At 44.1% G+C, this 72,089-nt stretch overlaps 1 protein-coding gene and 1 pseudogene across 19 annotated transcripts; one reads left to right on the top strand and one right to left on the bottom strand.

Moving 5' to 3' along the window:
• The window catches only part of LOC118372857 (piezo-type mechanosensitive ion channel component 2-like), a 323,332-nt pseudogene extending 322,805 nt beyond the window's left edge, over positions 1 to 527 (bottom strand).
• A 20,606-nt stretch (positions 528 to 21,133) lies between these two features.
• Positions 21,134 to 53,781, top strand: LOC118379047 (metallophosphoesterase 1-like). Of its 19 annotated transcripts, none has more exons than XR_008064709.1 (11): positions 21,134 to 21,628; positions 21,911 to 22,019; positions 22,673 to 22,776; positions 24,964 to 25,044; positions 41,986 to 42,097; positions 42,377 to 42,454; positions 46,213 to 46,335; positions 49,660 to 49,800; positions 52,161 to 52,542; positions 52,840 to 52,938; positions 52,972 to 53,781. XR_008064709.1 is itself a non-coding variant. In XM_052462903.1 (9 exons), the coding sequence occupies exons 1-9, from the start codon at positions 21,369 to 21,371 to the stop codon at positions 52,344 to 52,346; spliced, it is 1,194 nt and encodes a 397-aa protein (XP_052318863.1). In that variant the 5' UTR covers positions 21,134 to 21,368; the 3' UTR covers positions 52,347 to 53,781. The 19 variants fall into 19 exon arrangements, 4 of the variants coding, with proteins under 4 accessions (XP_052318863.1, XP_052318864.1, XP_052318866.1 ...); XR_008064703.1 differs by adding an exon at positions 52,675 to 52,707 and having other exon boundaries at positions 52,873 to 53,781; XR_008064705.1 differs by lacking the exon at positions 52,840 to 52,938 and adding an exon at positions 52,741 to 52,773 and having other exon boundaries at positions 52,161 to 52,575; positions 53,005 to 53,781.
• Positions 53,782 to 72,089: the final 18,308 nt, after the last annotated feature.

The raw sequence follows: 72,089 nt of genomic DNA, 5'->3' as shown, positions 1-72,089 counted from the left end.
TGTATGGGACTGGGCAGCTGTACGGGACTGGGCAGCTGTACGGGACTGGGCAGCTGTACGGGACTGGGCAGCTGAATGGGACTGGGCAGCTGTATGGGACTGGGCAGCTGAATGGGACTGGGCAGCTGAATGGGACTGGGCAGCTGTATGGGACTGGGCAGCTGTATGGGACTGGGCAGCTGTATGGGACTGGGCAGCTGTATGGGACTGGGCAGCTGTATGGGACTGGGCAGCTGAATGGGACTGGGCAGCTGTATGGGACTGGGCAGCTGTATGGGACTGGGCAGCTGTATGGGACTGGGCAGCTGTACGGGACTGGGCAGCTGTATGGGACTGGGCAGCTGTATGGGACTGGGCAGCTGTATGGGACTGGGCAGCTGAATGGGACTGGGCAGCTGTATGGGACTGGGCAGCTGAATGGGACTGGGCAGCTGTATGGGACTGGGCAGCTGTATGGGACTGGGCAGCTGTATCGGACTGGGCAGCTGTATGGGACTGGGCAGCTGTACGGGCCAATATATGGCCATTGGGTGAACACATAAAGACATACATTATTGAAGCTTCTTGGTCATCATAGGAAGTACTCACACAGGGTAATGCACAGGGCAATAACAGTAAAGCTTTTAAAACAGTAATAATGATCCGAGATGCCTGAGGATAAGAGCACTTCACCTCTCCGACCAACACCCCATAATACTACTTCACCTTAACAGTGTCTAACCTTGACAACATTACTGAACTTGTTTTACAACCAATTTTAACAACCTGTGTCCAAATGGTAGGAGGGATGGAGACCCACAAGTGGTGGAGAACGGAGTGGCCGAATCCAACATGGTACATACTGGTATTTGAAATGCTCATGACAGTCGGTCGCCTATATTCACAGACTGTTATTTTGTAGAAAAAAATAGTCACAGTTATCGTCAGTCAAACTTTCCTCCATAAAGCTGCTATCAGTAAAGTGACCAACATTAGGAGATGGACCAACATCAGCAGATGGACCAACATTAGGAGATGGACCAACATTAGGAGATGGACCAACATCAGGAGATGGACTAACATTAGGAGATGGACTAACAGTTTCTAATGGACCAACATTACTGAGACTGGACCAACATCAGGAGATGGACCAACATCAGCAGATGGACCAACATTAGGAGATGGACCAACATCAGGAGATGGACCAACATCAAGATGGACCAACATTGGAGATGGACCAACATCAGGAGATGGACCAACATCAGGAGATGGACCAACATCAGAAAAAGATGGACCAACATTAGGAGATGGACTTTCCTCCATAAAGATGGCAACATCAGTAGATGGACCAACATTAGGAGATGGACCAACATCAGCAGATGGACCAACATTAGGAGATGGACCAACATTAGGAGATGGACCAACATCAGGAGATGGACCAACATTAGGAGATGGACCAACATTAGGAGATGGACCAACATTAGGAGATGGACCAACATTAGGAGATGGACCAGCATTAGGAGATGGACCAACATTAGGAGATGGACCAACATCAGGAGATGGACCAACATTAGGAGATGGACCAACATTAGGAGATGGACCAACATTAGGAGATGGACCAACATTAGGAGATGGACCAACATTAGGAGATGGACCAACATTAGGAGATGGACCAACATCAGGAGATGGACCAACATCAGGAGATGGACCAACATTAGGAGATGGACCAACATCAGGAGATGGACCAACATCAGGAGATGGACCAACATCAGGAGATGGACCAACATCAGGAGATGGACCAACATTAGGAGATGGACCAACATCAGGAGATGGACCAACATCAGGAGATGGACCAACATCAGGAGATGGACCAACATCAGGAGATGGACCAACATTAGGAGATGGACCAACATCAGGAGATGGACCAACATCAGGAGATGGACCAACATCAGGAGATGGACCAACATCAGGAGATGGACCAACATTAGGAGATGGACCAACATCAGGAGATGGACCAACATTAGGAGATGGACCAACATCAGGAGATGGACCAACATTAGGAGATGGACCAACATCAGGAGATGGACCAACATCAGGAGATGGACCAACATCAGGAGATGGACCAACACCAGGAGATGGACCAACATTAGGAGATGGACCAGCATTAGGAGATGGACCAACATTAGGAGATGGACCAACATCAGGAGATGGACCAACATTAGGAGATGGACCAACATTAGGAGATGGACCAACATCAGGAGATGGACCAACATTAGGAGATGGACCAACATCAGGAGATGGACCAACATCAGGAGATGGACCAACATTAGGAGATGGACCAACATCAGGAGATGGACCAACATTAGGAGATGGACCAACATCAGGAGACGGACCAACATCAGGAGATGGACCAACATCAGGAGATGGAGGACAGTACAGCCCACAGTAATAACACTATTGACCACTGAGTGAATCGTACACTGTAATGTTCCTGTTGTGCTCGTTAGCGACCTGACGCAAATGTACCCAATGCATGTTTGTTTTTTTATGTCATTAACAGTGACAGCTAGTACTACACTAGCAGTAGTGTACTTTATACGGAATAGGGTTCTATTTTTGGAATCACACCAAGTCGTTGATGAGTTAAGGCTCCCATTTCTCTAGGGCCATGAGAGTTGTAGGCGATAACAGCATTGTAATATCAGCTGTATACCATCTTTTAGTATACAGAGTATCTCTATCAGTAGAGATACTCTCAATGATCGGCTATGAAAAGCCAACTGACATTTACGCCTGAGGTGCTGACCTGTTGTACCCTGACTATTATGATTTGACCCTGCTGGTCATTTATGAACATTTGAACATCTTGGCCATGTTCTGTTATAATCTCCACCCGGCACAGCCAGAAGAGGACTGACCACCACACATAGCCTGGTTCCTCTCTAGGTTTCTTCCAAGGTTCTGGCCTTTCTCTGGAGTTTTTCCTAGCCACCGTGCTTCTACACCTGCATTGCTTGCTGTTTGTGGTTTTTAGGCTGGGTTTCTGAACAGCACTTTGAGATATCAGCTGATGTAAGAAGGGCTTTATAAATAGATTTTATTTGAATTTGATTTTATTTGATTATTATCTAGATATTTTATTACCCATGAAAACCTCGCACTAATCACTTCTATTGCGTTTGCTTAAACTGCAGTGACTCAGATGACAGACGATTGGTTAAAATAAATGGATACTAAGATGATAGATGGAGCTGTACTGATAGAATTGCAGCCTTTGATGTTATTGATCACACATGGTTAGTTATTTATCTAATAGAACCCAGGGAGTGTTCTTCAGTAGAAGCTTCTCTAACTTCAGATATGTACAGTACGGTGTCACTCAGGGCAGTTTGTTTTTGGGCCATTACTCTTCTCTGTTTTTACAAATGATTTGCCACTTGTCTTACAAGGAGCTAAAATGACTAACGTCCGCTGCCGATTAAACACTCTACACATCAGCACCGACAGCCGGAGAGCTCACTGAGACTCTTATAGCAAGGAGTTACAGCCAGTGTCAGAATGGGGAATTAACAATAAACTGGTCTTAAATATATCTAAAAAAAACAAAATAATTGTATTTGGTTTCAAGCGTTCTCTTAGACCTAAACCTCAACGGAAGTTGTGCACAATGGGTGTGACCATTGAACAAATTGAAGAAACTGAACTCCTAGGAGTCACATTGGATAGGCAGTTATCAAGGTCAAGTCCCATTGACAAAGTTGTTATGAAGATGGGGGAGAGGTATGTCCATTATTCAAATATATTATGTGTTTTTGACATAAAGATCAACAGTACTAGTTGTTTAGACTCTAGTCTTCTCCCATATTGATTACGGTGGTCGATACACGTTGTCTCTCTAATATAAACTGACTGTGGTCGATACACGTTGTCTCTCTAATATAAACTGACTGTGGTTGATACACGTTGTCTCTCTAATATAAACTGACTGTGGTCGATACACGTTGTCTCTCTAATATAAACTGACTGTAGTCGATACACGTTGTCTCTCTAATATAAACTGACGGTGGTCGTTTACACGTTGTCTCTCTAATATAAACTGACTGTGATCGATACACGTTGTCTCTCTAATATAAACTGACTGTGGTGATACATGTTGTCTCTCTAATATAAACTGACTGTGGTCGATACACGTTGTCTCTCTAATATAAACTGACTGTGGTCGATACACGTTGTCTCTCTAATATAAACTGACTGTGGTCGATACACGTTGTCTCTCTAATATAAACTGACTGTGGTCGATACACGTTGTCTCTCTAATATAAACTGACTGTGGTCGATACATGTTGTCTCTCTAATATAAACTGACTGTGGTCGATACACGTTGTCTCTCTAATATAAACTGACTGTGGTCGATACACGTTGTCTCTCTAATATAAACTGACTGTGGTCGATACACGTTGTCTCTCTAATATAAACTGACTGTGGTCGATACACGTTGTCTCTCTAATATAAACTGACTGTGGTCGATACACGTTGTCTCTCTAATATAAACTGACTGTGGTCGATACATGCTGTTTATTTAATACGAATTTATGGCATCTAGTTTATTAGGTGAATGACGGTCAGATCCAGAATGAATCGTCGTAAGGATCGGACCAAGGCGCGGCGTGAGTAGAATTCCACATATTTTAATAAACCCAAACTAAGCAAACCAAAACAAACAAGCACAAACAAAACGTGCCGCTACTGTTGTGCACTCAGGCAACTAAACAAGATCCCACGAATAACAATGGGGGAAATGGCTACCTAAATATGATCCCCAATCAGAGACAACGATAAACAGCTGCCTCTGATTGGGAACCATATCAGGCCACCATAGAGATACAATTCACCAAGATGACCCACCCAAGTCACCATCACGCCCCAACCGACACAGAGAATAAACAGCTTACTATGGTCAGGGCGTGACACACTTTTACAGAATGAACAAGAAGTAAATCATAAAGATGCTCCTTTCACTGAAATCAGAATGTTCTGAAAAATCCAGTGACGTTCGAAGAGACTGGAAACGTAATAATTCGCTCCTAAATTATAAAGTTTTCAAACAAGAGACTGGAAACGTAATAATTCGCTCCTAAATTATAACGTTTTTAAACAAGAGACTGGAAACGTAATAATTCGCTCCTAAATTATAACGTTTTTAAACAAGAGACTGGAAACGTAATAATTCACTCCTAAATTATAAAGTTTTTAAACAAGAGACTGGAAATGTAATAATTCGCTCCTAAATTATAACGTTTTTAAAAAAGAGGGTAAAGAATTTAATCAGGGACTTGTTTAATTCAAACGATTTAGAATCGAAAGATGGAAGTAACTTGGAAATATTTACATGTTTAAAAGAAAGATTTACCGCCACTACACGCAGTAGGGAAATAAAGAAAGATTTACCTCCATTACACGCAGTAGGGAAATAAAGAAAGATTTACCTCCATTACACCCAGTAGGGAAATAAAGAAAGATTTACCTCCATTACACCCAGTAGGGAAATAAAGAAAGATTTACCTCCATTACACGCAGTAGGGAAATAAAGAAAGATTTACCTCCACTACACCCAGTAGGGAAATAAAGAAAGATTTACCTCCATTACACCCAGTAGGGAAATAAAGAAAGATTTACCTCCATTACACGCAGTAGGGAAATAAAGAAAGATTTACCGCCACTACACGCAGTAGGGAAATAAAGAAAGATTTACCTCCATTACACCCAGTAGGGAAATAAAGAAAGATTTACCTCCATTACACGCAGTAGGGAAATAAAGAAAGATTTACCGCCATTACACGCAGTAGGGAAATAAAGAAAGATTTACCTCCACTACACGCAGTAGGGAAATAAAGAAACACAAGCATTTGAAAGAAGATTAGCTTTATGAACAAATGTAATGCTCTTGTAAGAAAACCTTTTCAGCACAGGAAGAAACAGATTTGAATACATCTCAAATAAAACTATACTGAACAAAAATATAAACGCAAACATGCAGCAATTTCAAATATTTTACTGAGTTACAGTTCATATGAGGAAATCAGTCAATTGAAATAAAATTCATTAGGCCCTAATCTATGGATTTCACATGACTGGGAATACAGATATGCATCTGTTGTTCAGATACCTTCAAAAATAAAGTAAGGGTGTGGATCAGAATACCAGTCAGTATCTGGTGTGACCACCATTTACCTCATGCAGTGTGACACATCTCCTTCGCATAGAGTTTATCAGGCTGTTGATTGTGGCCTGTGGAATGTTGTCCCACTGCTCTTCAATGGCTGTGGAATGTTGTCCCACTCCTCTTCAATGGCTGTGGAATGTTGTCCCACTCCTCTTCAATGGCTGTGGAATGTTGTCCCACTGCTCTTCAATGGCTGTGTGAAGTAGCTGGATATTGGCGGGAATTGGAACACACCGTCGTTCTGGGTTGACGTGGTTACACGTGGTCTGCAGTTGTGAGGCAGGTTGGACTTACCTCTAAATTCTCTAAAACAAAGTTAGAGGCAGCTTACGGTAGAAACATGTACATTAAATTGTCTTTCAACAACTCTAGTGGACATTCCTGCAGTCAGCATGCCAATTGCACTCTCCCTCAAAACTTGACACATCTGTGGCATTGTGTTGTTTGACAAAACTGCACATTTTAGAGTGGCCATTTATTGCCCCCAGCACAAGGTGCACCTGTGTAATGATCATGCTGTTTAATCCGCTTCTTGATATGCCACACATGTCAGGTGGATGGATTATCTTGACCAAGGAGAAATGATCACTAACAGGGATGTAAACAAATTTGCACACAACATTTGAGATAAATTAGCTTTTTGTGAGTATGGAACATTTCTGGGATGTTTTATTTCAGCTCCTGAAACATGGGACCAATACTTTACATGTTGCGTTCATATTTTTGTTTCAGTGTAGATCAAATGTACATTGTGATTTAGCTAAAGGGTAATTTAATACATCTGGAGCAGGTCGACGAGGGTAAGAAAAACACAAGATATTTTTCTGCTCTTGCAAAAAAAAAAAAGGAACTGTAAGAGAACATCTCTCTCTGCCTTAATAAATATTGACAATACCTTGTGTAAACTGTGTGTATTCTTTTTATGAAATTCTGTATGAACCTCGTTTTAATTGGATTGAATGTGGACATTTTATGAAACTTATCCATGGTCATGATCCAATTAGTTCAAGTCCATATGTGAGGATGAGTGTTCTATAGTAGAGATTAGAGACGCTCTTAAAATCTATGAGGAAGGACAAAGCACCTGGCAACAGATGGTCTTTCTATTCTATAGTAGAGATTAGAGACGCTCTTAAAATCTATGAGGAAGGACAAAGCACCTGGCAACAGATGGTCTTTCTATTCTATAGTAGAGATTAGAGACGCTCTTAAAATCTATGAGGAAGGACACAGCACCTGGCAACAGATGGTCTTTCTATTCTATAGTAGAGATTAGAGACGCTCTTAAAATCTATGAGGAAGGACAAAGCACCTGGCAACAGATGGTCTTTCTATTCTATAGTAGAGATTAGAGACGCTCTTAAAATCTATGAGGAAGGACAAAGCACCTGGCAACAGATGGTCTTTCTATTCTATAGTAGAGATTAGAGACGCTATTAAAATCTATGAGGAAGGACACAGCACCTGGCAACAGATGGTCTTTCTGTTCTATAGTAGAGATTAGAGACGCTCTTAAAATCTATGAGGAAGGACAAAGCACCTGGCAACAGATGGTCTTTCTATTCTATAGTAGAGATTAGAGACGCTCTTAAAATCTATGAGGAAGGACACAGCACCTGGCAACAGATGGTCTTTCTATTCTATAGTAGAGATTAGAGACGCTCTTAAAATCTATGAGGAAGGAAAAAGCACCTGGCAACAGATGGTCTTTCTATTCTATAGTAGAGATTAGAGACGCTCTTAAAATCTATGAGGAAGGACACAGCACCTGGCAACAGATGGTCTTTCTATTCTATAGTAGAGATTAGAGACGCTCTTAAAATCTATGAGGAAGGAAAAAGCACCTGGCAACAGATGGTCTTTCTATTCTATAGTAGAGATTAGAGACGCTCTTAAAATCTATGAGGAAGGAAAAAGCACCTGGCAACAGATGGTCTTTCTGTTCTATAGTAGAGATTAGAGACGCTCTTAAAATCTATGAGGAAGGACACAGCACCTGGCAACAGATGGTCTTTCTATTCTATAGTAGAGATTAGAGACGCTCTTAAAATCTATGAGGAAGGACAAAGCACCTGGCAACAGATGGTCTTTCTATTCTATAGTAGAGATTAGAGACGCTCTTAAAATCTATGAGGAAGGACAAAGCACCTGGCAACAGATGGTCTTTCTATTCTATAGTAGAGATTAGAGACGCTCTTAAAATCTATGAGGAAGGAAAAAGCACCTGGCAACAGATGGTCTTTCTATTCTATAGTAGAGATTAGAGACGCTCTTAAAATCTATGAGGAAGGAAAAAGCACCTGGCAACAGATGGTCTTTCTATTCTATAGTAGAGATTAGAGACGCTCTTAAAATCTATGAGGAAGGAAAAAGCACCTGGCAACAGATGGTCTTTCTATTCTATAGTAGAGATTAGAGACGCTCTTAAAATCTATGAGGAAGGACAAAGCACCTGCTCTTAAAATCTATGAGGAAGGACAAAGCACCTGGCAACAGATGGTCTTTCTATTCTATAGTAGAGATTAGAGACGCAACAGATGGTCTTTCTATTCAAATCTATGAGGAAGGACACAGCACCTGGCAACAGATGGTCTTTCTGTTCTATAGTAGAGATTAGAGACGCTCTTAAAATCTATGAGGAAGGACAAAGCACCTGGCAACAGATGGTCTTTCTATTCTATAGTAGAGATTAGAGACTGGCAACAGATGGCTCTTAAAATCTATGAGGAAGGACACAGCACCTGGCAACAGATGGTCTTTCTATTCTATAGTAGAGATTAGAGACGCTCTTAAAATCTATGAGGAAGGAAAAAGCACCTGGCAACAGATGGTCTTTCTATTCTATAGTAGAGATTAGAGACGCTCTTAAAATCTATGAGGAAGGACACAGCACCTGGCAACAGATGGTCTTTCTATTCTATAGTAGAGATTAGAGACGCTCTTAAAATCTATGAGGAAGGAAAAGCACCTGGCAACAGATGGTCTTTCTATTCTATAGTAGAGCTCTTAAAATCTATGAGGAAGGACAAAGCACCTGGCAACAGATGGTCTTTCTATTAGAGACGCTCTTATGAGGAAGGAAAAAGCACCTGGCAACAGATGGTCTTTCTGTTCTATAGTAGAGATTAGAGACGCTCTTAAAATCTATGAGGAAGGACAAAGCACCTGGCAACAGATGGTCTTTCTATTCTATAGTAGAGATTAGAGACGCTCTTAAAATCTATGAGGAAGGACACAGCACCTGGCAACAGATGGTCTTTCTGTTCTATAGTAGAGATTAGAGACGCTCTTAAAATCTATGAGGAAGGACAAAGCACCTGGCAACAGATGGTCTTTCTATTCTATAGTAGAGATTAGAGACGCTCTTAAAATCTATGAGGAAGGAAAAAGCACCTGGCAACAGATGGTCTTTCTATTCTATAGTAGAGATTAGAGACGCTCTTAAAATCTATGAGGAAGGAAAAAGCACCTGGCAACAGATGGTCTTTCTATTCTATAGTAGAGATTAGAGACGCTCTTAAAATCTATGAGGAAGGAAAAAGCACCTGGCAACAGATGGTCTTTCTTTGGAATTTTATTTGACATTTTGGGGAACATTTAGAGGGACCAGTATTCAACATGAACCTAGCTAACGGTGAGATGATTACTACCATGGAGCATGGGGGTACTTCCTTAATACCGACAACCTGATAAAGATCACCTTTTCATAAGGTCATTGGAGGCTAATTATATTAAAGTACAGATTATAAATGGACAACTTTAGCATATGCTAATAGACTTAAAATGGTCCTTAACCACCTTACCAAATAAATTATAAATAATTTAATTCTATATGCAAAGCAATACCCTCAATCATAAATTACACGTCACGATAGATGCACAGTTTATGTTAGAAGGTTGCCCCCTGCTGGATGACAAATGTAATCATACATTCTTAAGGGAACTCATTTCAGTCCAACAATAAGATCCGTCCTAGAGGGAAGTTCTTCTGGAACGCATATATTACTGAAATCGAATGGACAAAAGCTTGGTTTCTCCCTCTTAAATTTTGTATATCAAATAAAGTAAAATAAATTAACTTTAAAATCTTGCACAACATATTCCCTTGTAAGATACCCTTGTAATGTTGGGGCGGCAGGTATCCTAGTGGTTAGAGCATTGGGCCAGTAACCGAAAGGTTGCTAGAGCTGACAAGGTAAAAATCTGTCATTCTGCCCCTGAACAAGGCAGTTAACCCACTGTTCCGAGACCAGTTAACCCACTGTTCCTAGACCAGTTAACCCACTGTTCCTAGGCCAGTTAACCCACTGTTCCTAGGCCAGTTAACCCACTGTTCCTAGGCCAGTTAACCCACTGTTCCTAGGCCAGTTAACCCACTGTTCCTAGGCCAGTTAACCCACTGTTCATAGACCTGTTAACCCACTGTTCCTAGACCAGTTAACCCACTGTTCCGAGACCAGTTAACCCACTGTTCCTAGACCAGTTAACCCACTGTTCCTAGGCCAGTTAACCCACTGTTCCTAGGCCAGTTAACCCACTGTTCCTAGGCCAGTTAACCCACTGTTCCTAGGCCAGTTAACCCACTGTTCCTAGGCCAGTTAACCCACTGTTCCTAGGCCAGTTAACCCACTGTTCCTAGACCAGTTAACCCACTGTTAACCCGAGACCAGTTAACCCACTGTTCCTAGGCCTGTTAACCCACTGTTCCTAGGCCAGTTAACCCACTGTTCCTAGACCAGTTAACCCACTGTTCCGAGACCAGTTAACCCACTGTTCCTAGGCCAGTTAACCCACTGTTCCTAGGCCAGTTAACCCACTGTTCCTAGGCCAGTTAACCCACTGTTCCTAGGCCCAGTTAACCCACTGTTCCTAGGTTAACCCACGTTAACCCACTGTTCCTAGGCCAGTTAACCCACTGTTCCTAGACCAGTTAACCCACTGTTCCTAGACCAGTTAACCCACAGTTAACCCACTGTTCCGAGACCAGTTAACCCACTGTTCCGAGACCAGTTAACCCACTGTTCCTAGACCAGTTAACCCACTGTTCCTAGGCCCGTTAACCCACTGTTCCTAGGCCCGTTAACCCACTGTTCCTAGACCAGTTAACCCACTGTTCCTAGGCCGTCATTGTAAATAAGAATTTGTTCTTCACTGACTTGCCTCGTTAAATCAAAGATACATAATGTGGACATATGCCTTTTCTGTGATAATGAATTATAGAAATGTGTTATTTTGGAGTGAGTTAAGTAGTTAATTAAATGTTTTGTTTCATGAAGAAGACCCATGTAATTTACAATGAAAGATGTAATATGATATTATTCAAATGAAAACAAAGCTACTGAAATCAGTCGTTAATTTATTCATTCTCTCTGGGTAAATTTTACATACACAAAAACAAGTATTTGAAATATGTCACCAAATGCAATATATTTTTTACTTGAAATCAAATATTTTATAAAATGTATTAATAACAAACACAAAATGTATTCTTACAACTTTTTATTGATTTACTTTAATGTTATTTTATGTTTCTTAAAATAAAAAATATTTGTTGTGATGTGTTTATTTGTTATTGTATAGTAATTTATGAAATGTTATTTATTTCTTATTTTTTTTAAATGATAAAAGTCACCTTGTCAAAACGTCACGCCAGGGTGAGTCTACACAAAACACAGCCCTTATTTGAAGTGTTTCTAAAATCCCATATGGTAAAAATGAATTGTGTAAAAATGATTGGTGGAAATATGAATGGTGGAAAAATGATTGTTGGAAATATTATTGGTGGAAATATGAATGGTGGAAATATGATTGGTGGAAATATGATTGGTGGAAATATGATTGGTGGAAATATGATTGGTGGAAATATGATTGGTGGAAATATGATTGGAACCATTTGCCTGTTTGACAACTAGTTTTTTGTTTTTTTTATCATAGTGGGCAGAACAAGTCAGGAAGTGCACGCGTGCAATCAGTAAATAAGTAAATTCGCCCTTACACTCACTAAATAAACTTTGGCAAACAAAACTTTTGAGTAGTAAGACATCAGATACCAATAATAAGAAGGGGCTAGACGCGTCTACCGAGTGGCTAGGACAGGCAAGCCCCATACTATTGTGGAGGACTTAATTCTTCCTGCTGCCACGGATATGGCTAGGACCAATGCTGGGGGAAATGGCCCCAAAAAACTACAGAGACAATGACTTCATCAAACAACACTGTTTCACAACGCATCATTGACACGGCAGGAGATGTTTTGAAACATCTGGATGAGTCAACAGATGTGGCGGGCCTGGCACAGCTCCTGGTATATGTCCTTTATGGGGGGGTCAATTAAGGAAGACATCCTCTTCTGCAAACCACCGGTAACCAGGACAACAGGATGTTGTTTAAAGTATGTTTAAAGTACTGGACAGCTTTGTGACATCAAATGGACTTTGGTGGCCAAGATGTGTTGGTATCTGTACTGATGGTGCAAAAGCCATGACAGGAAGACATAGTGGAGTGGTAACTCACGTGCAAGCAGCTGCCCCTGACGCCACTTGAGTGCACTGCAGCATCCACCAAAAGGCTCTTGCTGCCAAGGGAATGCCTGACAGCTTGAAAGATGTTTTGGACACAACCGTGAAAATGGTTAACTTTGTGAAAGGCCCCTGAACTCTTGTGTATTTTCTGCACTATGCAATGATATGGGCAGCGACCATGTAACACTTTACAACATAAGTGCGCTGGTTATCAAGTATTGACCATTTATGTTTAAAAAAAAAAAAAAAAAAATTGACCTTTATTTAACCAGGCAAGTCAGTTAAGAACATATTCTTATTTTCAATGACGGCCTGGGAACAGTGGGTTAACTGCCTGTTCAGGGGCAGAACGACAGATTTGTACCTTGTCAGCTCGGGGGTTTGAACTCGCAACCTTCCGGTTACTAGTCCAACGCTCTAACCACTAGGCTACGCTGCCGCCCCATATTGAGAGACGACCTTAAAGTTTTCTTTACTGACCATAATTTTCACTTGTCTGACTGCCTGCATGATGACGAGTTTCTCACAAGACTGGCCTATCTGGGTGATGTTTTTTCTCACCTGAATGACCTGAATCTAGGATTACAGGGACTCTCCAACTATATTCAAAATTGAGGCTATGACGAAACACAGGTCTTTACATCATTGTATGATTTTTTTGTGTGCAAATGAACTCAAGCTTACGGACAATGTCAAATGTGATATAGCGAAGCCCCGGAGTGAGTTGGGTGAGCAATTACGCAGGTACTTTCCTGAAACGGATGACACAAACAACTGGATTCGTTATCCCTTTCATGGCCTGCCTCCAGTCCACTTACCGATATCGAAATTGCAACAACAAGCGGTTCTGTGAAAATTGAATTCAATCAGAAGCCACTGACAGATTTCTGGATTGGGCTGCGCTCAGAGTATCCTGCCTTGGAAAGTTGCGCTGTTAAGACACTGATGCTCTTTGCAACCACGTACCTATGTGAGAGTGGATTCTCGGAGTGGTGTAAAGCTCACCGCCACTGAACTCCGGAGTGATGAATCATGCTTTACCGTTTGTCAGGCGGACTAATCTGGGTTTGACGGATGCCAGGAGAATGCTAGTGCCAACTGTAAAGTTTGGTGGAGGCGGAATAATGGTCTGGGGCTGTTTTTCATGGTTTGGGCACCTTAGTTCCGGTGAAGGGAAATCTTAATGATTACAGCAGACAATGACGTTCTAGATGATTCTGTGCATACAGATATGGTTTGTTGAAATCAGTGTGGAAGAACTTGACTGGTCTGAACAAAGCCCTGACCTCAACCCTATTGAACACCTTTAGGGTGAATCGGAACGCTGACTGTGAGCCAGGCCTAATCGCCCAAAATCAGTGCCCGACCTCACTAACGCTCTTGAGGCTGAATGGAAGCAAGTCCCCCTCAGCAATGTTCCAACTAGTGGAAAGCCTTCCCAGAAGAGTGGAGGCTGTTATAGCAGCAATGTTCCAACATCTAGTGGAAAGCCTTCCCAGAAGAGTGGAGGCTGTTATAGCAGCAATGTTCCAACATCTAGTGGAAAGCCTTCCCAGAAGAGTGGAGGCTGTTATAGCAGCAAAGGAAGGGACCAACTCAATATTAATGCCCACAATTTAGGAATGAGACGTTCGATGAGCACGTGTCCACATACCTTTGGCCATGTAGTGTAGCTACTAGAACTAACCAGTTACAGTTATGCAGTAGTGGACCGTTTGAAAGCAGTTAAGCAGTTACACCTGCTAATACATTCAGAAAAACAAAATCTTACCTTGAATTGGAAGAGTTATGGTGTTGGATAACCATAGCCAGCTAGCTAACATAGCATCCCTCTCTGTTGGATAGCCATAGCCAGCTAGCTAACATAGCATCCCTCTCTGTTGGATAGCCATAGCCAGCTAGCTAACATAGCCTCCCTCTCTGTTTGATAACCATAGCCAGCTAGCTAACATAGCATCCCTCTCTGTTGGATAACCATAGCCAGCTAGCTAACATAGCATCCCTCTCTGTTGGATAGCCATAGCCAGCTAGCTAACATAGCATCCCTCTCTGTTGGATAACCATAGCCAGCTAGCTAACATAGCATCCCTCTCTGTTGGATAACCATAGCCAGCTAGCTAACATAGCATCCCTCTCTGTTGGATAGCCATAGCCAGCTAGCTAACATAGCATCCCTTTCTGTTGGATAGCCAGCTAGCTAACATAGCTTCCCTCTCTGTTTGAGCAGGGTGTTTCAGTAGGCTAATCTAGTGAAAGTTTAATAACATACAACCAAATATAGCTAGCTTTCTCTCCCTCCTTAATTTAGGAAGAAATTAATTTGTTCAAAACTTTTCAACTATTATCTTTCTCTCTCTTTGAGTCAACTACTCGCCACATTTTATGCACTGCAGTGCTAGCTAGCTGTATCTTATGCTTTTCTGTACTAGATTCATTCTCTGATCCTTTGATTGGGTGGACATGTCAGTTCATGCTACAAAAGCTCTGATCGGTTGGTGGACGTCCTCCGGAAGTTGTCATAATTACTGTGTAAGTCTATGGAAGGGGGTGAGATCCATGAGCCTCATAGGTTTTATATGGCAGTCAATGTACCCAGAGGAGGACGGAAGCTAGCTGTCCTCCAGCTACACCATGGTGTTACCCTACAGAGTGCTGTTGAGGCTACTCTAGACCTTCATTACAAAATGGTGTGCTTTAATCAATTACTTGGTGGCAAGTAAATATATTTAGTATAGTTTCGTCTAAAAAGGATAACTTTAATGATTTACTATTTTAATTTTTTTCTGAAATTCCCTGAGGATGGTCCTCCCCTTCCTCCTCTGAGGAGCCTCCACTGCTGTCTATTATATGTAATAGGTATGTGAAATACAGAAAATAACATTCCTTGTGTAATGTGTTTAGTTGTTGTTCTTTGATAAGCCTCTCTCTCTCGCATTGTGACTATTGTCCTCTCCTCAGCTGTGGTGTGCTTGTGACGGCCTGGAGGCGTGTCGTGGTGGTGTGTTTGCTGAATTCCGCCCCTTGTCTCCAATGAACCATATCATCTCAGTAGCAGGCTGGTGGGTGACTGAGGACGGGACAGAGTACTGGGTGGCGAGAAACTTCTGAGTAGGTCTCCACACACACACAAACACACCACAAAACACACAGGATACACACACACCTACCGTGTGACAAGTCAGTCCCTTTCAAAAATCATATTTTCCCTAACTCTAAACCCTAAAACTAACCCTAGCTCCGATACATAATTCTAACACTAATTCTAACCTTTGACCTTGTGGGGAAGGATTACATGAAAGGGAACAAAACAAACAAAACGGTAACTGTAACCCGGTAACCAGCTAAAATATTATATACAGATTACAGGTATAACTGTAACCCGGTAACCAGCTAAAATATTAAATACAGATTACAGGTATAACTGTAACCCGGTAACCAGCTAAAATATTATATACAGATTACAGGTATAACTGTAACCCGGTAACCAGCTAAAATATTATAATCAGATTACAGGTATAACTGTAACCCGGTAACCAGCTAAAATATTATAATCAGATTACAGGTATAACTGTAACCCGGTAACCAGCTAAAATATTATATACAGATTACAGGTATAACTGTAACCCGGTAACCAGCTAAAATATTATATACAGATTACAGGTAGCTTCATAACATGGTTATAACTATAATGTTGATATCATGGATGGTCAGTCCTGTATAGCCTCATAACATGGTTATAACTATAATGTTGATATCATGGATGGTCAGTCCTGTATAGCCTCATAACATGGTTATAACTATAATGTTGATATCATGGACGGTCAGTCCTGTGTAGCCTCATAACATGGTTATAACTATAATGTTGATATAATGGATGGTCAGTCCTGTATAGTCTCATAACTTGGTTATAACTATAATGTTGATATCATGGATGGTCAGTCCTGTATAGCCTCATAACATGGTTATAACTATAATGTTGATATCATGGATGGTCAGTCCTGTATAGCCTCATAACATGGTTATAACTATAATGTTGATATCATGGATGGTCAGTCCTGTATAGCCTCATAACATGGTTATAACTACAATGGATGGTCAGTCCTGTATAGCCTCATAACCTGGTTATAACTATAATGTTGATATCATGGATGGTCAGTCCTGTATAGCCTCATAACATGGTTATAACTATAATGGATGGTCAGTCCTGTATAGCCTCATAACATGGTTATAACTATAATGTTGATATCATAGATGGTCAGTCCTGTATAGCCTCATAACATGGTTATAACTATAATGTTGATATCATGGATGGTCAGTCCTGTATAGCCTCATAACATGGTTATAACTATAATGTTGATATCATGGATGGTCAGTCCTGTATAGCCTCATAACATGGTTATAACTATAATGTTGATATCATGGATGGTCAGTCCTGTATAGCCTCATAACATGGTTATAACTATAATGTTGATATCATGGATGGTCAGTCCTGTATAGCCTCATAACATGGTTATAACTATAATGTTGATATCATGGATGGTCAGTCCTGTATAGCCTCATAACATGGTTATAACTATAATGTTGATATCATGGATGGTCAGTCCTGTATAGCCTCATAACATGGTTATAACTATAATGTTGATATCATGGATGGTCAGTCCTGTATAGCCTCATAACATGGTTATAACTATAATGTTGATATCATGGATGGTCAGTCCTGTATAGCCTCATAACATGGTTATAACTATAATGTTGATATCATGGATGGTCAGTCCTGTATAGCCTCATAACATGGTTATAACTATAATGTTGATATCATGGATGGTCAGTCCTGTATAGCCTCATAACATGGTTATAACTATAATGTTGATATCATGGATGGTCAGTCCTGTATAGCCTCATAACATGGTTATAACTAATGTTGATATCATGGATGGTCAGTCCTGTATAGCCTCATAACATGGTTATAACTATAATGTTGATATCATGGATGGTCAGTCCTGTATAGCCTCATAACATGGTTATAACTATAATGTTGATATCATGGATGGTCAGTCCTGTATAGCCTCATAACATGGTTATAACTATAATGTTGATATCATGGATGGTCAGTCCTGTATAGCCTCATAACATGGTTATAACTATAATGTTGATATCATGGATGGTCAGTCCTGTATAGCCTCATAACATGGTTATAACTATAATGTTGATATGGATGGTCAGTCCTGTATAGCCTCATAACATGGTTATAACTAATGTTGATATCATGGATGGTCAGTCCTGTATAGCCTCATAACATGGTTATAACTATAATGTTGATATCATGGATGGTCCTATGTAGCCTCATAACATGGTTATAACTATAATGTTGATATCATGGATGGTCAGTCCTGTGTAGCCTCATAACATGGTTATAACTATAATGTTGATATCATGGATGGTCAGTCCTGTGTAGCCTCATAACATGGTTATAACTATAATGTTGATATCATGGATGGTCAGTCCTGTATAGCCTCATAACATGGTTATAACTATAATGTTGATATCATGGATGGTCAGTCCTGTATAGCCTCATAACATGGTTATAACTATAATGTTGATATCATGGATGGTCAGTCCTGTATAGCCTCATAACATGGTTATAACTATAATGTTGATATCATGGATGGTCAGTCCTGTATAGCCTCATAACATGGTTATAACTATAATGGATGGTCAGTCCTGTATAGCCTCATAACATGGTTATAACTATAATGTTGATATCATGGATGGTCAGTCCTGTATAGCCTCATAACATGGTTATAACTATAATGTTGATATCATGGATGGTCAGTCCTGTATAGCCTCATAACATGGTTATAACTATAATGTTGATATCATGGATGGTCAGCGAAAAGGTAAACAACACATTCCTGTCGTAAATGCAGAATATGGTATTGATTTTTCCCATGTAAATAGTCCTTTTCAGTAGTGCTCAAAGCAGACCATTCCATGAGCTCAGCGTTCATTTTTCAACTGGAATCAATGAGCCCAATCAGTCCTCCATGACAACACAATCATAAACAACAATCAGTCCTCCATGACAACACAATCATAAACAACAATCAGTCCTCCATGACAACACAATCATAAACAACAACCAGTCCTCCATGACAACACAATCATAAACAACAATCAGTCCTCCATGACAACACAATCATAAACAACAATCAGTCCTCCATGACAACACAATCATAAACAACAATCAGTCCTCCATGACAACACAATCATAAACAACAATCAGTCCTCCATGACAACACAATCATAAACAACAATCAGTCCTCCATGACAACACAATCATAAACAACAATCAGTCCTCCATGACAACACAATCATAAACAACAATCAGTCCTCCATGACAACACAATCATAAACAACAATCAGTCCTCCATGACAACACAATCATTAACAACAATCAGTTCTCCATGACAACACAATCATAAACAACAATCAGTCCTCCATGACAACACAATCATTAACAACAATCAGTTCTCCATGACAACACAATCATAAACAACAATCAGTCCTCCATGACAACACAATCATAAACAACAATCAGTCCTCCATGACAACACAATCATTAACAACAATCAGTTCTCCATGACAACACAATCATAAACAACAATCAGTCCTCCATGACAACACAATCATAAACAACAATCAGTTCTCCATGACAACACAATCATAAACAACAGAGCAGGCTAATAAGTCCTTAGTTTTGGGGTCATGCTCAGGTAAAACTATTTAGATAATCTATACTTCCATATATCCAGGTCCTGTTCTTGAAGGGGTATATATAACATTTATAGGAATGACTGGAATTCTGATAGACTTTGGTTTTTAATTGTAAAGATATAATTTAAAGGCATTATTATGTTGTAGAAAGCGATGGGTTCGAAGAAGTGTACATCACCAACCCATGAAGTAACATTTAACATCCATATATATGGCCAGCTATGTTAACTTTAACATTGATTTATGAAATTAAAATATATTTTTTGTCTTTTTTTAACGCCTCTTAAGGGGAAAGTAAAAGTAACTGAATGTAATCAGATTACATTTTTGACCAGGTAACTAGTAACTGTAATGGATTACATTTAGAGGGTAACCTTCCCTGCCAGTTGGTCACATGTTTGTTTGTTTACTATTCTTGTGGGGACTTCTGGTACAGTATAGTTAAACACACACACCACTTAGTATGGGCCTTTTTTACAATAGAACAATTGTCTGTCATGAAATACGTGTTCTGATTCCTCAACCAACAACAGCTGACGTAGAGAAGCTGCTGCTACTGTATATCAATCTGGAAAGGAGGTAGTAGAGAACATTATTTTGGGTTTGCTTTATGTGGTTGGGCGAGAGGATCGTGACCCGTGCTTATAAAGGAATCAGAATCCCATTGTGACATAAGAGGAAGGAATGAAAACACTATTAGCTTCTAGACCTGTCAATCAAAAGCCTTAGAGGCGTATGCCTGAACATATTGTCTTCGTTAATGAAGGAACGAACCAAGTCCTATATTTCTTACCAGTTCCATCTTCAAGTCAACGATGTCATTACGAAACAGTTGTGCCTGCCGGCTGACCTGATATTTTTCGGGGACATTTCTGAATGTGAATATTGAAGAATATGTCAAGAGATACTACTGTCCATTCAATTCAGTGTAAACATGCCGTATGAATGCCCTGTGACGGCACTGAAACGCTCTCAGAGACACGTAACTGAACAGCACCGCACACTCATTCTGCATTGGGCCGTTTGACTGCTGTTAGCAAATGTCATGTAAGAACAAACAATGTTTTAGCCTTTTGGTGAAGCAGGTAACTGTGGCTGTGCCTTTAAAGCTGTCCACTGGTCCTCTCAAGAAAATGGTTAGGATCATATCTGGTTCCTTGTGCTCCTGAGCTCTTCGTAGATTGGCTCGCTAGTTAATCTGAGAGCCCAGTCCTGATGCCACATTATAATTAGGAATCATTATTATGTGATGACAGTGGAAATGAAGGCTGTATCATATGATTTTAACCCCAACGTGACAAGAACGTTGTTGTAATCATAGTTATATAATTCACTGCTTTGCTGTCTGGCTTTACAGGAAGTATTCAGTAACGCCTATTTCAGTCATCTAGAGAAATCTCCAATCAATAAAGACCCTCTTTCGAGACTCATTGTCAAGAATTACACATGGCATTCTACTATTGAATGAGCCCCGTGGCTATTCCATGGGTCAAGGACAACAGAATCAGAAACTACATCTACCCCCCCTCCCTCCCCGCTCCTCCACCCCCATCCAACTGCGAAAGCGTGAATGGGGACCTATTGCAAAATAGCGTCTTGCAGATCGCTCAGCTGTCAACAGTCCACTCGACTGCTTGCTCAGGGAGACAAGGTTTTTGTCGGTCGCCGTTCAGATCTTTGAATAAAAAATAAATACAAAAACATACAGTTATTTATCTACAATTGTTCACCAATGCGATGAAAACGCCATGAAGAAATTGTGATATTTAGGTTTGAAAAAAAATAAAAAAAGAGACGATGCCTGGTGAAACGCCGCCGCTCCACCAGTGCGCCTCTATTGCAGGCCATCTGAAAACCATAACTATAGAGATATGATGCCGGGCTTGAGCGTCGTATGCAGCGCCGTTATTGTCCTGTTCGGAGCGGTTTGCAGCGTTTTCATATTCTGTGAGTATCTGATTTATTACGCCGCGATATTACAGTGTGGTTGGCCAGGGATAGACCATGGTGCGCCGGCGGCTGAGAAGAGCGCATACGGGCAACCAAATGCGGAGGTTCTCCGCGCTATGATGCTTTCAGACACGCACCTCCTCGGCGCTGTCGGAGGGCACTGGTTCGACAAACTGCGAAGGTAATTGATCCTGATAAATAGATCTAACTAAGCATTTTATTGTGAAAATAAATAATTGTATGTTTTGCTTATACTTTGTGAGCGAGTTTCTATTATACAAGGGAATGCATTTGATTTGATTTGATGCGTGTACGGTGGTTCTTCCGCTCCCCGACTCTCCTTATCAGCCAATATCCACGCTGTTTCCCAGAAGATGAGTCGAGTCGTCAACAATCACAACGGAGCGGGTAATGCATGGTGCACTGAGCTGACAGTGTGTCGGTCTGTCTCTGTGCCACCCAGAGAATGGCAGATGGAACGGGCTTTCCAGACCGCGCTGGCACTACTCCGACCCGAGGTCGTTTTTATTCTGGGCGATGTGTTCGACGAGGGGAAGTGGAGCTCTCCAAAGGTATGTGCCCATAAAAGCCCGTTAATACAGGGTACACTGCAGCGAATTCTTGGAGTTGTCCATATTGAGATTCGAACCTGCAACTTAGTCTTAGCAATTATGCAAAGAGGTACAAACCTGTTGATGCGGCGTCGATGTTATTCTAGCGACAGTAGGCAAACACTGAACAGGTCTATGTAATAGTCCTATAGACTGACTGTAATTATTCCCCCTGTCCTTACAGGTCTACGTAATAGTCCTATAGACCAACTGTATTTATTCCCCCTGTCCCTACAGGTCTACGTAATAGTCCTATAGACCGACTGTATTTATTCCCCCTGTCCCTACAGGTCTATGTAATAGTCCTATAGACTGACTGTATTTATTCCCTCTGTCCCTACAGGTCTATGTAATAGTCCTATAGACTGACTGTATGTATTCCTCTTCCTATGTAATAGTCCTATAGACTGACTGTATTTATTCCCCCTGTCCCTACAGGTCTATGTAATAGTCCTATAGACTGACTGTATTTATTCCTCTTCCTATGTAATAGTCCTATAGACTGACTGTATTTATACCCCCTGTCCCTACAGGTCTATGTAATAGTCCTATAGACTGACTGTATTTATTCCTCTTCCTATGTAATAGTCCACTTGGTCTTATTCCCTCCACAGAACTGGGAGGAAGATGTTTGTCGTTTCCAGAAGATGTTCAGACATCCCAGTGACACAGAGCTGGTAGTTCTGGTTGGAAACCACGACATCGGCTTCCACTACGAGTAGGTTAATATCCATCAGCATGAAGCTCTAGACTCTATACTGTACATACCGTATACTGTACATACCGTACACAGCAGACTCTATACTCTACATACAGTATACTGCACATACCGTATACTGCAGACTATACTGTACATACCGTATACTGTACATACCGTATACTGCAGTCTCTATACTGCACATACCGTATACTGCAGTCTCTATACTGCACATAGCATATACTGCAGTCTCTATACTGTACATACCGTATACTGCAGTCTCTATACTGCACATAGCGTATACTGCAGACTCTATACTGCACATACCGTATACTGCAGACTCTATACTGCACATACCGTATACTGCACTCTACATACTGTATACTGCAGACTCTATACTGTACATACTGTATACTACAGACTCTATACTATACATACCGTATACTGCAGACTCTATACTATACATACCGTATACTGCAGACTCTATGCTCTACATACCATATACTGCAGACTCTATACTCTACATACAGTATACTGCACATACCGTATACTGCAGACTCTATGCTGTACATACCGTATACTGCACATACCGTTTACTGCAGACTCTATACTGCACATACCGTATACTGTAGACTCTATACTGTACATACCGTACACTGCAGACTCTATACTGTACATACCGTATACTCTACATACCGTATACTGCAGACTATGCTGTACATACCGTATACTGCAGTCTCTATACTGTACATACCGTATACTGCAAACTCTATACTGTACATACCGTATACTGCACATAGCGTATACTGCAGACTCTATACTGCACATACCGTATACTGCACTCTACATACTGTATACTGCAGACTCTATACTGTACATACTGTATACTACAGACTCTATACTATACATACCGTATACTGCAGACTCTATACTATACATACCGTATACTGCAGACTCTATGCTCTACATACCATATACTGCAGACTCTATACTCTAAATACAGTATACTGCACATACCGTATACTGCAGACTCTATGCTGTACATACCGTATACTGCACATACCGTTTACTGCAGACTCTATACTGCACATACCGTATACTGTAGACTCTATACTGTACATACCGTACACTGCAGACTCTATACTGTACATACCGTATACTCTACATACCGTATACTGCAGACTATGCTGTACATACCGTATACTGCAGTCTCTATACTGTACATACCGTATACTGCAAACTCTATACTGTACATACCGTATACTGCACATAGCGTATACTGCAGACTCTATACTGCACATAGCGTATACTGCAGACTCTATACTGCACATACCGTATACTGCAGACTCTATACTCTACATACCGTATACTGCAGACTCTATACTGTACATACTGTATACTGCAGACTCTATACTCTACATACCGTATACTGCAGACTCTATACTATACATACCGTATACTGCAGACTCTATTCAGTACATACCGTATACTGCAGACTCTATACTATACATACCATATACTGCAGACTCTATACTATACATACCGTATACTGCAGACTCTATACTGCACATACCGTATACTGCAGACTCTATACAGTACATACCATATACTGCAGACTCTATACTCGACATACCGTATACTGCACATACCGTATACTGCAGACTCTATGCTGCACATACCGTATGCTGTACATACTGTATATTGCACATACCGTATACTGCAGACTCTATACAGTACATACCGTATACTGCAGACTATACTGTACATACCGTATACTGCAGACTCTATACTCTACATACCGTATACTGCAGACTCTATACTCTACATACCGTATACTGCAGACTCTATACTCTACATACCGTATACTGCAGACTCTATGCTGCACATACCGTATACTGCAGACTCTATACTCTACATACCGTATACTGTACATACCGTATACTGCAGCCTCCTGTACATACCGTATACTGCAGCCTACTGTACATACAGTACACTGTATCCTGTATTACCTTCTATAATAATTTACAGATTGCAGAATAGCCGAAGAATACTGGGGAATAGTGAATAGTGGCCTCTGTTCTTGACAGTTTAAACATCAAAAGAAGCTTGTAGTAGCCAATGAAAAGTCTCACAGAATAATGATGCAAAACGGCTTGTCTGGACGTGACTAACCTCTAACTGGCTTGGGGCCATCTCCTCCTCCTGAAGAATGGACTGGTTCAAGTTACAGCGTTTTGAGAAGGCCTTCAATACCACCTCCACCAGAATGGTCACCAAGAAAGGAGTGAAGTAAGTCTCTCTACTGTATAAACCCCAAGGTGTTGTCTCTCTACTGTATGAACCCCAAGGTGTTGTCTCTCTACTGTATGAACCCCAAGGTGTTGTCTCTCTACTGTATAAACCCCAAGGTGTTGTCTCTGTCTCTCTACTGTATAAACCCCAAGGTGTTGTCTCTCTACTGTATAAACCCCAAGGTGTTGTTTCTCTACTGTATAAACCCCAAGGTGTTGTCTCTCTACTGTATAAACCCCAAGGTGTTGTCTCTCTACTGTATGAACCCCAAGGTGTTGTCTCTCTACTGTATAAACCCCAAGGTGTTGTCTCTCTACTGTATAAACCCCAAGGTGTTGTCTCTCTACTGTATAAACCCTAAGGTGTTGTCTCTCTACTGTATAAACCCCAAGGTGTTGTCTCTCTACTGTATAAACCCCAAGGTGTTGTCTCTCTACTGTATAAACCCCAAGGTGTTGTCTCTGTCTCTCTACTGTATAAACCACAAGGTGTTGTCTCTCTACTGTATAAACCCCAAGGTGTTGTCTCTCTACTGTATAAACCCCAAGGTGTTGTCTCTGTCTCTCTACTGTATAAACCCCAAGGTGTTGTCTCTCTACTGTATAAACCCCAAGGTGTTGTCTCTCTACTGTATGAACCCTAAGGTGTTGTCTCTCTACTGTATAAACCCTAAGGTGTTGTCTCTCTACTGTATAAACCCTAAGGTGTTGTCTCTCTACTGTATGAACCCCAAGGTGTTGTCTCTCTACTGTATGAACCCTAAGGTGTTGTCTCTCTACTGTATGAACCCCAAGGTGTTGTCTCTCTACTGTATGAACCCCAAGGTGTTGTCTCTCTACTGTATGAACCCCAAGGTGTTGTCTCTCTACTGTATAAACCCCAAGGTGTTGTCTCTCTACTGTATGAACCACAAGGTGTTGTCTCTCTACTGTATAAACCACAAGGTGTTGTCTTTCTACTGTATAAACCCTAAGGTGTTGTCTCTCTACTGTATAAACCCCAAGGTGTTGTCTCTCTACTGTATAAACCCCAAGGTGTTGTCTCTCTACTGTATAAACCCCAAGGTGTTGTCTCTCTACTGTATAAACCCCAAGGTGTTGTCTCTCTACTGTATAAACCCCAAGGTGTTGTCTCTCTACTGTATAAACCCCAAGGTGTTGTCTCTCTACTGTATAAACCCCAAGGTGTTGTCTCTCTACTGTATAAACCCCAAGGTGTTGTCTCTCTACTGTATAAACCCCAAGGTGTTGTCTCTGTCTCTCTACTGTATAAACCCCAAGGTGTTGTCTCTGTCTCTCTACTGTATAAACCCCAAGGTGCTGTCTCTCTACTGTATGAACCCCAAGGTGTTGTCTCTGTCTCTCTACTGTATGAACCCCAAGGTGTTGTCTCTCTACTGTATGAACCCCAAGGTGTTGTCTCTCTACTGTATAAACCCCAAGGTGTTGTCTCTCTACTGTATGAACCCCAAGGTGTTGTCTCTCTACTGTATAAACCCCAAGGTGTTGTCTCTCTACTGTATAAACCCCAAGGTGTTGTCTCTCTACTGTATAAACCCCAAGGTGTTGTCTCTCTACTGTATAAACCCCAAGGTGTTGTCTCTCTACTGTATGAACCCCAAGGTGTTGTCTCTCTACTGTATAAACCCCAAGGTGTTGTCTCTGTCTCTCTACTGTATAAACCCCAAGGTGTTGTCTCTCTACTGTATAAACCCCAAGGTGTTGTCTCTCTACTGTATAAACCCCAAGGTGTTGTCTCTCTACTGTATAAACCCCAAGGTGTTGTCTCTCTACTGTATAAACCCCAAGGTGTTGTCTCTCTACTGTATGAACCCCAAGGTGTTGTCTCTCTACTGTATAAACCCCAAGGTGTTGTCTCTCTACTGTATAAACCCCAAGGTGTTGTCTCTCTACTGTATAACCCCAAGGTGTTGTCTCTCTACTGTATAAACCCCAAGGTGTTGTCTCTCTACTGTATAAACCCCAAGGTGTTGTCTCTCTACTGTATAAACCCCAAGGTGTTGTCTCTCTACTGTATAAACCCCAAGGTGTTGTCTCTCTACTGTATAAACCCCAAGGTGTTGTCTCTCTACTGTATAACCCCAAGGTGTTGTCTCTCTACTGTATAAACCCCAAGGTGTTGTCTCTCTACTGTATAAACCCCAAGGTGTTGTCTCTCTACTGTATAAACCCCAAGGTGTTGTCTCTCTACTGTATAAACCCCAAGGTGTTGTCTCTGTCTCTCTACTGTATAAACCCCAAGGTGTTGTCTCTCTACTGTATAAACCCCAAGGTGTTGTCTCTCTACTGTATAAACCCCAAGGTGTTGTCTCTCTACTGTATAAACCCCAAGGTGTTGTCTCTCTACTGTATGAACCCCAAGGTGTTGTCTCTCTACTGTATAAACCCCAAGGTGTTGTCTCTGTCTCTCTACTGTATAAACCCCAAGGTGTTGTCTCTCTACTGTATAAACCCCAAGGTGTTGTTTCTCTACTGTATAAACCCCAAGGTGTTGTCTCTCTACTGTATAAACCCCAAGGTGTTGTCTCTCTACTGTATGAACCCCAAGGTGTTGTCTCTCTACTGTATAAACCCCAAGGTGTTGTCTCTCTACTGTATAAACCCCAAGGTGTTGTCTCTCTACTGTATAAACCCTAAGGTGTTGTCTCTCTACTGTATAAACCCCAAGGTGTTGTCTCTCTACTGTATAAACCCCAAGGTGTTGTCTCTCTACTGTATAAACCACAAGGTGTTGTCTCTCTACTGTATAAACCACAAGGTGTTGTCTCTCTACTGTATAAACCCCAAGGTGTTGTCTCTCTACTGTATAAACCCCAAGGTGTTGTCTCTGTCTCTCTACTGTATAAACCCCAAGGTGTTGTCTCTCTACTGTATAAACCCCAAGGTGTTGTCTCTCTACTGTATGAACCCTAAGGTGTTGTCTCTCTACTGTATAAACCCTAAGGTGTTGTCTCTCTACTGTATAAACCCTAAGGTGTTGTCTCTCTACTGTATGAACCCCAAGGTGTTGTCTCTCTACTGTATGAACCCTAAGGTGTTGTCTCTCTACTGTATGAACCCCAAGGTGTTGTCTCTCTACTGTATGAACCCCAAGGTGTTGTCTCTCTACTGTATGAACCCCAAGGTGTTGTCTCTCTACTGTATAAACCCCAAGGTGTTGTCTCTCTACTGTATGAACCCAAGGTGTTGTCTCTCTACTGTATAAACCACAAGGTGTTGTCTTTCTACTGTATAAACCCTAAGGTGTTGTCTCTCTACTGTATAAACCCCAAGGTGTTGTCTCTCTACTGTATAAACCCCAAGGTGTTGTCTCTCTACTGTATAAACCCCAAGGTGTTGTCTCTCTACTGTATAAACCCCAAGGTGTTGTCTCTACTGTATAAACCCCAAGGTGTTGTCTCTCTACTGTATAAACCCCAAGGTGTTGTCTCTCTACTGTATAAACCCCAAGGTGTTGTCTCTCTACTGTATAAACCCCAAGGTGTGTTGTCTCTCTACTGTATAAACCCCAAGGTGTTGTCTCTCTACTGTATAAACCCCAAGGTGTTGTCTCTCTACTGTATAAACCCCAAGGTGTTGTCTCTGTCTCTCTACTGTATAAACCCCAAGGTGTTGTCTCTGTCTCTCTACTGTATAAACCCCAAGGTGCTGTCTCTCTACTGTATGAACCCCAAGGTGTTGTCTCTGTCTCTCTACTGTATGAACCCCAAGGTGTTGTCTCTCTACTGTATGAACCCCAAGGTGTTGTCTCTCTACTGTATAAACCCCAAGGTGTTGTCTCTCTACTGTATGAACCCCAAGGTGTTGTCTCTCTACTGTATAAACCCCAAGGTGTTGTCTCTCTACTGTATAAACCCCAAGGTGTTGTCTCTCTACTGTATAAACCCCAAGGTGTTGTCTCTCTACTGTATAAACCCCAAGGTGTTGTCTCTCTACTGTATGAACCCCAAGGTGTTGTCTCTCTACTGTATAAACCCTAAGGTGTTGTCTCTCTACTGTATAAACCCCAAGGTGTTGTCTCTGTCTCTCTACTGTATAAACCCCAAGGTGTTGTCTCTCTACTGTATAAACCCCAAGGTGTTGTCTCTCTACTGTATAAACCCCAAGGTGTTGTCTCTCTACTGTATAAACCCCAAGGTGTTGTCTCTCTACTGTATAAACCCCAAGGTGTTGTCTCTCTACTGTATAAACCCCAAGGTGTTGTCTCTCTACTGTATAAACCCCAAGGTGTTGTCTCTCTACTGTATAAACCCCAAGGTGTTGTCTCTGTATCTACTGTATAAACCCCAAGGTGTTGTCTCTCTACTGTATAAACCCCAAGGTGTTGTCTCTCTACTGTATAAACCCCAAGGTGTTGTCTCTCTACTGTATAAACCCCAAGGTGTTGTCTCTCTACTGTATAAACCCCAAGGTGTTGTCTCTGTCTCTCTACTGTATAAACCCCAAGGTGTTGTCTCTCTACTGTATAAACCCCAAGGTGTTGTCTCTCTACTGTATAAACCCCAAGGTGTTGTCTCTCTACTGTATAAACCCCAAGGTGTTGTCTCTCTACTGTATAAACCCCAAGGTGTTGTCTCTCTACTGTATAAACCCCAAGGTGTTGTCTCTCTACTGTATAAACCCCAAGGTGTTGTCTCTAATGTATAAACCCCAAGGTGTTGTCTCTCTACTGTATGAACCCCAAGGTGTTGTCTCTCTACTGTTTGAACCCCAAGGTGTTGTCTCTCTACTGTATAAACCCCAAGGTGTTGTCTCTCTACTGTATAAACCCCAAGGTGTTGTCTCTCTACTGTATAAACTGTATAAACCCCAAGGTGTTGTCTCTCTACTGTATAAACCCCAAGGTGTTGTGTATCTGTCTCTCTACTGTATAAACCCCAAGGTGTTGTCTCTCTACTGTATAAACCCCAAGGTGTTGTCTCTCTACTGTATAAACCCCAAGGTGTTGTCTCTCTACTGTATAAACCCCAAGGTGTTGTCTCTCTACTGTATAAACCCCAAGGTGTTGTCTCTCTACTGTATAAACCCTAAGGTGTTGTCTCTCTAATGTATAAACCCCAAGGTGTTGTCTCTCTGTATAAACCCCTGTATGAACCCCAAGGTGTTGTCTCTCTACTGTTTGAACCCCAAGGTGTTGTCTCTCTACTGTATAAACCCCAAGGTGTTGTCTCTCTAAACTGTATAAACCCCAAGGTGTTGTCTCTCTACTGTATAAACCCCAAGGTGTTGTCTCTCTACTGTATAAACCCCAAGGTGTTGTCTCTCTACTGTATAAACCCCAAGGTGTTGTCTCTCTACTGTATAAACCCCAAGGTGTTGTCTCTCTACTGTATAAACCCCAAGGTGTTGTCTCTCTACTGTATAAACCCCAAGGTGTTGTCTCTCTACTGTATAAACCCCAAGGTGTTGTCTCTGTCTCTCTACTGTATAAACCCCAAGGTGTTGTCTCTCTACTGTATAAACCCCAAGGTGTTGTCTCTCTACTGTATAAACCCCAAGGTGTTGTCTCTCTACTGTATAAACCCCAAGGTGTTGTCTCTACTGTATAAACTGTATAAACCCCAAGGTGTTGTCTCTCTACTGTATGAACCCCAAGGTGTTGTCTCTCTACTGTATAAACCCCAAGGTGTTGTCTCTCTGTATAAACAAGGTGTTGTACTGTATAAACCCCAAGGTGTTGTCTCTCTACTGTATAAACCCCAAGGTGTTGTCTCTCTACTGTCTCTGTCTCTCTACTGTATAAACCCCAAGGTGTTGTCTCTCTACTGTATAAACCCCAAGGTGTTGTCTCTCTACTGTATAAACCCCAAGGTGTTGTCTCTCTACTGTATAAACCCCAAGGTGTTGTCTCTCTACTGTATAAACCCCAAGGTGTTGTCTCTCTACTGTATAAACCCCAAGGTGTTGTCTCTCTACTGTATAAACCCCAAGGTGTTGTCTCTCTACTGTATAAACCCCAAGGTGTTGTCTCTCTACTGTATAACCCCAAGGTGTTGTCTCTACTGTATAAACCCCAAGGTGTTGTCTCTCTACTGTATAAACCCCAAGGTGTTGTCTCTCTACTGTATAAACCCCAAGGTGTTGTCTCTCTACTGTATAAACCCCAAGGTGTTGTCTCTACTGTATAAACCCCAAGGTGTTGTCTCTCTACTGTATAACCCCAAGGTGTTGTCTCTCTACTGTATAAACCCCAAGGTGTTGTCTCTCTACTGTATAAACCCCAAGGTGTTGTCTCTCTACTGTATAAACCCCAAGGTGTTGTCTCTCTACTGTATAAACCCCAAGGTGTTGTCTCTGTCCAAGGTGTTGTCTCTGTCCAGGTGTTGTCTCTACTGTATAAACCCCAAGGTGTTGTCTCTCTACTGTATAAACCCCAAGGTGTTGTCTCTCTACTGTATAAACCCCAAGGTGTTGTCTCTCTACTGTATAAACCCCAAGGTGTTGTCTCTCTACTGTATAAACCCCAAGGTGTTGTCTCTCTACTGTATAAACCCCAAGGTGTTGTCTCTACTGTATAAACCCCTCTCTACTGTATAAACCCCAAGGTGTTGTCTCTGTATCAAGGTGTTGTCTCTACTGTATAAACCCCAAGGTGTTGTTTCTCTACTGTATAAACCCCAAGGTGTTGTCTCTCTACTGTATAAACCCCAAGGTGTTGTCTCTCTACTGTATGAACCCCAAGGTGTTGTCTCTCTACTGTATAAACCCCAAGGTGTTGTCTCTCTACTGTATAAACCCCAAGGTGTTGTCTCTCTACTGTATAAACCCTAAGGTGTTGTCTCTCTACTGTATAAAAACCCCAAGGTGTTGTCTCTCTACTGTATAAACCCCAAGGTGTTGTCTTTCTACTGTATAAACCAGGTGTGTCAAGGTGGTGTTGTCTCTCTACTGTATAAACCCCAAGGTGTTGTCTCTCTACTGTATAAACCCCAAGGTGTTGTCTCTCTACTGTATAAACCCCAAGGTGTTGTCTCTGTCTCTCTACTGTATAAACCCCAAGGTGTTGTCTCTCTACTGTATAAACCCCAAGGTGTTGTCTCTCTACTGTATAAACCCCAAGGTGTTGTATGAACCCTAAGGTGTTGTCTCTCTACTGTATAAACCCCAAGGTGTTGTCTCTCTACTGTATAAACCCAAGGTGTTGTCTCTACTGTATAAACCCCAAGGTGTTGTCTCTACTGTATAAACCCCAAGGTGTTGTCTCTCTACTGTATGAACCCTAAGGTGTTGTCTCTCTACTGTATGAACCCCAAGGTGTTGTCTCTCTACTGTATGAACCCCAAGGTGTTGTCTCTCTACTGTATGAACCCCAAGGTGTTGTCTCTCTACTGTATAAACCCCAAGGTGTTGTCTCTCTACTGTATGAACCACAAGGTGTTGTCTCTCTACTGTATAAACCACAAGGTGTTGTCTTTCTACTGTATAAACCCTAAGGTGTTGTCTCTCTACTGTATAAACCCCAAGGTGTTGTCTCTCTACTGTATAAACCCCAAGGTGTTGTCTCTCTACTGTATAAACCCCAAGGTGTTGTCTCTCTACTGTATAAACCCCAAGGTGTTGTCTCTCTACTGTATAAACCCCAAGGTGTTGTCTCTCTACTGTATAAACCCCAAGGTGTTGTCTCTCTACTGTATAAACCCCAAGGTGTTGTCTCTCTACTGTATAAACCCCAAGGTGTTGTCTCTCTACTGTATAAACCCCAAGGTGTTGTCTCTCTACTGTATAAACCCCAAGGTGTTGTCTCTCTACTGTATAAACCCCAAGGTGTTGTCTCTCTACTGTATAAACCCCAAGGTGTTGTCTCTGTCTCTCTACTGTATAAACCCCAAGGTGTTGTCTCTGTCTCTCTACTGTATAAACCCCAAGGTGCTGTCTCTCTACTGTATGAACCCCAAGGTGTTGTCTCTGTCTCTCTACTGTATGAACCCCAAGGTGTTGTCTCTCTACTGTATGAACCCCAAGGTGTTGTCTCTCTACTGTATAAACCCCAAGGTGTTGTCTCTCTACTGTATGAACCCCAAGGTGTTGTCTCTCTACTGTATAAACCCCAAGGTGTTGTCTCTCTACTGTATAAACCCCAAGGTGTTGTCTCTCTACTGTATAAACCCCAAGGTGTTGTCTCTACTGTATAAACCCCAAGGTGTTGTCTCTCTACTGTATGAACCCCAAGGTGTTGTCTCTCTACTGTATAAACCCCAAGGTGTTGTCTCTCTACTGTATAAACCCCAAGGTGTTGTCTCTCTACTGTATAAACCCCAAGGTGTTGTCTCTCTACTGTATAAACCCCAAGGTGTTGTCTCTCTACTGTATAAACCCCAAGGTGTTGTCTCTCTACTGTATAAACCCCAAGGTGTTGTCTCTCTACTGTATAAACCCCAAGGTGTTGTCTCTCTACTGTATAAACCCCAAGGTGTTGTCTCTCTACTGTATAAACCCCAAGGTGTTGTCTCTACTGTATAAACCCCAAGGTGTTGTCTCTCTACTGTATAAACCCCAAGGTGTTGTCTCTCTACTGTATAAACCCCAAGGTGTTGTCTCTCTACTGTATAAACCCCAAGGTGTTGTCTCTCTACTGTATAAACCCCAAGGTGTTGTCTCTCTACTGTATAAACCCCAAGGTGTTGTCTCTGTCTCTCTACTGTATAAACCCCAAGGTGTTGTCTCTCTACTGTATAAACCCCAAGGTGTTGTCTCTCTACTGTATAAACCCCAAGGTGTTGTCTCTCTACTGTATAAACCCCAAGGTGTTGTCTCTCTACTGTATAAACCCCAAGGTGTTGTCTCTCTACTGTATAAACCCCAAGGTGTTGTCTCTCTACTGTATAAACCCCAAGGTGTTGTCTCTCTAATGTATAAACCCCAAGGTGTTGTCTCTCTACTGTATGAACCCCAAGGTGTTGTCTCTCTACTGTTTGAACCCCAAGGTGTTGTCTCTCTACTGTATAAACCCCAAGGTGTTGTCTCTCTACTGTATAAACCCCAAGGTGTTGTCTCTCTACTGTATAAACCCCAAGGTGTTGTCTCTCTACTGTATAAACCCCAAGGTGTTGTCTCTGTCTCTCTACTGTATAAACCCCAAGGTGTTGTCTCTCTACTGTATAAACCCCAAGGTGTTGTCTCTCTACTGTATAAACCCCAAGGTGTTGTCTCTCTACTGTATAAACCCCAAGGTGTTGTCTCTCTACTGTATAAACCCCAAGGTGTTGTCTCTCTACTGTATAAACCCTAAGGTGTTGTCTCTCTACTGTATAAACCCCAAGGTGTTGTCTCTCTACTGTATGAACCCCAAGGTGTTGTCTCTCTACTGTATAAACCCCAAGGTGTTGTCTCTCTACTGTATAAACCCCAAGGTGTTGTCTCTCTACTGTATAAACCCCAAGGTGTTGTCTCTCTACTGTATAAACCCCAAGGTGTTGTCTACTGTATAAACCCCAAGGTGTTGTCTGTCTCTACTGTATAAACCCCAAGGTGTTGTCTCTCTACTGTATAAACCCCAAGGTGTTGTCTCTCTACTGTATAAACCCCAAGGTGTTGTCTCTCTACTGTATAAACCCCAAGGTGTTGTCTCTCTACTGTATAAACCCCAAGGTGTTGTCTCTCTACTGTATAAACCCCAAGGTGTTGTCTCTGTCTCTACTGTATAAACCCCAAGGTGTTGTCTCTACTGTATAAACCCCAAGGTGTTGTCTCTCTACTGTATAAACCCCAAGGTGTTGTCTCTCTACTGTATAAACCCCAAGGTGTTGTCTCTCTACTGTATAAACCCCAAGGTGTTGTCTCTCTACTGTATGAACCCCAAGGTGTTGTCTCTCTACTGTATAAACCCCAAGGTGTTGTCTCTGTCTCTCTACTGTATAAACCCCAAGGTGTTGTCTCTCTACTGTATAAACCCCAAGGTGTTGTCTCTCTACTGTATAAACCCCAAGGTGTTGTCTCTCTACTGTATAAACCCCAAGGTGTTGTCTCTCTACTGTATAAACCCCAAGGTGTTGTCTCTCTACTGTATAAACCCCAAGGTGTTGTCTCTCTACTGTATAAACCCCAAGGTGTTGTCTCTCTACTGTATAAACCCTAAGGTGTTGTCTCTCTACTGTATAAACCCTAAGGTGTTGTCTCTCTACTGTATAAACCCGAAGGTGTTGTCTCTGTCTCTCTACTGTATAAACCCCAAGGTGTTGTCTCTCTACTGTATAAACCCCAAGGTGTTGTCTCTCTACTGTATAAACCCCAAGGTGTTGTCTCTCTACTGTATAAACCCCAAGGTGTTGTCTCTCTACTGTATAAACCCCAAGGTGTTGTCTCTCTACTGTATAAACCCCAAGGTGTTGTCTCTCTACTGTATAAACCCCAAGGTGTTGTCTCTCTACTGTATAAACCCCAAGGTGTTGTCTCTCTACTGTATAAACCCCAAGGTGTTGTCTCTCTACTGTATAAACCCCAAGGTGTTGTCTCTCTACTGTATAAACCCTAAGGTGTTGTCTCTCTACTGTATAAACCCGAAGGTGTTGTCTCTGTCTCTCTACTGTATAAACCCCAAGGTGTTGTCTCTCTACTGTATAAACCCCAAGGTGTTGTCTCTCTACTGTATAAACCCCAAGGTGTTGTCTCTCTACTGTATGAACCCCAAGGTGTTGTCTCTGTATAAACCCCAAGGTGTTGTCTCTCTACTATAAAACCCCAAGGTGTTGTCTCTCTACTGTATAAACCCCAAGGTGTTGTCTGTATCAAGGTGTTGTCTCTCTACTGTATAAACCCCAAGGTGTTGTCTGTATCCAAGGTGTTGTCTCTCTACTGTATAAACCCCAAGGTGTTGTCTCTCTACTGTATAAACCCCAAGGTGTTGTCTCTCTACTGTATAAACCCCAAGGTGTTGTTTCTGTCTCTCTACTGTATAAACCCCAAGGTGTTGTCTCTCTACTGTATAAACCCCAAGGTGTTGTCTCTCTACTGTATAAACCCCAAGGTGTTGTCTCTCTACTGTATAAACCCCAAGGTGTTGTGTCTCTACTTTATAAACCCCAAGGTGTTGTCTCTCTACTGTATAAACCCCAAGGTGTTGTCTCTCTACTGTATAAACCCCAAGGTGTTGTGTCTCTACTGTATAAACCCCAAGGTGTTGTGTCTCTACTGTATAAACCCCAAGGTGTTGTCTCTCTACTGTATAAACCCCAAGGTGTTGTCTCTCTACTGTATAAACCCTAAGGTGTTGTCTCTCTACTGTATAAACCCCAAGGTGTTGTCTCTCTACTGTATAAACCCCAAGGTGTTGTCTCTCTACTGTATAAACCCCAAGGTGTTGTCTCTCTACTGTATAAACCCCAAGGTGTTGTCTCTCTACTGTATAAACCCCAAGGTGTTGTCTCTCTACTGTATAAACCCCAAGGTGTTGTCTCTCTACTGTATAAACCCCAAGGTGTTGTCTCTCTACTGTATAAACCCCAAGGTGTTGTCAAGGTCTGTCTCTCTACTGTATAAACCCCAAGGTGTTGTCTCTCTACTGTATAAACCCCAAGGTGTTGTCTCTCTACTGTATAAACCCCAAGGTGTTGTCTCTCTACTGTATAAACCCCAAGGTGTTGTCTCTCTACTGTATAAACCCCAAGGTGTTGTCTCTCTACTGTATAAACCCCAAGGTGTTGTCTCTCTACTGTATAAACCCCAAGGTGTTGTCTCTCTACTGTATAAACCCTAAGGTGTTGTCTCTCTACTGTATAAACCCTGTATAAACCCCAAGGTGTTGTCTCTGTCTCTCTACTGTATAAACCCCAAGGTGTTGTCTCTCTACTGTATAAACCCCAAGGTGTTGTCTCTCTACTGTATGAACCCCAAGGTGTTGTCTCTCTACTGTATAAACCCCAAGGTGTTGTCTCTGTCTCTCTACTGTATAAACCCCAAGGTGTTGTCTCTCTACTGTATAAACCCGAAGGTGTTGTCTCTGTCTCTCTACTGTATAAACCCCAAGGTGTTGTCTCTCTACTGTATAAACCCCAAGGTGTTGTCTCTCTACTGTATGAACCCCAAGGTGTTGTCTCTCTACTGTATAAACCCCAAGGTGTTGTCTCTCTACTGTATAAACCCCAAGGTGTTGTCTCTCTACTGTATAAACCCCAAGGTGTTGTCTCTCTACTGTATAAACCCCAAGGTGTTGTCTCTCTACTGTATAAACCCTAAGGTGTTGTCTCTCTACTGTATAAACCCGAAGGTGTTGTCTCTGTCTCTCTACTGTATAAACCCCAAGGTGTTGTCTCTCTACTGTATAAACCCCAAGGTGTTGTCTCTCTACTGTATGAACCCCAAGGTGTTGTCTCTCTACTGTATAAACCCCAAGGTGTTGTCTCTGTCTCTCTACTGTATAAACCCCAAGGTGTTGTCTCTCTACTGTATAAACCCCAAGGTGTTGTCTCTGTCTCTCTACTGTATGAACCCCAAGGTGTTGTCTCTGTCTCTCTACTGTATGAACCCCAAGGTGTTGTCTCTCTACTGTATGAACCCCAAGGTGTTGTCTCTCTACTGTATGAACCCCAAGGTGTTGTCTCTCTACTGTTTGAACCCTAAGGTGTTGTCTCTGTCTCTACTGTATGAACCCCAAGGTGTTGTCTCTCTACTGTATGAACCCCAAGGTGTTGTCTCTCTACTGTATGAACCCTAAGGTGTTGTCTCTCTACGGTATGAACCCTAAGGTGTTGTCTCTCTGCTGTATAAACCCCAAGGTGTTGTCTCTCTACTGTCTGAACCCCAAGGTGTTGTCTCTCTACTGTGTGAACCCCAAGGTGTTGTCTCTCTACTGTTTGAACCCCAAGGTGTTGTCTCTCTACTGTATAAACCCCAAGGTGTTGTCTCTGTCTCTCTACTGTATGAACCCCAAGGTGTTGTCTCTGTCTCTCTACTGTATGAACCCCAAGGTGTTGTCTCTCTACTGTATAAACCCTAAGGTGTTGTCTCTGTCTCTCTACTGTATAAACCCCAAGGTGTTGTCTCTCTACTGTATAAACCCCAAGGTGTTGTCTCTCTACTGTATAAACCCCAAGGTGTTGTCTCTGTCTCTCTACTGTATGAACCCCAAGGTGTTGTCTCTCTACTGTATGAACCCTAAGGTGTTGTCTCTCTACTGTATGAACCCCAAGGTGTTGTCTCTCTACTGTATGAACCCCAAGGTGTTGTCTCTGTCTCTCTACTGTATAAACCCCAAGGTGTTGTCTCTGTCTCTCTACTGTATAAACCCCAAGGTGTTGTCTCTGTCTCTCTACTGTATGAACCCCAAGGTGTTGTCTCTGTCTCTCTACTGTATGAACCCCAAGGTGTTGTCTCTCTACTGTATAAACCCTAAGGTGTTGTCTCTCTACTGTATAAACCCTAAGGTGTTGTCTCTCTACTGTATAAACCCTAAGGTGTTGTCTCTCTACTGTATAAACCCTAAGGTGTTGTCTCTGTCTCTCTACTGTATAAACCCCAAGGTGTTGTCTCTCTACTGTATAAACCCCAAGGTGTTGTCTCTCTACTGTATAAACCCTAAGGTGTTGTCTCTGTCTCTCTACTGTATAAACCCCAAGGTGTTGTCTCTCTACTGTATAAACCCCAAGGTGTTGTCTCTCTACTGTATAAACCCCAAGGTGTTGTCTCTCTACTGTATGAACCCCAAGGTGTTGTCTCTCTACTGTATAAACCCCAAGGTGTTTTACTCTGTCTCTCTACTGTATAAACCCCAAGGTGTTGTCTCTCTACTGTATAAACCCCAAGGTGTTGTCTCTCTACTGTATAAACCCCAAGGTGTTGTCTCTGTCTCTCTACTGTATGAACCCCAAGGTGTTGTCTCTGTCTCTCTACTGTATGAACCCCAAGGTGTTGTCTCTCTACTGTATGAACCCCAAGGTGTTGTCTCTCTACTGTATGAACCCCAAGGTGTTGTCTCTCTACTGTTTGAACCCTAAGGTGTTGTCTCTGTCTCTACTGTATGAACCCCAAGGTGTTGTCTCTCTACTGTATGAACCCCAAGGTGTTGTCTCTCTACTGTATGAACCCCAAGGTGTTGTCTCTCTACTGTATGAACCCCAAGGTGTTGTCTCTCTACTGTATGAACCCTAAGGTGTTGTCTCTCTACTGTATGAACCCCAAGGTGTTGTCTCTCTACTGTATGAACCCCAAGGTGTTGTCTCTCTACTGTTTGAACCCCAAGGTGTTGTCTCTCTACTGTATGAACCCCAAGGTGTTGTCTCTCTACTGTATAAACCCCAAGGTGTTGTCTCTGTCTCTCTACTGTATGAACCCCAAGGTGTTGTCTCTCTACTGTATGAACCCTAAGGTGTTGTCTCTCTACTGTATGAACCCCAAGGTGTTGTCTCTCTACTGTATGAACCCCAAGGTGTTGTCTCTGTCTCTCTACTGTATAAACCCCAAGGTGTTGTCTCTGTCTCTCTACTGTATAAACCCCAAGGTGTTGTCTCTGTCTCTCTACTGTATGAACCCCAAGGTGTTGTCTCTGTCTCTCTACTGTATGAACCCCAAGGTGTTGTCTCTCTACTGTATAAACCCTAAGGTGTTGTCTCTGTCTCTCTACTGTATAAACCCCAAGGTGTTGTCTCTCTACTGTATAAACCCCAAGGTGTTGTCTCTCTACTGTATAAACCCCAAGGTGTTGTCTCTCTACTGTATAAACCCCAAGGTGTTGTCTCTGTCTCTCTACTGTATAAACCCCAAGGTGTTGTCTCTCTACTGTATAAACCCCAAGGTGTTGTCTCTCTACTGTATAAACCCCAAGGTGTTGTCTCTCTACTGTATGAACCCCAAGGTGTTGTCTCTCTACTGTATAAATCCCAAGGTGTTGTCTCTCTACTGTATAAACCCCAAGGTGTTGTCTCTCTACTGTATAAACCCTAAGGTGTTGTCTCTCTACTGTATAAACCCCAAGGTGTTGTCTCTCTACTGTATGAACCCCAAGGTGTTGTCTCTCTACTGTATGAACCCCAAGGTGTTGTCTCTCTACTGTATGAACCCCAAGGTTTTGTCTCTCTACTGTATAAACCCCAAGGTGTTGTCTCTCTACTGTATAAACCCCAAGGTGTTGTCTCTCTACTGTATAAACCCCAAGGTGTTGTCTCTCTACTGTATGAACCCCAAGGTGTTGTCTCTGTCTCTCTACTGTATGAACCCTAAGGTGTTGTCTCTGTCTCTCTACTGTATGAACCCTAAGGTGTTGTCTCTCTACTGTATAAACCCCAAGGTGTTGTCTCTCTACTGTATAAACCCCAAGGTGTTGTCTCTACTGTATAAACCCCAAGGTGTTGTCTCTCTACTGTTTAAACCCCAAGGTGTTGTCTCTGTCTCTCTACTGTATAAACCCTAAGGTGTTGTCTCTCTACTGTATAAACCCCAAGGTGTTGTCTCTCTACTGTATAAACCCCAAGGTGTTGTCTCTCTACTGTATAAACCCCAAGGTGTTGTCTCTCTACTGTATAAACCCCAAGGTGTTGTCTCTCTACTGTATAAACCCCAAGGTGTTGTGTCTCTACTGTATAAACCCCAAGGTGTTGTGTCTCTACTGTATAAACCCCAAGGTGTTGTCTCTACTGTATAAACCCCAAGGTGTTGTCTCTCTACTGTATGAACCCCAAGGTGTTGTCTCTCTACTGTATGAACCCCAAGGTGTTGTCTCTGTCTCTCTACTGTATGAACCCTAAGGTGTTGTCTCTCTACTGTATAAACCCCAAGGTGTTGTCTCTCTACTGTATAAACCCCAAGGTGTTGTCTCTCTACTGTATAAACCCCAAGGTGTTGTCTCTCTACTGTATAAACCCCAAGGTGTTGTCTCTCTACTGTTTAAACCTCAAGGTGTTGTCTCTCTACTGTATGAACCCCAAGGTGTTGTCTCTCTACTGTATGAACCCCAAGGTGTTGTCTCTCTACTGTATGAACCCCAAGGTGTTGTCTCTCTACTGTATAAACCCCAAGGTGTTGTCTCTCTACTGTATAAACCCCAAGGTGTTGTCTCTCTACTGTATAAACCCCAAGGTGTTGTCTCTCTACTGTATAAACCCCAAGGTGTTGTCTCTCTACTGTATAAACCCCAAGGTGTTGTCTCTCTACTGTATAAACCCCAAGGTGTTGTCTCTACTGTATAAACCCCAAGGTGTTGTCTCTCTACTGTTTAAACCCCAAGGTGTTGTCTCTCTACTGTATGAACCCCAAGGTGTTGTCTCTCTACTGTATGAACCCCAAGGTGTTGTCTCTGTCTCTCTACTGTATAAACCCTAAGGTGTTGTCTCTCTACTGTATAAACCCCAAGGTGTTGTCTCTCTACTGTATAAACCCCAAGGTGTTGTCTCTCTACTGTATAAACCCCAAGGTGTTGTCTCTCTACTGTATAAACCCCAAGGTGTTGTCTCTACTGTATAAACCCCAAGGTGTTGTCTCTCTACTGTATAAACCCCAAGGTGTTGTCTCTCTACTGTATAAACCCCAAGGTGTTGTCTCTACTGTATAAACCCCAAGGTGTTGTCTCTCTACTGTTTAAACCCCAAGGTGTTGTCTCTCTACTGTATGAACCCCAAGGTGTTGTCTCTGTCTCTCTACTGTATGAACCCTAAGGTGTTGTCTCTCTACTGTATAAACCCCAAGGTGTTGTCTCTCTACTGTATAAAGCCCAAGGTGTTGTCTCTCTACTGTATAAACCCCAAGGTGTTGTCTCTCTACTGTTTAAACCCCAAGGTGTTGTCTCTCTACTGTATGAACCCCAAGGTGTTGTCTCTGTCTCTCTACTGTATAAACCCCAAGGTGTTGTCTCTCTACTGTATAAACCCTAAGGTGTTGTCTCTGTCTCTCTACTGTATAAACCCTAAGGTGTTGTCTCTCTACTGTATAAACCCTAAGGTGTTGTCTCTCTACTGTATAAACCCTAAGGTGTTGTTTCTGTGTGTCTCTCTAGCTTCCTATTGGTTAACAGCGTGGCGTTGCATGGTGACGGCTGTCCTATCTGCCAATCAGTGGAGAAACAGCTGTACACACTGTCCAGGAACCTCAACTGTTCATTACTACAGGTAGACATGTCCTCTACCTCACAGACAGCTGTACACACTGTCCAGGAACCTCAACTGTTCATTACTACAGGTAGACATGTCCTCTACCTCACAGACAGCTGTACACACTGTCCAGGAACCTCAACTGTTCATTACTACAGGTAGACATGTCCCCTACCTCACAGACAGCTGTACACACTGTCCAGGAACCTCAACTGTTCATTACTACAGGTAGACATGTCCTCTACCACACATTATGGAGCCCTCATGACATGTCTGTTGTGTTTTGCTATCTGACAGAATTCCCAGTCCAGCATTATTAAAGAATTCTGTCGAGACGCATGGACCTATCCTCCTACACCACCCATTATCCTGCAGGTAGATATATGCTTTTTATAATAACGCGGTAATAGCCCCTGTTGCGCGGTAATAGCCCCTGTTGTGCGGTAATAACCCCTGTTGCGCGGTAATAACCCCTGTTGCGCGGTAATAACCCCTAGTGCGCGGTGATAACCCCTAGTGCGCGGTGATAACCCCTATTGCGCGGTAATAGCCCCTGTTGCGCGGTAATAGCCCCTGTTGCGCGGTAATAACCCCTGTTGCGCGGTAATAACCCCTGTTGCGCGGTAATAACCCCTGTTGCACGGTAATAACCCCTGTTGCGCGGTAATAACCCCTAGTGCGCGGTAATAACCCCTAGTGCGCGGTAATAACCCCTGTTGCGCGGTAATAGCCCCTGTTGCGCGGTAATAGCCCCTGTTGCGCGGTAATAGCCCCTGTTGCGCGGTAATAACCCCTGTTGCGCGGTAATAACCCCTGTTGCGCGGTAATAGCCCCTGTTGCGTGGTAATAGCCCCTGTTGCGCGGTAATAACCCCTATTGCGCGGTAATAACCCCTATTGCGCGGTAATAACCCCTAGTGCGCGGTAATAACCCCTAGTGCGCGGTAATAACCCCTAGTGCGCGGTAATAACCCCTATTGCGCGGTAATAACCCCTATTGCGCGGTAATAACCCCTATTGCGCGGTAATAACCCCTATTGCGCGGTAATAACCCCTATTGCGCGGTAATAACCCCTATTGCGCGGTAATAACCCCTATTACGCGGTAATAACCCCTATTACGCGGTAATAACCCCTATTACGAGGTAATAACCCCTATTGCGCAGTAATAACCCCTATTACGAGGTAATAACCCCTATTGCGCAGTAATAACCCCTATTACGAGGTAATAACCCCTATTGCGCAGTAATAACCCCTATTACGAGGTAATAACCCCTATTGCACAGTAATAACCCCTATTACGAGGTAATAACCCCTATTGCGCAGTAATAACCCCTATTACGAGGTAATAACCCCTATTACGCGGTAATAACCCCTATTACGCGGTAATAGCCCCTATTGCGCAGTAATAACCCCTATTGCGTGGTAATAACCCCTATTACGCGGTAATAGCCCCTATTGCGCAGTAATAACCCCTATTACGCGGTAATAGCCCCTATTGCGCAGTAATAACCCCTATTACGCAGTAATAACCCCTATTACGCGGTAATAGCCCCTATTGCGCAGTAATAACCCCTATTACGCGGTAATAACCCCTATTACGCGGTAATAGCCCCTATTGCGCAGTAATAACCCCTATTACGCGGTAATAGCCCCTATTGCGCAGTAATAACCCCTATTGCGTGGTAATAACCCCTATTACACGGTAATAGCCCCTATTGCGCAGTAATAACCCCTATTGCGCAGTAATAACCCCTATTACGAGGTAATAACCCCTATTGCGCAGTAATAACCCCTATTACGAGGTAATAACCCCTATTGCGCAGTAATAACCCCTATTGCGCAGTAATAACCCCTATTGCGCGGTAATAACCCCTATCGCGCGGTAATAACCCCTATTGCGCAGTAATAACCCCTATTGCGCAGTAATAACCCCTATTGCGCAGTAATAACCCCTATTACGAGGTAATAACCCCTATTGCGCGGTAATAACCCCTATTGCGCGGTAATAACCCCTATTGCGCGGTAATAACCCCTATTACGAGGTAATAACCCCTATTGCGCAGTAATAACCCCTATTACGAGGTAATAACCCCTATTACGAGGTAATAACCCCTATTGCGCAGTAATAACCCCTATTGCGCGGTAATAACCCCTATTGCGCGGTAATAACCCCTATTACGAGGTAATAACCCCTATTGCGCGGTAATAACCCCTATTGCGAGGTAATAACCCCTATTGCGAGGTAATAACCCCTATTGCGCGGTAATAACCCCTATTGCGCGGTAATAACCCCTATTGCGCGGTAATAACCCCTATTACGAGGTAATAACCCCTATTGCGCAGTAATAACCCCTATTACGAGGTAATAACCCCTATTGCGCAGTAATAACCCCTATTACGAGGTAATAACCCCTATTACGCGGTAATAACCCCTATTACGAGGTAATAACCCCTATTGCGCGGTAATAACCCCTATTGCGAGGTAATAACCCCTATTGCGCGGTAATAACCCCTATTACGAGGTAATAACCCCTATTGCGCGGTAATAACCCCTATTGCGAGGTAATAACCCCTAGTGCGCGGTAATAACCCCTATTGCGCGGTAATAACCCCTATTACGCGGTAATAGCCCCTATTGCGCGGTAATAACCCCTATTGCGCGGTAATAACCCCTATTGCGCGGTAATAACCCCTATTGCGCGGTAATAACCCCTATTGCGCGGTAATAACCCCTATTGCGCGGTAATAACCCCTATCGCGCGGTAATAACCCCTATCGCGCGGTAATAACCCCTATCGCGCGGTAATAACCCCTATCGCGCGGTAATAACCCCTATCGCGCGGTAATAACCCCTATCGCGCGGTAATAACCCCTATCGCGCGGTAATAACCCCTATCGCGCGGTAATAACCCCTATCGCGCGGTAATAACCCCTATCGCGCGGTAATAACCCCTATCGCGCGGTAATAACCCCTATCGCGCGGTAATAACCCCTATCGCGCGGTAATAACCCCTATCGCGCGGTAATAACCCCTATCGCGCGGTAATAACCCCTATCGCGCAGTAATAACCCCTATCGCGCAGTAATAACCCCTATCGCGCAGTAATAACCCCTATCGCGCAGTAATAACCCCTATCGCGCAGTAATAACCCCTATCGCGCAGTAATAACCCCTATCGCGCAGTAATAACCCCTATTGCGAGGTAATAACCCCTATTGCGCGGTAATAACCCCTATTACGAGGTAATAACCCCTATTACGAGGTAATAACCCCTATTACGAGGTAATAACCCCTATTACGAGGTAATAACCCCTATTACGAGGTAATAACCCCTATTGCGAGGTAATAACCCCTATTGCGAGGTAATAACCCCTATCGCGGTAATAACCCCTATCGCGCGGTAATAACCCCTATCGCGCGGTAATAACCCCTATCGCGCGGTAATAACCCCTATCGCGCGGTAATAACCCCTATCGCGCGGTAATAACCCCTATCGCGCGGTAATAACCCCTATCGCGCAGTAATAACCCCTATCGCGCAGTAATAACCCCTATCGCGCAGTAATAACCCCTATTGCGCAGTAATAACCCCTATTGCGCAGTAATAACCCCTATTACGAGGTAATAACCCCTATTGCGCGGTAATAACCCCTATTACGAGGTAATAACCCCTATTACGAGGTAATAACCCCTATTACGAGGTAATAACCCCTATTACGAGGTAATAACCCCTATTACGAGGTAATAACCCCTATTACGAGGTAATAACCCCTATTGCGCGGTAATAACCCCTATTGCGCGGTAATAACCCCTGTTGCGCAGTAATAACCCCTGTTGCGCAGTAATAACCCCTATTACGAGGTAATAACCCCTATTGCGCAGTAATAACCCCTATTGGTAGTGAAAGGTAGAAGGTTTTAATACAAATGATTTCTGTGTTGTTGTTCGAAATGAGTTGAGTTTCTGAAGTTCTTTTCGCATTTCTAGTTTGTTCCTCTATCCAAGTGACTTGATTGGAAAACGAGGACCACTCACAATAATCGTCTGTCTGTCTGTCTGTCTGCCTGCCTGTCTGCCTGCCTGTCTGCCTGCCTGTCTGCCTGCCTGTCTGCCTGCCTGCCTGCCTGCCTCAGCATTACCCTCTGTACCGGGTGAGTGATGCGGGCTGTACGGGTCGGGATGCTGCTCCTCCTGAAGAGCGCCACCTGCTGTTCAGAGAGAAGTACGACGTGCTGTCTCAGGAGGCCTCTCACAGGGTACGTGGACCACTGATAGACTGGTCCCACATCAGTTTGTGCTCTTGCCAACCTCAATTTGCTGTGTGGCTCAGTTGGTAGAGCATGGCGCTTGTAACGCCAGGGTAGTGGGTTCGATTCCCGGGACCACCCATACGTAGAATGTATGCACACATGACTGTAAGTCGCTTTGGATAAAAGCGTCAGCTAAATGGCATATATTATTATGAAGCCCAACGTGTTTTGTATGGCAATGAGTGACGTGAGGTAAAGCACATGGTTTGGTGCACATGGTCAGGCGGTGTCTCAACTTATTGTTGAGAGTTTGAATAGAAGAATAGACAACAGTCAATCTATTATCCCATGTCAGATAACATTTTATAGATTATCAATCTAAATTTGGATGTAATCATGGCTGTTATCATGGCTGAATAGCTGACCAGGCTACCCAAGGCTTGTGCCCAGGGGCCCTGACCTCCAGGGGCCCTGACCACCAGGGGCCCAGACCTCCAGGGGCCCTGACCACCAGGGGCCCTGACCTCCAGGGGCCCTGACCACCAGGGGCCCTGACCTCCAGGCGCCCTGACCACCAGGGGCCCTGACCACCAGGGGCCCTGACCACCAGGCGCCCTGACCACCAGGGGCCCTGACCACCAGGGGGCCCTGACCACCAGGGGCCCTGACCACCAGGGGCCCTGACCTCCAGGGGCCCTGACCACCAGGGGCCCTGACCACCAGGGGCCCTGACCACCAGGGGGCTCTGACCTCCAGGGGCCCTGACCACCAGGGGCCCTGACCACCAGGGGGCTCTGACCACCAGGGGCCCTGACCACCAGGGGCCCTGACCACCAGGGGCCCAGACCTCCAGGGGCCCTGACCACCAGGGGCCCTGACCTCCAGGGGCCCTGACCACCAGGGGCCCTGACCTCCAGGCGCCCTGACCACCAGGGGCCCTGACCACCAGGGGCCCTGACCACCAGGGGCCCTGACCACCAGGGGGCCCTGACCACCAGGGGCCCTGACCACCAGGGGCCCTGACCACCAGGGGGCCCTGACCACCAGGGGCCCTGACCACCAGGGGCCCTGACCTCCAGGGGCCCTGACCACCAGGGGCCCTGACCACCAGGGGCCCTGACCACCAGGGGGCTCTGACCTCCAGGGGCCCTGACCACCAGGGGCCCTGACCTCCAGGGGCCCTGACCACCAGGGGCCCTGACCACCAGGGGCCCTGACCACCAGGGGGCTCTGACCTCCAGGGGCCCTGACCACCAGGGGCCCTGACCTCCAGAGGCCCTGACCACCAGGGGCCCTGACCACCAGGGGCCCTGACCACCAGGGGGCTCTGACCTCCAGGGGGCCCTGACCTCCAGGGGCCCTGACCACCAGGGGCCCTGACCACCAGGGGCCCTGACCTCCAGGGGCCCTGACCTCCAGGGGGGCCCCATTGATTTTGTTAGTCACCACTCAGATATACAAACATGGCAAAATGAGTAGAACTGCAGGGAATTAGGATTAAAACTGAAAAATGTTCTCTCCATCCCCAATGGCAAAATGTGTAAAATTACAAGACATCAAGATTTGAATGCAGTTTCTATGCTCCAATGATTAAATGTTGAATACTGGCAATCACAGTGTGCTGTTAGGTGTCCAGTTATATGACAACCATTTGATTGTTTGATGTGTTGACTGAGATTACTGAGATTACTATTGTTAAAAGACCATAAAAAGCTATTGTTTAACTTATTTGTTTCGACCGCGGCCCACCACTCAGATTATAATTTGGCCCACCAAATCCCAAAGTACCAGATGTCTGTCACTAGACCAGGGACGGTACCAGATGTCTGTCACTAGACCAGGGACGGTACCAGATGTCTGTCACTAGACCAGGGACGGTACCAGATGTCTGTCACTAGACCAGGGACGGTACCAGATGTCTGTCACTAGACCAGGGACGGTACCAGATGTCTGTCACTAGACCAGGGACGGTACCAGATGTCTGTCACTAGACCAGGGACGGTACCAGATGTCTGTCACTAGACCAGGGACGGTACCAGATGTCTGTCACTAGACCAGGGACGGTACCAGATGTCTGTCACTAGACCAGGGACGGTACCAGATGTCTGTCACTAGACCAGGGACGGTACCAGATGTCTGTCACTAGACCAGGGACGGTACCAGATGTCTGTCACTAGACCAGGGACGGTACCAGATGTCTGTCACTAGACCAGGGACGGTACCAGATGTCTGTCACTAGACCAGGGACGGTACCAGATGTCTGTCACTAGACCAGGGACGGTACCAGGTGTCTGGCACTAGACCAGGGACGGTACCAGATGTCTGTCACTAGACCAGGGACGGTACCAGATGTCTGTCACTAGACCAGGGACGGTACCAGGTGTCTGGCACTAGACCAGGGACGGTACCAGGTGTCTGTCACTAGACCAGGGACGGTACCAGGTGTCTGTCACTAGACCAGGGACGGTACCAGGTGTCTGTCACTAGACCAGGTGTCACCATGCAGCGGTCATTGACCTATCACCAACAGAGCTGTAATAAGAAGCCTGGTTACCCAGTAAACCATTATCTTGTAGAGTCAGTTGGCCAAATCAAATCAAATGTATTTATATAGCCCTTCGTACATCAGCTGATATCAGCAAAGTGCTGTACAGAAACCCAGCCTAAAACCCCAAACAGCAAACAATGCAGGTGTAGAAGCACGGTGGCAAGGAAAAACTCCCTAGAAAGGCCAAAACCTAGGAAGAAACCTAGAGAGGACCCAGGCTATGTGTGGTGGCCAGTCCTCTTCTGGCTGTGCCGGGTGGAGATTATAACAGAACATGGCCAAGATGTTCAAATGTTCATAAATGACCAGCATGGTCGAATAATAATAAGGCAGAACAGTTGAAACTGGAGCAGCAGCACGGCCAGGTGGACTGGGGACAGCAAGGAGTCATCATGTCAGGTAGTCCTGAGGCACGGTCCTTGGGCTCAGGTCCTCCGAGAGAGAGAAAGAAAGAGAGAAAGAGAGAATTAGAGAGAGCACACTTAAATTCACACAGGACACCGAATAGGACAGGAGAAGTACTCCAGATATAACAAACTGACCCTAGCCCCCCGACACAAACTACTGCAGCGTAGATACTGGACGCTGAGATAATATTACATTTGCCATTGGTGCGAGGTTCAAGTCACAGGCGGCTGGTGGCATCTTAAATGGGGAAGACAGGTTCATAGTAACGGCTGGAACGGTATGAATGAACCCTGCCATTATTATGACCCGTTCTCCCCTCACCAGCCTCCTGGGGTACAGGTATGATGAAAGATTCTTTCCCTTCATCCTCCCAGCTGTTGCAATGGTTTAAGCCCCGCCTGGTTCTCAGTGGCCACACCCACAGCGGCTGTCAGGTTCTCCATGACAACCGGTACACAGAGATCAGTGTTCCGTCCTTCAACTGGAGGAACCGCAACAATCCCAGTTTCATCCTGGTAAGTCACTCAATCAGTAATAAACCTCTCCACTGGGACACCCAGATGTTTCACAATGTTGTTGTAGCCCTGAACTAGCTCACCTGATTACCCCAAGTCAAGGACTTGAGGGTGAGTGACGAGTCGAATCTGGTGTGCTAGCTCTGGATTAGATCAAACTAACTGACCTACGAACTCTGATGTTACTCTGATACCTCAGTGTTAACAGAGCTGTTTTGTGCTTTGGCCTTCTCTCGTATTCGGAAAGTATTCAGACCCCTTGACTTTTTCCACATGTTGTTTACGTTACAGCCTTATTCTAAAAATGTATTAAATAATTGTTTCCCCTCATCAATCTACACTCAATACCAATATGACAAAGCAAATACTTTTTATTTTCTTATACATTTATATATATGTATAAAAATTAAAAAACACACATTTACATAAGTATTGAGACTCTTTACTCAGTACTTTGTTGAAGCATCTTTGGCAGCGATTACAGTCTTGAGTCGTCTTGGGTATGACGCTACAAGCTTGGCACACCTGTATTTGGGGAGTTTCTCCCATTCTTCGCTGCAGATCCTCTCAAGCTCTGTCAGGTTGGATGGGGATCGTTGCTGCACAGCTGTTTTCAGGTCTCTCCAGAGATATTGGATTGGGTTCAAGTCAGGGTTCTGGCTGCGACACTGAAGGACATTCAGAGACTTGTCCCAAAGCCAAATCAAATCAAATGTATTTATATAGCCCTTCGTACATCAGCTGATATCTCAAAGTAAACCTAGAGAGGAACCAGGCTATGTGGGGTGGCCAGTCCTCTTCTGGCTGTGCCGGGTGGAGAGGAACCAGGCTATGTGGGGTGGCCAGTCCTCTTCTGGCTGTGCCGGGTGGAGAGGAACCAGGCTATGTGGGGTGGCCAGTCCTCTTCTGGCTGTGCCGGGTGGAGAGGAACCAGGCTATGTGGGGTGGCCAGTCCTCTTCTGGCTGTGCCGGGTGGAGATTATAACAGAACATGGCATTGTCTTGGCTGTGTGCTTAGGGTCATTGTCCTATTAGAAGGTGAACTTTCACCCCAGTCTGAGGTCCTGAGCGCTCTGGAGCAGGTTTTCATCAAGGATCTCTGTACTTTTCTCTGTTCATCTTTCACTTGATCCTTACTTGTCTCCCAGTCCCTGCTGTGGCCATCTCTAGGAATAGTCTTGGTGGTTCCAAACTTCTTCCATTTAAGAATGGTGGAGGCCACTGTGTTCTTGGGGACCTTCAATGCTGCAGAAATGTTTTGGGACCCTTTCCCAGATCTGTGCCTCGACTCAATCCTGTCTCGGCTCTCTACGGACAATTCCTTCGACCTTATGGCTTGGTTTTCGCTCTGTCATGCACTGTAAACTGTGGGAGCTTTTCCAAATAATGCCCAATCAATTGAATTTACCACAGATGGACTCCAAACAAGTTGTAGAAACATCTCAATGATGATCAATGGGAAGCAGGATACACCTGAGGTCAATTTCAAGTCTCATAGCAAAGTGCCTGAATAGTTATGGCAGTGTGATGTCATTATGGGGCAGTGTGATGTCATTATGGGGCAGTGTGATGTCATTATGGGGTAGTGTGATGTCATTATGGGGCAGTGTGATGTCATTATGGGGTAGTGTGATGTGCAGTGTGATGTCATTATGGGGTAGTGTGATGTCATTATGGGGTAGTGTGATGTCATTATGGGGTAGTGTGATGTCATTATGGGGCAGTGTGATGTCATTATGGGGTAGTGTGATGTGCAGTGTGATGTCATTATGGGGTAGTGTGATGTCATTATGGGGTAGTGTGATGTCATTATGGGGTAGTGTGATGTCATTATGGGGTAGTGTGATGTCATTATGGGGCAGGGTGATGTCATTATGGGGCAGGGTGATGTCATTATGGGGCAGTGTGATGTCATTATGGGGCAGGGTGATGTCATTATGGGGCAGTGCGATGTCATTATGGGGCAGGGTGATGTCATTATGGGGCAGGGTGATGTCATTATGGGGCAGTGTGATGTCATTATGGGGCAGGGTGATGTCATTATGGGGCAGTGCGATGTCATTATGGGGCAGGGTGATGCCATTATGGGGCAGTGTGATGTCATTATGGGGCAGGGTGATGTCATTATGGGGCAGGGTGATGTCATTATGGGGCAGTGTGATGTCATTATGGGGCAGGGTGATGTCATTATGGGGTATTGTGTATAGATTGAGGAAAATAATTAATTGAAACTATTTTAGCACACGGCTGTAAATTCTAACAAAATGTGGAAAAAGGGAAGGGGTCTGAATACTTGCCGAATGCCCTGTACGCCATAGACACAATAGATACAGTATTACCTTTCTTTCTCTCCCTCTCAGGGTTCTTTCTCTCCAAGCGGTTACGGCCTGTCGAAGTGTTTCCTTCCAGAGGAGAGTACGGTGATAGCGCTGTACTGTTCTACCGGAGCCAGCCTCCTCCTCCTCCCTCTGGTCCACTGCCTGTGGATAAGAGGCCTTCTCCGGTGCCTCAACTTCTGTCCCATCAGCAAACACAAGTCTCTCTGATCGTCTCAGGTAGAGGTTGTCCCTGACTGCTGAATGATACAGGGTCAGATGCTGGATGCTGTCGTCCCTCTAATGCAGAGAGGTGGCTATGCTGTCATGAAAAGAGGTGGCTATGCTGTCATGAAAAGAGGTGGCTATGCTGTCGTCCCTCTCATGAAAAGAGGTGGCTATGCTGTCGTCCCTCTCATGCAGAGAGGTGGCTATGCTGTCGTCCCTGTCATGCAGAGAGGTGACTATGCTGTCGTCCCTCTCATGAAAAGAGGTGGCTATGCTGTCGTCCCTCTCATTCAGAGAGTTGACTATGCTGTCGTCCCTCTCATGCAGAGAGGTGGCTATGCTGTCGTCCCTCTCATGCAGAGAGGTGGCTATGCTGTCGTCCCTCTCATGAAAAGAGGTGACTATGCTGTCGTCCCTGTCATGCAGAGAGGTGGCTATGCTGTCGTCCCTCTCATGCAGAGAGGTGGCTATGCTGTCGTCCCGGTCATGCAGAGAGGTGGCTATGCTGTCGTCCCTCTCATGAAAAGAGGTGGCTATGCTGTCGTCCCTCTCATGCAGAGAGGTGGCTATGCTGTCGTCCCTCTCATGAAAAGAGGTGGCTATGCTGTCGTCCCTCTCATGAAAAGAGGTGGCTATGCTGTCGTCCCTCTCATGCAGAGAGGTGGCTATGCTGTCGTCCCGGTCATGCAGAGAGGTGGCTATGCTGTCGTCCCTGTCATGCAGAGAGGCGGCTATGCTGTCGTCCCTGTCATGCAGAGAGGTGGCTATGCTGTCGCCCCTCTCATGCAGAGAGGTGGCTATGCTAATTAGTATTGGGGATACAGTGATCTGATTCTAGATCTGTAGTTAAGGACAGCTTCTACCTGGAGAGCACCTGTGTGTTGGAATCACGTTGGATCTATTCATGCCATTTCTACCCCCCCTCTACCCCCGAGAAGAATTAAAGTTCAGTCTCCCATCTCCTGCCTGTATTCATAAAACCATCTCAGAGTAGTAGTGCTGAACTAGGATCAGGAGCCTATTCCCGTCCATGTCATCTCATTCATTGTGATCTCAAAAGGCTAAACTGATCCTAGATCAGCAGTCCTACTCTGGAGGAGGGTTTATGACTACAGGTTCTGATCTCTGTACGGCCTGGATATACAGTACAGAAGTCTGATACAAGATATGCATGTCTTCAACCAGCATTTGATGTATAGTATTAACGACACACACACACACACACACACACACACACACACACACACACACACACACACACACACACACACACACACACACACACACACACACACACACACACACACACACCTACCTTATGGCCCTAATGTGTTAATGTGCTTCTTTGAAGACCGTTGTTTTACACCAGGTTTATTTTTCCTGTGTAAATCCCTGATGTAAATACTAATAAATAAAATAAAAAGCAGATTATTGTCAACAGAGTTCGGGTGAATTTTGTCTGCGGCAGAGCCATCTGGAAACACTTGCTATTACAGCGTTGACCTCAGTTAACCAGGAACTAACGAGGCATGAAACTGTCTCAACTGCATCATTACCACCGTAGCGACACGGTAAAGAAAGTGAAACATATTAAAAAGGATCCTATTTATTTATATTTTAACCTTAAATTATTTTACCTTTACCTAGGCAAGTCAGTTAAGAATAAATTCTTATTTTCAATGACGGACTTTGGAACAGTGGGTTAACTGGTCTAGGAACAGTGGGTTAACTGGTCTAGGAACAGTGGGTTAACTGGTCTAGGAACAGTGGGTTAACTGGTCTAGGAACAGTGGGTTAACTGGTCTAGGAACAGTGGGTTAACTGGTCTAGGAACAGTGGGTTAACTGGCCTAGGAACAGTGGGTTAACTGGCCTAGGAACAGTGGGTTAACTGGTCTAGGAACAGTGGGTTAACTGGCCTAGGAACAGTGGGTTAACTGGTCTAGGAACAGTGGGTTAACTGGCCTAGGAACAGTGGGTTAACTGGCCTAGGAACAGTGGGTTAACTGGTCTAGGAACAGTGGTTTAACTGTCTTGTTCAGGGGCAGAACGACAGATTTGTACCTCGTCAGCTCGAGGATTCGAACTTGCAACCTTTCGGTTAAGAGTCCAACGCTCTAACCACTAGGCTACGCTGCCGCCTCTACACTCTAACCACGAGGCTACTTGCCGCCTCTACACTCTAACCACGAGGCTACTTGCCACCTCTACACTCTAACCACGAGGCTACCCTGCCGCCCCTACACTCTAACCTCTAGGCTACCTGCCGTCCCTATACTCTAACCACTAGGCTACCCTGCCGTCCCTACACTCTAACCACTAGGCTACCCTGCCTCCTCTACACTCTAACCACTAGGCTACCCTGCCTCCTCTACACTCTAACCACTAGGCTACCCTGCCTCCTCTACACTCTAACCACTAGGCTACCCTGCCTCCTCTACACTCTAACCACTAGGCTACCCTGCCTCCTCTACACTCTAACCACTAGGCTACCCTGCCTCCTCTACACTCTAACCACTAGGCTACCCTGCCTCCTCTACACTCTAACCACTAGGCTACCCTGCCTCCTCTACACTCTAACCACTAGGCTACCCTGCCTCCTCTACACTCTAACCACTAGGCTACCCTGCCTCCTCTACACTCTAACCACTAGGCTACCCTGCCTCCTCTACACTCTAACCACTAGGCTACCCTGCCTCCTCTACACTCTAACCACTAGGCTACCCTGCCTCCTCTACACTCTAACCACTAGGCTACCCTGCCTCCTCTACACTCTAACCACTAGGCTACCCTGCCGCCTCTACACTCTAACCACTAGGCTACCCTGCCGCCTCTACACTCTAACCACTAGGCTACCCTGCCTCCTCTACACTCTAACCACTAGGCTACCCTGCCGCCCCTCCACTCTAACCACTAGGCTACCCTGCCTCCTCTACACTCTAACCACTAGGCTACCTCCTCTACACTCTAACCACTAGGCTACCCTGCCGCCTCTACACTCTAACCACTAGGCTACCCTGCCTCCTCTACACTCTAACCACTAGGCTACGCTGCCGCCTCTACACTCTAACCACTAGGCTACCCTGCCTCCTCTACACTCTAACCACTAGGCTACCCTGCCGCCTCTACACTCTAACCACTAGGCTACCCTGCCGCCTCTACACTCTAACCACTAGGCTACCCTGCCTCCTCTACACTCTAACCACTAGGCTACCCTGCCGCCCCTCCACTCTAACCACTAGGCTACCCTGCCTCCTCTACACTCTAACCACTAGGCTACCTGCCGCCTCTACACTCTAACCACTAGGCTACCCTGCCTCCTCTACACTCTAACCACTAGGCTACCCTGCCACCTCTACACTCTAACCACTAGGCTACCCTGCCGCCTCTACACTCTAACCACTAGACTACCCTGCCGCCTCTACACTCTAACCACTAGGCTACCCTGCCGCCCTCCACTCTAACCACTAGGCTACCCTGCCTCCTCTACACTCTAACCACTAGGCTACCTGCCGCCTCTACACTCTAACCACTAGGCTACCCTGCCGCCTCTACACTCTAACCACTAGGCTACCCTGCCTCCTCTACACTCTAACCACTAGGCTACCCTGCCGCCTCTACACTAGTAACTGAAAGGTTGCAAGATCGAATCCCTGAGCTGACGAGTTAACAATCTGTCGTTCTGCCCCTGAACGAGGCAGTTAACCCACTGTTCCCCTGAACGAGGCAGTTAACCCACTGTTCCCCTGAACGAGGCAGTTAACCCACTGTTCCCCTGAACGAGGCAGTTAACCCACTGTTCCCCTGAACGAGGCAGTTAACCCACTGTTCCCCTGAACGAGGCAGTTAACCCACTGTTCCCCTGAACAAGGCAGTTAACCCACTGTTCCCCTGAACGAGGCAGTTAACCCACTGTTCCCCTGAACGAGGCAGTTAACCCACTGTTCCCCTGAACAAGGCAGTTAACCCACTGTTAACCCTAGGCAGTCATTGAAAGTAAGAATTTGTTCTTAACTGACTTGACTAGTTAAATAAAGGTAAAAACATTTTTTTTTAAAAGTGTTGGTATTAGGCTGATTGGTCGGCTATTTGAGCCAGTAAAGCCAGTACACTATATACACTACAGAGACACTATATACACTATAGAGACACTATATACACTACAGAGACACTATACACTATATACACTATATAAACACTCTTTTCTCTGTATATATCAATGATGTTGCTCTTGCTGCGGGCGATTCCCTGATCCACCTCTACGCAGACGACACCATTCTATATACTTTCGGCCCGTCATTGGACACTGTGCTATCAAACCTCCAAACGAGCTTCAATGCCATACAGCACTCCTTCCGTGGCCTCCAACTGCTCTTAAACGCGAGTAAAACCAAATGCATGCTTTTCAACCGATCGCTGCCTGCACCCGCATGCCCGACTAGCATCACCACCCTGGATGGTTCCAACCTTGAATATGTGGACATCTATAAGTACCTAGGTGTCTGGCTAGACTGCAAACTCTCCTTCCAGACTCACATCAAACATCTCCAATCAAAAATCAAATCCAGAGTCGGCTTTCTATTCCGCAACAAAGCCTCCTTCACTCACGCTGCCAAGCTTACCCTAGTAAAACTGACTATCCTACCGATCCTCGACTTCGGCGATGTCATCTACAAAATGGCTTCCAACACTCTACTCAGCAAACTGGATGCAGTCTATCACAGTGCCATCCGTTTTGTCACTAAAGCACCTTATACCACCCACCACTGCGACTTGTATGCTCTAGTCGGCTGGCCCTCACTACATACGTCGCCAGACCCACTGGCTCCAGGTCATTTACAAGTCCATGCTAGGTAAAGCTCCGCCTTATCTCAGTTCACTGGTCACGATGGCAACACCCATCCGTAGCACGCGCTCCAGCAGGTGTATCTCACTGATCATCCCTAAAGCCAACACCTCATTTGGCCGCCTTTCGTTCCAGTACTCTGCTGCCTGTGACTGGAACGAATTGCAAAATCGCTGAAGTTGGAGACTTTTATCTCCTCACCAACTTCAAACATCAGCTATCCGAGCAGCTAACCGATCGCTGCAGCTGTACATAGTCTATAGGTAAATAGCTCACCCTTTTTCACCTACCTCATTCCCATACTGTTTTTATACTGTTTTTATTTATTTACTTTTCTGCTCTTTTGCACACCAATATCTCTACCTGTACATGCCCATCTGATCATTTATCACTCCAGTGTTAATCTGCAAAATTGTATTATTCGCCTACCTCCTCATGCCTTTTGCACACATTGTATATAGACTGCCCATTTTTTCTACTGTGTTATTGACTTGCTAATTGTTTACTCCATGTGTAACTCTGTGTTGTCTGTTCACACTGCTATGCTTTATCTTGGCCAGGTCGCAGTTGCAAATGAGAACTTGTTCTCAACTAGCCTACCTGGTTAAATAAAAAAAAAAAAAAAAAAAAAAAAAATACACTATAGAGACACTATATACACTACAGAGACACTATATACACTATATACACTACAGAGACACTATATACACTACAGAGACACTATATACACTACAGAGACACTATATACACTACAGAGACCATATATACACTACATAGACACTATATACACTATAGAGACACTATACACACTATAGAGACACTACACACTATATACACTATATACCCTATAGAGACACTATATACACTACAGAGACACTATATACACTACATAGCCACTATATACACTATAGAGACACTATACACACTATATACACTATATACACTACAGAGACACTATATACACTATAGAGACACTATACACACTATATACACTATATACACTACAGAGACACTATATACACTACAGAGACACTATATACACTACATAGACACTATAGAGACACTATACACACTATATACACTATATACACTACAGAGACACTATATACACTATAGAGACACTATATACACTAGAAACACTATAGAGACACTATATACACTACAGAGACACTATATACACTATATACACTATATACACTACAGAGACACTATATACACTACAGAGACACTATATACCCTATAGAGACACTATATACCCTACAGAGAAACTATATACACTATAGAGGCACTATATACACTATATACACACGACAGAGACACTGTATACACTATAGAGACACTATATACACTACAGAGACACTATACACACTATATACCCTATAGAGACACTATATACCCTATAGATACACTATATACACTATATAAACACTATATATATACTACAGAGACACTATATACACTACAGAGACACTATATACACACTATATACCCTATAGAGACACTATATACCCTATAGAGACACGATATACACTAGAGACACTATATATACACTATACACACTATATACCCTATAGAGACACTATATACACTACAGATACACTATATACACTACATAGACACTATATACACTATAGAGACACTATATACACTATAGAGACACTATATACACTACAGACACTATATACACTACATATACACTATATACACTATATACACTATATACACTATATAAACACTATATATATACTACAGAGACACTATATACACTACAGAGACACTATATACACTATATACACTATACACACGATATACCCTATAGAGACACTATATACCCTATAGAGACACGATATACCCTATAGAGACACGATATACACTAGAGACACTATATACACTATATACCCTATAGAGACACTATATACCCTACAGATAATATAATAATAATATATGCCATTTAGCAGACGCTTTTATCCAAAGCGACTTACAGTCATGTGTGCATACATTCTACGTATGGGTGGTCCCGGGATCGAACCCACTACCCTGGCGTTACAAGCGCCATGCTCTACCAACTGAGCTACAGAAGGACCATATACCCTATAGAGACACGATATACACTAGAGACACTATATACACTATATACCCTATAGAGACACTATATACCCTACAGATACACTATATACACTACATAGACACTATATACACTACATAGACACTATATACACTACAGAGACACTATATACACTACAGAGACACTATATAGACTACATAGACACTATATACACTATAGAGACACTATATACACTACAGAGACACTATATAGACACTATATACACTACAGAGACACTATATACACTATAGAGACACTATATAGACTACATAGACACTATATACACTATAGAGACACTATATACACTACATATACACTAGAAACACTATATACACTATAGAGACACTATATACACTACATAGACACTATATACACTAGAGACACTATATACACTATAGAGACACTATATACCCTATAGAGACACTATATACCCTATAGAGACACTATATACACTACAGAGAAACTATATACACTATAGAGGCACTATATAACACTATATACACACTACAGAGACACTGTATACACTATAGAGACACTATATACACTACAGAGACACTATAAACACTATATACCCTATAGAGACACTATATACACTATATAAACACTATATATATACAGAGACACTGTATACACTACAGAGACACTATATACACTATAGAGACACTATATACACTATATAAACACTATATATATACTATAGAGACACTATAGACACTACAGAGACACTATATACACTATATACACTATATATATACTACAGAGACACTGTATACACTACAGAGAGACTATATACACTACAGAGACACTATATACACTACAGAGACACTATATACACTATAGAGGACTATATACACTATAGAGACACTATATACACTATAGAGACACTATATACACTACAGAGACACTATATACACTACAGAGACACTATATACACTACAGAGACACTATACACACTACAGAGACACTATACACACTATATACCCTATAGAGACACTATATACCCTATAGAGACACTATATACACTATATACACTATATAGACACTATATAAATATACTACAGAGACACTATATACACTACAGAGACACTATATACACTATAGAGGCACTATATACACTATAGAGGCACTATAGATATACTACATAGACACTATATATATATACACTACAGAGAGACTATATATACTACAGAGACACTAGACACACTATATAGACTAGAGACTAGACACATTATATAGACTAGAGACATTATATAGACTAGAGACTAGACACATTATATAGACTAGACACATTATATAGACTAGAGACACTATAGAGACTAGACACACTATAGAGACTAGACACACTATAGAGACTAGACACACTATAGAGACTAGACACACTATAGAGACTAGACTATAGAGACTATAGACACTATATAGACTAGACACATTATATAGACTAGACACACTATAGAGACTAGACACACTATAGAGACTAGACACACTATATAGACTAGACACTATATAGACTAGAGACTAGACACACTATATAGACTAGACACACTATAGAGACTAGACACACTATAGAGACTAGACACACTATAGAGACTAGACACACTATATAGACTAGACACACTATAGAGACTAGACACACTATAGAGACTAGACACACTATATAGACTAGACACACTATAGAGACTAGAGACTAGACACACTATATAGACTAGACACACTATAGAGACTAGACACACTATAGAGACTAGACACACTATATAGACTAGACACACTATAGAGACTAGACACACTATAGAGACTAGACACTATAGAGACTAGACACACTATAGGGACTAGACACTATATAGACTAGACACACTATATAGACTAGACTATAGAGACTAGACACTATAGAGACTAGACACACTATATAGACTAGACACACTATATAGACTAGACACTATATAGACTAGACACACTATATAGACTAGACACACTATAGACTAGACACACTATATAGACTAGACACACTATATAGACTAGACACTATATAGACTAGAGACTAGACACACTATATAGACTAGACACACTATAGAGACTAGACACTATATAGACTAGACACACTATATAGACTAGACACTATATAGACTAGACACACTATACAGACTAGAGACTAGACACATTATATGGGGCGGCAGTGTAGCCTAGTGGTTAGAGCGTTGGACTAGTAACCGGAAGGTTGTGAGTTCAAACCCCCGAGCTGATAAGGTACAAATCTGTCGTCCTGCCCCTGAACAGGCAGTTAACCCACTGTTCCCAGGCCGTCATTGAAAATAAGAATATGTTCTTAACTGACTTGCCTGGTTAAATAAAGGTAAAAAAATATAGACTAGTGACATTATATAGACTAGAGACACTATATAGACTAGACACACTATATAGACGAGAGACATTATATAGACTAGACACACTATAGACTAGAGACTAGACTAGACACACATTATATAGACTAGACACACTATATAGACTAGAGACACTATATAGACTAGAGACACTATATAGACTAGAGGCATTATATAGACTAGACACAGTATATAGACTAGAGACATTATAGACTATATACTAGACACACTATATAGACTAGAGACTAGACACATTATATAGACTAGAGACATTATAAAGACTAGACACACTATATAGACTAGAGACTAGACACATTATAGACTAGAGACACTATAGAGATTAGAGACTAGACACACTATATAGACTATAGACACTATATAGACTAGACACATTATATAGATTAGAGACTAGACACACTATATAGACTAGAGACATTATATAGACTAGACACACTATATAGACTCGACACATTATATAGACTAGAGACACTATATAGACTAGAGGCATTATATTAGACACAGTATGTAGACTAGACACACTATATAGACTATAGACTAGACACATTATATAGACTAGAGACTAGACACACTCTATAGACTATAGACTAGAGACATTATATAGACTAGACACACTATATAGACTAGAGACTAGACACACTATATAGACTAGAGACTAGAGACACTATATAGACTAGACACACTATAGAGATTAGAGACTAGACACACTATATAGACTAGACACATTATATAGACTAGACACATTATATAGACTAGACACACTATATAGACTAGACACTATAGACTATATAGACTAGACACACTATATAGACTAGAGACTAGACACACTATATAGACTAGAGACATTATATAGACTAGACACACTATATAGACTAGAGACACTATATAGACTAGAGACACTATATAGACTAGAGACACTATATAGACTAGAGACTATATAGACACACTCTATAGAGACTATAGACTAGAGACATTATATAGACTAGACACACTATAGACACATTAGACTAGAGACTATATAGACACACTATATAGACTAGAGACTAGACTAGAGACACTATATAGACTAGACACACTATATAGACTAGACACACTATATAGACTAGACACTATATAGACTAGACACACTATATAGACTAGACACATTATATAGACTAGACACACTATATAGACTAGAGACACTATAGACTAGACACATTATATAGACTAGACACACTATATAGACTAGAGACTAGACACACTATATAGACTAGACACACTATATAGACTAGAGACACTATATAGACTAGAGACACTATATAGACTAGACACACTATATAGACTAGACACATTATAGACTAGAGACTAGACACACTATATAGACTAGAGACACTATATAGACTAGAGACACTATATAGACTAGAGACACTATATAGACTAGAGACACTATATAGACTAGACACACTATATAGACAAGAGACACTATATAGACTAGAGACATTATATAGACTAGACACACTATATAGATAGACTAGACACACTATATAGACTAGACTAGACACACTATATAGACTAGAGACACTATATAGACTAGAGACACTATATAGATAGAGACTAGACACACTATATAGACTAGAGACACTATATAGACTAGAGACACTATATAGACTAGAGAGACACTATATAGACTAGACACACTATATAGACTAGAGACACTATATAGACTAGAGACTAGACACTATATAGACTAGAGACACTATATAGACTAGACACACTATATAGACTAGAGCCATTATATAGACTAGACACACTATATAGACTAGAGCCATTATATAGACTAGAGACACTATATAGACTAGAGCCATTATATAGACTAGAGACTAGACACACTATATAGACTAGAGAGACTAGACACACTATATAGACTAGAGACACTATATAGACTAGAGACACTATATAGACTAGAGACACTATATAGACTAGACACACTATATAGACTAGACACACTATAGAGACTAGAGACACTATATAGACTAGACACACTATATAGACTAGACACACTATATAGACTAGACACACTATATAGACTAGAGACACTATATAGACTAGAGACACTATATAGACTAGACACACTATATAGACTAGAGACTAGACACACTATATAGACTAGAGACTAGACACACTATATAGACTAGACACACTATATAGACTAGAGACACTATATAGACTAGAGACACTATATAGACTAGACACACTATATAGACTAGAGACTAGACACACTATATAGACTAGAGACTAGACACACTATATAGACTAGAGACACTATATAGACTAGAGACACTATATAGACTAGAGACTAGACACACTATATAGACTAGAGACTAGACACACTATATAGACTAGAGACACTATATAGACTAGAGACACTATATAGACTAGACACACTATATAGACTAGACACACTATATAGACTAGAGACATTATATAGACTAGACACATTATATAGACTAGAGACATTATATAGACTAGAGACACTATATAGACTAGAGCCATTATATAGACTAGACACACTATATAGACTAGAGCCATTATATAGACTAGAGACATTATATAGACTAGAGACATTATATAGACTAGAGACATTATATAGACTAGAGACATTATATAGACTAGACACTATATAGACTAGAGACATTATATAGACTAGAGACATTATATAGACTAGACACACTACACATATTTTTTTTGTCACGATCATCCCCAGCAACAGGTCCACTGGGTCAGAGAAAGGGTGGTTACCATGCCAACAGCTTCAGTCAGTCCGTTCAACGTGTAGATTTGCTTTACATTGGGTCCAGTTGTCATCGTTGTTGCATCCTCATCATCTCAGGGATTTTTAGGTGGGTTGAAATTATGTGGAAACCACGTTGATTTAACAGCCATTTCCTAGTTAACTGTTGGTGTGCTGTGGACCTCATGTTCCTCTTGGTGCATCGGGAGGCATAACACTCACTCTCTCTCTCCTCTCACACACTGACTCTCTCTCCTCTCACACACTGACTCTCTCTCCTCTCACACACTGACTCTCTCTCCTCTCACACACTCTCTCTCCTCTCACACACTCTCTCTCCTCTCACACACTGACTCTCTCTCCTCTCACACACTGACTCTCTCTCCTCTCACACAGACTCTCTCTCCTCTCACACTGACTCTCTCTCCTCTCACACACTCTCTCTCTCCTCTCACACACTCTCTCTCCTCTCACACACTCTCTCTCTCTCACACTCTCTCTCTCCTCACACCGACTCTCTCTCCTCTCACACCGACTCTCTCTCCTCTCACACCGACTCTCTCTCCTCTCACACCGACTCTCTCTCCTCTCACACCGACTCTCTCTCCTCTCACACCGACTCTCTCTCCTCTCACACCGACTCTCTCTCCTCTCACACCGACTCTCTCTCCTCTCACACAGACACACTCTCTCTCCTCTCACACACTCTCTCTCCTCTCACACACTCTCTCTCCTCTCACACACTCTCTCTCCCTCACACACTCTCTCTCCTCTCACACACTCTCTCTCCTCTCACACACTCTCTCCTCTCACACTCTCTCTCTCTCACACACTCTCTCTCTCCTCTCACAGACTCTCTCTCCTCTCACACCGACTCTCTCTCCTCTCACACCGACTCTCTCTCCTCTCACACCGACTCTCTCTCCTCTCACACCGACTCTCTCTCCTCTCACACACTGACTCTCTCTCCTCTCACACTGACTCTCTCTCCTCTCACACTGACTCTCTCTCCTCTCACACTGACTCTCTCTCCTCTCACACACTCTCTCTCCTCTCACACACTCTCTCTCCTCTCACACACTCTCTCTCCTCTCACACACTCTCTCTCCTCTCACACTCTCTCTCCTCACACACTCTCTCTCCTCTCACACACTCTCTCTCCTCTCACACACTCTCTCTCCTCTCACAGACTCTCTCTCCTCTCACACAGACTCTCTCTCCTCTCACACCGACTCTCTCTCTCACACACCGACTCTCACACACCGACTCTCTCTCCTCACACACACGACTCTCTCTCCTCACACACCGACTCTCTCTCCTCTCACACAGACTCTCTCTCCTCACACCCACTCTCTCTCCTCTCACACCGACTCTCTCTCCTCTCACACAGACTCTCTCTCCTCTCACCCACTCTCTCTCCTCTCACCCACTCTCTCTCCTCTCACACCGACTCTCTCTCCTCTCACCTCTCTCTCACAGACTCTCTCCTCTCACACCCACTCTCTCTCCTACACCCACTCTCTCCTCACACACCCTCTCTCTCTCCTCTCACACCGACTCTCTCTCCTCTCACACCGACTCTCTCTCCTCTCACACCGACTCTCTCTCATCTCACACCGACTCTCTCTCCTCTCACACCGACTCTCTCTCCTCTCACACACCGACTCTCTCTCCTCACCCACCACTGACTCTCTCTCCTCACACACCACTCTCTCTCCTCTCACACCGACTCTCTCTCCTCTCACCGACTCTCTCTCCTCTCACACCGACTCTCTCTCCTCTCACACCGACTCTCTCTCCTCTCACACACCGACTCTCTCTCCTCTCACACAGACTCTCTCTCCTCTCACACAGACTCTCTCTCCTCACACCCACTCTCTCTCCTCTCACACCCACTCTCTCTCCTCTCACACCCACTCTCTCTCCTCTCACACCGACTCTCTCTCCTCTCACACCGACTCTCTCCTCTCACACCGACTCTCTCTCCTCTCACACCGACTCTCTCTCCTCTCACACACTCTCTCTCCTCTCACACACTCTCTCTCCTCTCACACACTCTCCTCTCACACACTGACTCTCTCTCCTCTCACACAGACTCTCTCTCCTCTCACACAGACTCTCTCTCCTCTCACACCGACTCTCTCCTCTCACACCGACTCTCTCCTCTCACTCTCTCTCCTCACACACCGACTCTCTCTCCTCACCCACTGACTCTCTCTCCTCTCACACACCGACTCTCTCTCCTCACCCACTGACTCTCTCCTCTCTCACACCGACTCTCTCCTCTCACACAGACTCTCTCTCCTCTCACACACCGACTCTCTCTCCTCACACACAGACTCTCTCTCCTCTCACACAGACTCTCTCTCCTCACACCCACTCTCTCTCCTCTCACACCGACTCTCTCTCCTCTCACACCGACTCTCTCTCCTCTCACACCGACTCTCTCACACACCGACTCTCTCTCTCACCCACACGACTCTCTCTCCTCTCACCGACTCTCTCTCCTCTCACCGACTCTCTCTCCTCACCGACTCTCTCTCCTCTCACACACTTTCTCTCCTCTCACACACTTTCTCTCCTCTCACACACCTGACTCTCTCTCCTCTCACACCGACTCTCTCTCCTCTCACACACTCTCTCTCCTCCTCTCACACCGACTCTCTCTCCTCTCACACCCCTCTCTCTCCTCACACACCCACTCTCTCTCCTCTCACACCCACTCTCTCTCTCCTCTCACCCACACCGACTCTCTCTCCTCACCCACACCGACTCTCTCTCCTCTCACACGACACCGACTCTCTCTCCTCACACCGACTCTCTCCTCTCACACGAGTCTCTCTCCTCTCCGACTCTCTCTCCTCTCACACAGACTCTCTCTCCTCTCACACAGACTCTCTCTCTCTCACACAGACTCTCTCTCCTCTCACAGACTCTCTCTCCTCTCACACCGACTCTCTCTCCTCTCACACCGACTCTCTCTCCTCTCACACCGACTCTCTCTCCTCTCACACCGACTCTCTCTCCTCTCACACAGACTCTCTCTCCTCACCACCGACTCTCTCTCCTCACACCGACTCTCTCTCCTCTCACACACAGACTCTCTCTCCTCTCACACACAGACTCTCTCTCTCTCACACAGACTCTCTCTCCTCTCACACAGACTCTCTCTCCTCACACCCACTCTCTCTCCTCTCACACCGACTCTCTCTCCTCTCACACCGACTCTCTCTCCTCTCTCTCTCTCTCTCACACCGACTCTCTCTCTCACCACACCGACTCTCTCTCCTCACACCGACTCTCTCTCCTCTCACACCGACTCTCTCTCCTCACACCGACTCTCTCTCCTCTCACACACTTTCTCTCCTCTCACACACTTTCTCTCCTCTCACACACTGACTCTCTCTCCTCTCACACCGACTCTCTCTCCTCTCACACCGACTCTCTCTCCTCTCACACCCACTCTCTCTCCTCTCACACCCACTCTCTCTCCTCTCACACCCTCTCTCTCCTCACCCACTCTCTCTCCTCACCCACACAGACTCTCTCTCTCCTCACCCACACCGACTCTCTCTCCTCACCCACACCGACTCTCTCTCCTCACCCACACCGACTCTCTCTCCTCTCACACCGACTCTCTCTCCTCTCACACCGACTCTCTCTCCTCTCACACCGAGTCTCTCTCCTCTCACACCGACTCTCTCTCCTCTCACACCGACTCTCTCTCCTCTCACACAGACTCTCTCTCCCTCTCACACAGACTCTCTCTCCTCTCACAGACTCCTCCTCTCACACAGACTCTCTCTCCCCTCTCACACCGACTCTCTCTCCTCTCACACCGACTCCTCTCACACAGACTCTCTCTCCTCTCACACAGACTCTCTCTCCTCTCACACCGACTCTCTCCTCTCACACAGACTCTCTCTCCTCTCACCGACTCTCTCTCCTCTCACACCGACTCTCTCTCCTCTCACACAGACTCTCTCTCTCACACCGACTCTCTCTCTCACAGACTCTCTCTCTCCTCTCACACAGACTCTCTCTCCTCTCACACACCGACTCTCTCTCCTCTCACACCGACTCTCTCTCTCTCTCTCCCACACCGACTCTCTCTCCTCTCACACCGACTCTCTCTCCTCTCTGACTCTCTCTCCTCTCACACCGACTCTCTCCTCTCTCTCTCCTCTCACACCGACTCTCTCTCCTCTCACACCGACTCTCTCCTCTCACACCGACTCTCTCCTCCCACACCGACTCTCTCCTCACCCACACCGACTCTCTCCTCACACACCGACTCTCTCCTCACACACCGACTCTCTCTCCTCACACACTGACTCTCTCTCCTCACACACTGACTCTCTCTCCTCACCCACACCGACTCTCTCTCCTCTCACACCGACTCTCTCTCCTCTCACACCCACTCTCTCTCCTCTCACACCCACTCTCTCTCCTCTCACACCGACTCTCTCTCCTCTCACACCGACTCTCTCTCCTCTCACACCGACTCTCTCTCTCTCACCACTCTCTCTCCTCTCACACCGACTCTCTCTCCTCACACACTGACTCTCTCTCCTCTCACACCGACTCTCTCTCCTCTCACACCCACTCTCTCTCCTCTCACACCGACTCTCTCTCCTCACACCGACTCTCTCTCCTCTCACACCGACTCTCTCTCCTCTCACCTGACTCTCTCTCCTCTCACTCTCTCTCCTCTCACGACTCTCTCTCCTCTCACACCGACTCTCTCTCCCTCACTCTCTCTCCTCTCACACAGACTCTCTCTCCTCTCACACAGACTCTCTCTCCTCACACCGACTCTCTCCTCTCACACCGACTCTCTCTCCTCACACCGACTCTCTCTCCTCACACACCGACTCTCTCTCCTCTCTGACTCTCTCCCACACCGACTCTCCTCCCACACCGACTCTCTCCTCCACACCGACTCTCTCCTCTCTCTCTCTCTCACACCCGACTCTCTCTCCTCACACGGACTCTCTCTCTCTCTCACACGGACTCTCTCTCTCTCTCTCACACGGACTCTCTCTCTCTCTCTCTCTCACACGGACTCTCTCTCTCTCTCTCTCACACGGACTCTCTCTCTCTCACACACTCTCGCTCTCTGACTCACACGGACTCTCTCTCTCACACGGACTCTCTCTCTCTCACACGGACTCTCTCTCTCTCACACGGACTCTCTCTCTCTCACACGGACTCTCTCTCTCTCACACGGACTCTCTCTGACTCACACGGACTCTCTCTGACTCACACGGACTCTCTCGCTCTCTCCCTCTCTCGGACTCTCTCTCACACGGACTCTCTCACACGGACTCTCTCTCTCTCTCTCTCTCTCTCTCGGACTCTCACACACACTGACACACACCATTAAACATGTATACTTTGTACATATATATTTATATAGACCTATAAATTTACATGTACATACATTTATAAAAGGTAACAACTTAGGTACATACACTCGCTCTCTTCCGTCATCATCATCATCATCATCATCACACACAATGTGACTCACTCTCTCTCCTCTCATACAGTCGCTCTCTTCCGTCATCATCATCATCATCATCATCATCACACACAATGTGACTATCTTCCTCACACGCTCACAGACATCATACATGTACAGGTTCTCAGACATACTTCATCATATTGAAAAAGAGTTGCTTTCTATTCAAAACAACAACAACACCAGGTTGCAATGTTGGTCACTTCCCATGAATCTCCAATGTCTTTTAAAAGTTTTTTTTTTTTTTTTTTACTCTCTTTAAAGCTGTGAAATTAAAACATTTTACAAAAAAGGAGAAAACCTGTGTGTGTGTGTGGAGGGGGGCATGGTTTGAGTCCCATATGGCACCCTACTTCCCATACAGGGCACTACTTTAGAGTCCTATGGGTCCCGGTCTATAGCAGTGCACTATATAGGGAATAGGCTGTGATCTGTGACATCTCATCTTCCTCAGCGCAGGTCAGTGGTTCGTTTGCATAATGTATACAGGTTTTTAGGAATTGTATTGTTTTGTTTTTACTAAACAACATTTCCTTCTATTCTTTTTTAAAATTTATAAAGCAGAAACATTGCGAAGAGAGAAAGCGTAGAGTCTCTAAAACGCCGCAGAGAGTCAGTCAGCGCTGCGTGTGTTGTTGTTCAGAGAGGGTTGTTGACATCAAGCTGTACAACGCAGGTCAAGGGGTCAGAAAACATACTTAATTCCCAGCTCAATGTACAGGTACAGCCATAATCAAGGCACAAAAATCTACAAGTAGATTTGTTTTTCTTTCAATAAAGTAGTTGTACAAAATAATATTACATTTACAGTCTGTACAGGATAAATCAAGAAGCCTTGTTCAGTTCAGTACAAGTATTTAAGTATTTTAAGAAAAAAACAATAATGACTATATGTTTCTCCTGCCCCTCTGTCAAAGAAGAAGTGCCCCCCTCCTCTGTCATAGATGTGCCCCCCCCTCCTCTGTCATAGATGTGCCCCCCCCTTCCTCTGTCATAGATGTGCCCCCCCCTTCCTCTGTCATAGATGTGCCCCCCCCTCCTCTGTCATAGATGTGCCCCCCCCTCCTCTGTCATAGATGTGTCCCCCCTCTCCTCTGTCATAGATGTGCCCCCCTCCTCTGTCATAGATGTGCCCCCCTCCTCTGTCATAGATGTGCCCCCCCTCCTCTGTCATAGATGTGCCCCCCTCCTCTGTCATAGATGTACCCCCCCCTCCTCTGTCATAGATGTGCCCCCCTCCTCTGTCATAGATGTGCCCCCCCTCTGTCATAGATGTGCCCCCCTCCTCTGTCATAGATGTGTCCCCCCTCCTCTGTCATAGATGTGTCCCCCCCTCCTCTGTCATAGATGTGCCCCCCCTCCTCTGTCATAGATGTGCCCCCCTCCTCTGTCATAGATGTGCCCCCCTTCCTCTGTCATAGATGTGTCCCCCCTCCTCTGTCATAGATGTGTCCCCCCCTCCTCTGTCATAGATGTGCCCCCCTCCTCTGTCATAGATGTGTCCCCCCTCCTCTGTCATAGATGTGCCCCCCTTCCTCTGTCATAGATGTGTCCCCCCACCCTCCTCTGTCATAGATGTGTCCCCCCTCCTCTGTCATAGATGTGCCCCCCTCCTCTGTCATAGATGTGTCCCCCCTCCTCTGTCATAGATGTGCCCCCCTTCCTCTGTCATAGATGTGTCCCCCCTCCTCTGTCATAGATGTGTCCCCCTCCTCTGTCATAGATGTGCCCCCTCCTCTGTCATAGATGTGTCCCCCCTCCTCTGTCATAGATGTGTCCCCCCTCCTCTGTCATAGATGTGCCCCCCTCCTCTGTCATAGATGTGCCCCCCTCTCCTCTGTCATAGATGTGTGTCCCCCCTCCTCTGTCATAGATGTGTCCCCCCCTCCTCTGTCATAGATGTGTCCCCCCTCCTCTGTCATAGATGTGCGTCCCCCTCCTCTGTCATAGATGTGCCCCCCTCTCCTCTGTCATATATGTGCCCCTCCTCTGTCATAGATGTGCCCCCCTCCTCTGTCATAGATGTGTCCCCCCTCCTCTGTCATAGATGTGTCCCCCTCTCCTCTGTCATAGATGTGCCCCCCCTCCTCTGTCATAGATGTGCCCCCCTCCT

This window comes from Oncorhynchus keta, chromosome 15 (assembly GCF_023373465.1).
Source record: "Oncorhynchus keta strain PuntledgeMale-10-30-2019 chromosome 15, Oket_V2, whole genome shotgun sequence".
In the NCBI taxonomy this organism is placed as follows: domain Eukaryota; kingdom Metazoa; phylum Chordata; class Actinopteri; order Salmoniformes; family Salmonidae; genus Oncorhynchus; species Oncorhynchus keta.
This window is presented reverse-complemented; position numbering and strand designations above follow the sequence as displayed.

Bases quoted from the DNA above. Each gene is read 5' to 3' on its own strand.
- LOC118379047 (XM_052462903.1), top strand. From the start codon at position 21,369: ATGATGCCGGGCTTGAGCGTCGTATGCAGCGCCGTTATTGTCCTGTTC. The intron at 21,629-21,910 runs GTAATTGATCCT...TGTGCCACCCAG, and splicing joins TGGTTCGACAAACTGCGAAG to AGAATGGCAGATGGAACGGG. The intron at 22,020-22,672 runs GTATGTGCCCAT...TTCCCTCCACAG, and splicing joins GGAAGTGGAGCTCTCCAAAG to AACTGGGAGGAAGATGTTTG.